The sequence below is a fragment of the Lolium perenne genome, chromosome 5 (genome assembly GCF_019359855.2).
Source record: "Lolium perenne isolate Kyuss_39 chromosome 5, Kyuss_2.0, whole genome shotgun sequence".
NCBI lineage: Eukaryota > Viridiplantae > Streptophyta > Magnoliopsida > Poales > Poaceae > Lolium > Lolium perenne.
In genome coordinates this window covers 163,323,872-163,395,310 of record NC_067248.2, presented here as the reverse complement: position 1 = coordinate 163,395,310, position 71,439 = coordinate 163,323,872, and the positions used below count along the sequence as shown (strand labels likewise).

The window sequence follows — 71,439 nt, the reverse complement described above, 5'->3', positions numbered from 1 at the left end:
AGGCAGATACCAAGTACACAAGAATATTCAAGATAAATTGATTCCTAAAGTTTCTTCTATGAGTTTCTTCTACTACTTGGATCAAGCTTGTTCACGCCAACAACTTAACTATGTATGCACAGAATACATGACTTAGGACCTAAGAAATACATTCATAAGGATCTCAAGTATATAGCATGTTGATTGGTCCCATGTGACATCAAGATAAAGAAAATTATTTGCAACTTCAAACACTGTGAATGGATGGAAAAGGTATTAACCCATCATTTTCCTCATAAGGATAAACAGAAGAATCACAAGCAAAGCAAATCAGGGGCATTCTCACAAGGGATGTACCTGCTACCGGTTTAGGGCTGCTACATGACCACTCCTAGTCTGGTTGAAGGTAACATGGGACTGGATTCGATTTGAACTCCATATTGGCTTCCAAAGCATCGAGCTCTGCATTTTTCAGAAAACAAAATGAGAAAATCCAAAGGATAATTGTCTTTGTAAATTGCAACAGATCCATACCGCAAGAGCATTTATGGGATTATAGCTAGAGTGATATACGCTGGTGAGTAAATTCAAATGCAAATCTATATCCAACAGTGGTTCACAATACTAGCGAGTAAATCCAACAGTGGTTCCAGGTTGGTTTGCAGTGCAAGGAAATTGGGTGTCTCGGTGATATATCTCACCTTTTTGCGGCCTTGTTCCCAATATGAGGCACTGTGCAGACGAGGCAGATCTTGCCGCCCCTGGCTTCGAGGCTGAAGCTGCCCTCGCCAGCCTTGTAGAGGTCCCTGGAGTGGTGGATGGCAGCAAGCTGATGCTTGCTCACCGATCCAGCAGCAGCAGGTCGGGTGGACGAGGGCCGCAACCATGCAACAGCTAGACAAATGGAAGAGTAGCATCAAGTTAAATCATCAATCCATAAAATAGAATATGTATACATTAACAAGACTGCTCATTGTCAAGTTTAAAAGACGTACTAAGAATTTTAAGATAAGAAAGTAGAAAGTTGCTTTGATGTATGACAGTAGCAGTAACATTTTCACATGCAACAATACACCAATTAAGGTGGTTATAATAATCTCACATAATCAACCACGGCTTCATTTTTTTGCTTAGCAACAAAGTAGCTAAAATCCTAGAGCTTGATCCCTTAGCAACGCAACAAATTGAAAAACTTCTTACACCTTAGAACTAGGTCCAATACCATAACAGGTTCCAGTTCAAATATTATGTGGTTGTGCCACAACAATTAAACATGGTGAATTAATACACCGACACCCAGATTGCCTAAACCTTACAGCAGGAGAGAAATCACAATTAATTTGTACACAAATACCAAACAAACAAATTAAATTATACCAGCTGTACAAGCATTAGATTTACACACGAGAACTAAGAAAATCGCTTAGTTTCTCACATGCATCACATCTACACAATAACAAACTATCGGTCTACTTATTTCTGAAAACAAAGTTGCAGCTAGCGATGAATCGGAAGAGGAATGCAACTTTGTTGATAACATCAGATTAACCTGTTGAAGTTAATAAGAGAATTGTCTCGCGCTTTCCATCAGACCGTACTTTTGGTTGCATTGGCTAGTGCATGAAGCTTGGCAAAACCATCTTGTGGAAAAAGAACTAAAAGCTTTTTACCCAACTATTTCTATATGCACCAGTCCACTCCTACCACATAGGACCCACAAACTACGGTTCTGCTATAGGATAGTCACCGTCATGGAAGCTTGTTGAGCAAGCAATGGCCCCACCAATTAGCTCGAAAAATTGGCGAGATGGCGCCACAGAGAATGGATGAGGAGTCAGAGGGAAGGTCACAAGTCAAAGCTGGAGTAGCACACTCGCAGAATTGATCTCGCTCCAGCAATAGTGCAGCACCAGGCATTGATTTTCAAATGGTAAGGTGGAGTGCAACTCAAGTCAAAGTCATATTTTTTTCTTTCCGGAAAAGGATCGATATGGAGGACAATGTATGTCACGTGCATGGCAATGGACTGGCATGACACACATATACACACCAGCTACCTATAATAACACTTGCAATTAATGCAATTGACCTTGGAAGGAAATACTGATCTTCCCAACATATGGCCTCACAAAATGAGAAAAAAATGCAAAATAAGGAATGGTGTTTTTTGTTATATTGTTTTCCATATTTGGGAAATACTGTTCTTCCCAATATATGGTCTCACAATAAATATCCCTCCGGGAGTGGTACCAGGAACTTACCAAACACCTAGAAAGTCGAAGAAGGCCACCCAATAGTCATGAATAAGACATCAGCATCCTACGCTCCCTTGCTTCAATAACTTACAGTTAGGAAACATCAAATATCAGTGCAATGAAATGTCATAACATTGTGAATTAAACCAATAGAACTGAGTTCAAAGAAAGAATGGATAAAAGAAAAAATCTAAGCCTCTAATTATAACATCGAGATGATACTTCTAATCATAGAAGAGCTTGCAGTCTAGCTTGTTTTTTTTTTTTTTTTTTTGAGATCAGCAGTCTAGCTTGCTATTCTTACAAAGTAGAGCTCACATAAGCAAAGCACATAGTCATGAAGTCCGCCACTTAGAAAAAAACCATTCGTGTGTGTAGATACCAGATGCATGTATAGATACCAATTGCTCACATATGCATCTGTAGGTACTAATTGCTCAACTACACAAGGATAACCAGTTCACTGTTGCACAACACATACACAGGAGCAGATTCAGAGATAAATCTAAAATGTAAACAGAGAAAACCAGTACCATAAGAAATATATAACCCTCACCAGCATAATATTTATACACGCATAGGTGGTAGCAACACCCAGATCATGCCATGATCTAGCAATAAAATATCAAGACCAGACAATACCAACCAGTGGTATTCAAAACCAAATAACAACAAGTTTAGGACTATCAAGAAAAAATCACATAGAAACTACAGTGACCATATGATCATATGTGAAAGTCTTAGGGAAAAAACTTAGAAACTACAGTGACCATATGATCATCATCATCATCAATCAAATAAGGGTCATCGTCTCAAGCGCCGGAGCATGGTAAAGCAAAGGCACGATGGTTCACATGGGAGACAGAGATCCAAGTGGTAAACCAGTAGCTCACCGAAGAGGTCGTCCACGAGGATGGGGCGTCACCAACACCGCGGTTGTGGCACGGTGAGCTCATGACGCTCACTAGGACCTTCCGTTGACCTTCGCCATCATGTTGGCTATGATGGGACCCACCTGCAGGTTGTCTTGGTGCTTGGCCAAGTTGTTTGGGATGCTCATCCCTGCCGAGACGTAATGTCAACCTAATCCTGCCCCAGAACACCCTGAAACATCAACAATATACTACTCATAAACATAGTGTACAGAATTACTACTACGCTGTCGATGCAATAATAGGGCAACTATTTTCATGAAAAAAATCAAGTTATCATAAATAGCAACATTCCAGCTGCAATAACATTTGCATATAGATCAGACAAGGTGCTGATTAACTACAACTGCATGGCTAACCATTTCATGGCAAGATAAGCAAAGAATGCTATTATGCACTGAAATGCTCAACCAATGCTATTATGCACTGAAATGCTCAAACAATCCTCCAAGTTCACAGCTGTCCATTTAAATAGGCCATGAATTAGCAATTATGTGCTTCTGAACTAGCATCTACTTCAAACAGACTTAAATTTGTGCAGGTTCTTTCACAATCTTCAGTATTTTCACAATCCAATGCCCTGTTTTAATTAAAACAAGGCCAGGACAGGAGGATCATTAGACACAGAACTTACGCATCACCTTCAAATCCTAAAATGAACTTTTGAAGCATCCGATGTGCTCAAAGTACAGTGTTAGGAGGCTACTGCCTAGCATATCTGGATATAGAACTGCTACCGTCCTTGGAGAAAAAAAGTCACTTAATAAACCAATCTAAAAAGGTGATTGTTCTCATGTAATAATTATATAAACGCCTCATGAATCCACAAACAGAAGCTCTCAGGTTCCAATCATACGACACTAAAAGCTACGCAAGATCGTATTTTTTTACACTCGGTCAGAGTCCTGCAACTCCGTGCGGTCTAAGGATCAAAAAGACGATATGTCTCACCTTTTATTGCGTCCTCGTTTTCTTAGCAACACAAATGAAATTCTTAAACCTTTGAGCTAGGTCCAATGCCAGAGCAGGTTCCAATTGAAATATTATGTGGCTGTGCCACAGCTATTAAACATGGTGAATTAAACAACGACACCCAGATTGCTTAAACCTTACAGCAGAATAGAAATCACAATTAATTTGCACACAAATACCAAATAAACAAATCAAATTACTAAACGCAGTTATTCTAGTTCTACAAGCATTATATTTACACACGAAAACTAACTACGAAAATTGCTTTCTTTCTCACACACGTCAGATCTACACAATAACTAATACTGGTCTACTTATTTCTGAAAACAAAGTTGCAGCTAGCGATTGAACCCAGAAGAGGAACACCACCTTGTTGACAAGGCTAGATCTAAGCATCAACCTGTTGAAGTGTACAAGCGAACAGTTCGGGCTTTTGGTTGCATTAGCTAGTGCATGAAGCTTGACACAACCGTCGTCTAGAAATAGGACTAAAAGCTTTTTACCCAACTACTACTACGGGCACCAGTCGACTCCTGCCACGTGGGACCCACAAAGTATCAATTAGCATGAAAAATTGGCAGGTGGTGCAAACACCGAACGGATGGGGAGTGCAGAGGGAGGGTCACACAAGTCAAAGCTGGAGTAGCACACTGGCAAAAAAAATCTCGCTCCAGCAATAATGCAATATCAGGCCTTGCATTCGTAATGGTACGGTGGAATGCACCTGATGTCAAAGTCATATATTTTTCTCTCAGTAAAAGGATCGATATAGTACGTGTTATATGCTGGACAATGTTGTCTATCATGTGCATGTCAATGGACTAGCATATCATGCATATAGGCACCAGCTACCTATAGCAGCACTTGCAAATAATGCAATTGAGCTTGGAAGGAAGTGTATTAGTTTGTGATATTGTTTTCCATATTCAAGAAATATTGATATTCCCAACATATGGTCTCAAAACGAATATCCCTCTAGGAATAGTACCAAAGTTGAAGAAGGCTAACCCTACAATCATGAATTAGGCATGAATTATAAAGGAAACATCAAATCTCAGTACAATGAAATGTCATAGCATTAGGAATCAAATCAATAAAAAAGAGTTCAAAGCAAAGAATGGATAAAAGTAAAGCTCTAAGCCTGTGATTATAACATCGAGATGATACTTCTAATCATAGAAAAGCTTGCAGGCTAGCTTGCTATTCTTACAAAGCATAGCTCACATAAGCACCCACATAGTCATGAAGCCCGCCACTTTATAAAGAAACATTCATGTAGATACCAGATGCATGTATCAATTCCAATTTCTCACATATGCATGTGTAGATACTAATTGTTCAACTACAAAAGAATAACCAGTTCGCTGTTGCACAACAAATACACAGGAGAGATTCGGATCAAGAGAAATACCAGATAAATCTATGAAGTAAAAAAGAGAACACAAGTACCATAAGGAATATATAAACCTCGCCAACATAATATTTATATACACAGATAGGTGACAGCAACACCTAGGTCATGCCAAGATCTAGCAATAAAAGATCAAGACCACACAATACCAACAACTGGTATTCGAAACCAAATAACAACATTAGCACTATAACACAAAATAATCAACTACATTAGATTAGAACGACCTCTAATAACCAGGCACATATGTGAAAGTCTTAGGGAAAAAACTTAGAAACTACCGTGAGCATATGATCATCATCACCATCAATCAAATAAGGGTCATCGTCTCAAGCGCCGGAGCATGGTAAAGCCAAGGCACGATGGTTCACATGGGAGACAGAGATCCAAGTGGTAAACCATTAGCTCACCTAAGAGGTCGTCCACGAGGATGAGCATCACCGCCACCACGGTTGCAGCATGGTCAGCTCATGACATTCACTAGGACCCGTCGTTGACCTTCGCCATGATCTTGGCTATGATGGGAGCCACCTGCAGGTTGACTTGGTGCTTGGCCAAGTTGGTTGGGATGGTCATCACTGCCCAGACCCAAAGTCACCCCCTCGGCCTCTCCCCTGCTCCAGAACACCCCCTGAAACATCAAGAATATACTACTCAGCATCATAGTGTACATAATTACTACTCCCTCCGTTCATCAATTCAAGGCCATTATCAAAAATACATTTTTCATCTATACAGGACCACTAACACTAATCGAGAAAAAGTAATTAGCTTTTTGTCTCGTAGGTCGGTACTTATTAATGCGAACATTGCATGCAGCCATAGAGAAATAGCCACCACTTGAAGTATATTTAATTAGCAAAGAACCCGAGAGTATTTCTAAATAAATAATCGTGTGGCTTTATTTTCTTGGTACTGCAATATGGGTTTGTGGCCTTGTATATAAGAACAGAGGAATTACTAAGTTGTTGATGCAAGAAAAAGCGCAACTATTTTCGGGAAAATTCAAGTCACCCCAAATAGCCGCATTCAGGCTGCAATAACATTTGCATAAAGATTAGACAAGGTGCTGATTAACCTAAAATTTCATGGCTAAAAATTTCATGGCATGATAATCAAAGAATCTAGCCAAACTACATTACAACGAACATTGCATTTCACAATGTCTTGAACGATTCACCATGATTATTGTGTAGATTTTACATGCTAACTATCCAATAAAACAAGGAATTGATAACGTGTTTTGCATTTTAGGGGGGGAAATCCATCTTTTTTAATAAGCAGCAGATCATCTCTAACAAGTGCAATCAAAAACATTATAGACAACAAAACCCTCTAAATAAGAACTAAAGCTCCAGGCATTAAATATTATCTGGTTTAAGGTTGACATTAATTAAGTCACCCAAACGAAACACACAAGCCTCGAGCCAACATTCTGCCGACACACAGCCCACAAGTTAACTAGAAAGACTTATCTTTCTAAAACATTCAACCACCACAAGACAACACCCAGCAAACAACCCAGCCAAGACAAAGAAAAACCGCTCGGCATATAAAAAATAAACCGGTTTAAACTTTCCGACCTGGTCGAGCTCGAAATTTTGAGAGCTTGGCTTATAATATCATAAGTAGAACCAAATACAGTAAAATTGTAAAATGCACCTGGATAAATGTACAGAATCATGGATTCGAAGTAGAAAAGGTCAGGGCAATTATTCATGTACCTACAGTAAATTTGCTTTCTTTGATTTTCATCAGCATCATCATCAGAAAAGAGACCTACCAATATCAATGTTCCCCCACACCCCGTATACCTCCACATTGCGTGATATCAAACTAATTCATACACAAGTGCTAATTCATGTCTTGCACTATGGCTTGTGCTTTGAAAGGGCAGCTACTTGGTGTGATACCAAAGTCTCTGTTATGAGAGTCCCTCAAGGTAAATGGAGCCGCTGGTAGTTACGAATTCTAGTCATCATATTACAGCGGGGTTAGACACATGAACGGTACAGCCAATGCTTCAGCAGCTGGGTATGCTGTTTGATTTCAGGAGGGCATAGGTCGAGAAGGAACCTATGAAACAACTCGACGCTTGTGAATGTTATAAGCAGGAGTTGTCCGCAACAAATTTGTGGCGCATTAAGGTAAAACACAGTGAGAACCTCTCCATGGCAAACCTTTCTAATGCAGTCAATTGCCCCTCTCCATATACATTAACAAACACCTTCATAGGTAAAGTTTCAGAGAGACAGATTCATTTTAAATGAGTCATCCGTTTAGTTGCTAGTACTGGAAAGATATAGTAAGATTTTAGATGCCATTGATGGCACAAGACAAATTTTGATTTGGTGAAACAGATTTCCATCTACTGTCTATGCACAATCAAATTTAACAGGAAAAAATACAAGTTTTAGCAAAAACAGATGAAGGAGATGGACCTCAAAGGGCAGCTGCAGGTCGGGGAGGTCGTCGGCAGCAGCATGAAGGAGTCATGGAAGGCAGCAATAGGTCGGGGGACGTCGCCGGTGCCGGCAGCAACAGTTCCGGACAGGCGACCACCATCTCTTCTTCATGCGGCGTGGCGAGCTCCTCCCGCCGGCCGCAGCCAACGCCCAAGCTTCTTGTCCCCAACAGCAGCCTACAGGTGGTGCTCAGAATTAAATTTCGAGATGACAAGTCAATATTAATTCGTAGTACTATAAGAAAAATCATGAACAAATAATGTTTTCAGGGTGCATGGGATTTTATGATAGCTTTCTTCAGAGATATGCAAATGAGTTATGCTAAATCAAGAGAAGAGAAAATCCACGAAGCTCCAGCGAGGCAGAGCACATTCAGTGTCAGTAATAGACCAGCAAATGAACAGAGTCTCCAAGCAATGGATATAAATGGCAAAGATATGTTCTACCACTTCCTCTCTATCTTCCTACCGCCACCCACATGCCATACGCAATCAAATTCCACCACAGCTACTACATTTTTCTGTCCAGTATATATAGGTACAGCCAGACCATCATATCCATTTTACAGCTATACAGTGGATTTACAAGCACGCCTCTCATCACTACAGCCACCTCCTTTTTACTGTAGATATCATACAGTATTGAAAGGTTATAAGCAGGATATGCTACCACAGTTTCTACTAAGATTTTACTTGGTCAACTAGGGCCAAAAGATGACGCAACCGCTACTTTAGTATCTGTAAGCAATACTTTGGTATCTTTAGACTGGCCCATCGAATGACACAAGTAGATTCATAACTAAAAAATGTCAGAATTTTCTAACTTCATCATATTCAATACATTTACGAGTCAGATTTCATTATAGACCAGCAAGTAAAGAACAACAGAAGACGCCAACTGTCAACTGGGGGTGTATTCGATAGGAAGCACCAAAACAAATCTTTTTTTTTTTGAAAGCGCACCAAAACAAATCTTGCACACTTTCATAGGAAATATTTGAGAGAGGCAGACTCGTTTTATCCGTTGAGTTGCTAATATTGGAAAGCTATAGTATGATTTTGGATGTAATTGATGCCGCACAACGAATTTTGATTTAGAAAATCAGATTTCCATCTACTGCGTATGCGCACATTCAATTTAACAGGAAAAAGAATAGATTTCTTAGCAAGGAAAGAGATGAAGGAGTTGGACCTCAGAGGGCAGCTGCAGGTTGGGGAGGTCGTCTGCAGCAGCAAGACGGAGTTGTGGGTGGCAGCAACAGCTCGGGGACGTCGCCGGCGCCGGCAACAACAGTTCCGGACAGGCAACCGCCATCTCTTCTTCCCGCGGCGCGGCGAGCTCCTCCCGCCAGCCGCGGCTGTCGCCCAAGGTGCTCGTCCCCAACAGCCACCAGGAGGACCGGTGCATCTCCGCCCCTCCCCTGTCCTTGGCTCGCTCGCCGCAAGGACGAGCGCAACCATGGCGGCCCTCAGGCGCGGGTCCGCCCATGGGCGCGTCCATCTTCTGTGGAGAGACCGTTGCGCCTGCCCGCTGCCCCCCGGTGCCTCTTCTCCGCATCGATCCCCTCCTCCTGGTTGGGGGTGGATAGGATTTTTGGTGGCCGGCGTGAAGGAGATTGAGTGGCCAGCCTGGATGGGATTGGGTTGATGGGTGCGCAGGTGAGCGGCGGCGCTGGGTTGCCGGCGGGGAGCGGCGGCGGCGATGCGTTTGGGTGGGTGGGATCGCTGGGGGCCGGAGGAGGCGAAGCGAGCGAGAGGAAATGTTGGGTGCGTTTTGTGTTGTTCGTCGCATCGATTCCTGCAGTGAAGGTTTAGTTCGTCTCGTCTCTCACGTAGTAGTAATCACATTGGATTTACCACTCCAAATTTCATTTCCCGATGTACGGAGTATACGTGATGCACCAGCTACTACTCCAACTCACCAATCACTTCAGATGCACCATCTTACTTCACCTGCCTCCTCGAATAACTGTACTTTTAATTTGGATTTCACATATGTTACTACTACATGTAAAAGTTCAGTAAAATTTGTAATTGTTTGACTTCCAAAAGAGAAAAACATGCACTTATTTGCGAGTGGACGGAGTAGGCTCTAAACATCCCGGGTAGACGGCCGACAACGTCCGCGTCGTGCACCTGACCTTCCTCTGGTATACTTTGCTCCTCACGAGATCGTCGTAGAACCATATCCACATGTTGGTGACTTGGGGTCTTGGTCACCGCGTCACCTTGGGCTAACAATACTTGATGTGGTCTTGTTGGCGTTGTTGGCTCTCCTCACCCTCCGCGATCTTGTGGCATTGGCCGGCTTCGGATTCTTGGTGGGACATCGACGAAAGACATGCACTACGGGTGACGGTGACGGCGTCATCTTCTACGCCATGTTCCTTCTTCGAGGCGCCACCAAATACCCTTCCTTTCTTGTAGCTCGATCAAGCCTCTATGCTCAACTTGCCCGCTTCTCCGATGGGCCAAGGTTCTCTACATCTCCACCTTCCTTGACATTGTCGCCACCGTTGTCTCCTTGGCTACTTTTGCATGATGTTTTGCCCGGTTTGGGCAGCCTCCTAGATAACCAGGGGTGGTTTCTTACGCCGGCGTCATGCTATGGGCGATGCCGACGATTAATTTCTTCCTTAGGCCGTGGGCTCAATGTGTCGTAGGATAGGTATTAAGGTTGTGTCTTTCGGGGTGGTGGTTGGGCTAGGGCGAAAGCTCGGCATGGCCTCAGCCAGTGCGGGTGACGGCGACACCCTTGAGCGCTGCTCTCCTCCGTGGAGGCATGTCCATCAAGCCCTCCTTCTTTAGTATCTCGAGGCATGAAGACAATTAAGCTCTACCAGTCATGAGTGCATTCTGCTTTGGTATGGGAGGTTTGTTGGTTCGGGTCAATTTTGGCGTCGCGTCCTTGCAATAGAGAACTGGACTTCGATCGACGAGTTTAAGCACTCTGTCTAGCTTGCTTTCCCTCATCTATGTTGTTTTCTTTGTTGTCTTATAAGTTGGTAACCTCATCACTTCGTTGTTCTTTTTTTCTTTCTGTTAGTGCTATTGTTGTACCCCTGGCTGATTTATGGTATCGTTAATTTCAAGTCGGTCTTTCGTGCCTTATGTTTAGAAAGATCGTCGTAGAACTAGATCCCGACGTTGTTGGGCGCGACAACTTCACTCTTAGGGCTTTTTGGAGTATCTTTTTCTCAGGAGTAAAATTTACGGCATCAACGGCCAAGGCAACGCATGTATCGATGGCTCATGAAGCTGTGTGTGCAAGATAGCCTAATTTATGCGTTTTTGGCAAGCTTAACTATTTTATGCTAGCTAGCAAGATAAGGTCGTTCGGAAAATCCATGCAAGTATATGTGAGAGCGAGAGAGATCATGTTGTTAGCTACATGTTTGTGATTGCCTAGCTGAAATGCATGCATGTGTTCGATTACTTCCACAAGTTTGACCGTTAGCTAGCACCTTTACCTATCAACGTACTAGCTAGTAATCTAATATCTACACTCAGTCAAAAAAATAAAGCTAGCTTAGTTTTGCCTTTATGTAATCATTAATATAAATACTACAACAGACTAGATACGAAATTAAATAGTAAGATGTGAATTGCACACATTATACTATCCATCAACATAACATGAAAAGCAAAGGACTCCAAAAATTCCAAGCAACGACTCATGAGCTTAGCAGTGCTCTCTCTCCAATGCCACAGCGATAAATCTTGCGCCGCCATCATCGTGTTGACATGTCGGACTCGATGGTCTCAACGCCGCCTTGGACTACGCTAGAGGAGGCTCTCCGACGTGGCCATGGGGGGTGGTGTCCGATGGTTGGAGCTAATTGCAGGGGGGGCGCCGATGAGGAAACTCCGAGGCAGTTGCGACTTTGTGGGTGGTGACACCCCAATATACTGTGAAGTGTATTGAGCGCCAAATTCTTGTGTGTGAAGCAACTGCACTTTACAAGTATTTATTGGCTTTTCCTCCTTACACCACCCAAATAAACCCATGTTAGTACCCCATTCAAATATGGGAGGGTTCGTGACCCTTCCTCACACGGTTTCAGGTGAAACCTTATACCATGTCATCTGCCCCTAGTTTTACTTAAAAAGTGGTTATTCCATATGATGTTTCTCTTCTTTTCTTTATGATCGATATGTCATATGAACATGACCAATCACAAAATCTGACCCGTTTACATCCCTACATGTAGCGTGGCGTCGACTTTGTAGTCCCTGCACCATCGTCAAGCCGCGGTCGCTTCCCTCGAGCGGCGAGCCCTATAATCATGGGTGTGATCCTCGGGAATGTGGCGGCTCGGCATGATTTATGTATTTTTCGGAGATGACAATCTTCCATTCTTGTGGCGGTGGGTGGCCTGATTTTATTACCTTTGTCCATAAAAGGGAGTTAAAAATCTAAATTCGGATGTATCTAGATATTTTTTTTAGTGTATAGGTACTTTTGAATTTGGACAAACATTCGACACCCTTTAATGGATGGAGGGAGTAGTATGTAAACGTGTCAACAAATGTGCTCTAATTATTCATTATTTGATATGCGAAGAAGTTCTATTTAAAATTGAGAGATAGTACCCGTTGGAAAAAGCGGAGACTGAGGTGAGAGGTGAGCCAAGAAAAAAAAGAAAAAAGGTGGTACGAGAGAGCGGTGTGCGAATTTATTTTCACGGAAGATGCATACGCGGCTAGAGCTTCGTTATTCATTGGTGCAACTGTCAATTAATTAATTATTACGTGTGCGAGCGGGCACAAGCAGGCCGGAAGGTGGCTTACCTTTGGATATTGCGTGTGCACCCGTGAAAGTGTAGCTTTACCCGCTCAAAAAAAAAAAAGTGTAGCTTTATATTTTAAAGTGTGGTCCTAATTTATGGCTAGCTAGTAATGCATCCAACCTAGTGTCTCCCCATATTAGTACTCAACTCAATTTTTCGTCTTCCGCGTGATCAGCCCACAAGTAGGAGTACTCATCATTTGGAACCTAATTAATACTAGCGGTAGCATGTTGCAAAAACGAGGTAGAAATTCATGGGCAATGCATGCATAATTGCATATACTGGTTGTACTACCAGTCACCAGCTACTACTTCTACTTGTCGATCAAGTGAGATGTACGAGTTGTACCATTTCTTCTCTGTAAATAAAGTCGTAATGGCATCCCCGATAGAAGGTAGAGAGAAGAACCCTTATAAAATGAAGATCAAAGAAAAAACCACAGAAAACCCAAACTTGGCACCAAAGACATTGAAACGAGACCGAGTCGAGTCTGGGCTCCATGGCGATGCCCCCAAGAGGGTAACAACGCACTGCGTCGGGACGTCGAGACTGCGAGGTCTAGGGTTTTAACCCAGAGCTGTATCATGGTGCGGATACCCACAACGACGTCCCCAATAGGTTTATGGCACCTACATGCATCGTCGCCGTTGGCGCCGAGGCGATGAGCTTTCTCCAAGAGTTAGGTTTTCGAAAGACGATGTAGGAGTTTCCAAAGCCGAAACGCCGCCAACACCAGGATCCCTCACCGTCCGCTCCATGCCATCCCCTTGAACAAAGAGGTGAGACCACCACCGGACAGTCCACCTTCCGGGGTCGCTGCCCCGACATCCCCCGAACTTGAGCCCATGACTTGAGGAGTACATTGCAACGCCGAAGAATTGGACAGGGTAGGACGACACCATAAAAAGCAGCCATCAGGGCACGCAGTAGCCCATGGGATGGGATATGCCCTCGCCACCCGAGGTGTCAGGCGCAGTAGCATTGCTGATTATGCCTAGATTAGGCCAGGCCGCCTGTTGGGCCCCGATCAAGCCCCATTAGCCGCGTTGTTGTGCCCAGGCCGTCGCCATCCACTTGCAGCTCCGTGGTGGACCTAACGTTGCCACCACCGACGTACCGCCATGTGCTAGCCCGTTGTCGTAACCTCACTCGTGGCAAGACGGCCCCGGCCGAGACAGCACACCGTTGCAAAGAAGCATCCACACCGCGACGTCCGTGGACAGAGTCGCACCGATAATGGCGCCGCCATGTCGGTGGTCAAGCCGTTCACTTATGTCGGTGTCCAAGATCCGGACTAGACATCTGGCAACATCGTTGATATTCGAGTCGTGCACACACCCGCCCTTCCGTTGTGTACTTTGCTTGTCGCGAGATTGTCGTAGACCCGGTGCTGGTCGAACGTACATAGTGGCGCCCCTTTGTTGTGTTGTTCTAGGGACGCCCTATTTTGCGGGCCCCACGTAGTGTACCCTTAGATTCTGTACCTCGTGACTTTGTTGAGTACTCAACCATTGGTTGAATATTAAATGGTGGTACTCAGAGATGGAATACTACATTATCGTGTTAGAGACTTAGAGTAGTAGGCATATGGAATTCCTTAATTTCCTTGTGTTTCGTACGTGAGGAGGAGCATGCATATATTTGGGCAAAAAAGGAAAAAATGAAAGAAATAAATTTATGTAGTCGGTGGTGGAGGTATAGGTAAATACTAGCACGTGAGCAAAAGTAGTACATGGATGGATGGATCAAGTTTTTTTTGTTGTTGTTGTTGTTGTTTTCTTTTCAAATTCAGCGAGAGTAGGTGTGTTTGAAAAAAAGGCAGAGATTGAGATCAGGTGAACCAACAGGTCAAATTAGTGGTACTACAAGTATGAAATGAAATGATTGTGTGGATAGACCGTGAATTGGATTTCCCGGACGAATTGTAATCGTAGGAGCATAGTAGTAGTACTACGTGAGTGAGCAGGTAATTAATTACGCGTGCGCGTGAGCGTGCGCTGGGAGATGGTGATTCATTTATGGCTTTGAGCGGAAAAGTTGGATGAAACACGCGAGCTGGCAGCCGATGAGTAACGGATTTAATTCGATCGATGATGGGCGCACGCAACTTGCACATGCCGCTTCGGTTTCCCGCAGCGCAGCGATCGATGCGAGAGCGAGAGCGAGACGAGAAAAGGAGGCGTACGCAATCTGTACACTGTGGGGCCCAATGCGGCAACTGCTGGCTTCTCGAGGGGGGGTCCAAGTCCAACAGCTGCGTCCGCATTTGGCGCACTTCCAGCTGGTACTACATCGCGTCTGGGTCGCGTCCGTCGACGACACGGCAGGTGCCGCTGGCGCGCGCTGCCGCGGGACGAGCAGGTGCTGGTCGATTTCGACCCCTACTGGTTCGAGGGACGCGCCGTGCGCGCCGCCGGGAAGATCTACTGGCACATCTGCCAGTCCTCGCGCCTGCTCGTGCTGGACCCTTCCACGATCAGGTTCTCCTACCTGCCGGCGCCGGGCGAGCTGTTTGCGCACGGCCGCAACCCCAAGTACCGCATCGGGGAGACGCCGGATGGCCGCCTTTGCCTGGTCACCGACGCCCAGCAGCAGCTGCAGCTCTGGGTACGCGGGAAGGGCGACAAGGGCTGGATTATGGAGAGGAAAATCGTCGACTTGCTCGTGCTCTGCGACAAGCTGAGTGGCCGTGGCCTGCCCGTCGACCCCATGCTCAGGACCCTCTGCGTCTGGCCCAGCGACATGGACGCCGGCCGCACAGGGAAGGTGTTCATCAAGACGTGGGGATTCGGCCGCTTCTCCTTCCATATGGACACCGGCAAGATGGAGCTCCTGGCGACCAAACGTGGCAAGGAATATGGCCACCCCATGTTCGCCTACTTCCTCGCATGGCCGCCCGCGTTCCTGGCACCAGACAACTGATTAATTTTCAGGTAATTTATAGGACAATCAGTCCTCTACTCTTAATGGTGTCATTTTTGTGCACAATTGTTTTGCTTGGAGTAGCTTGTTGCGGGTGCATAATACTACCATAAGTTTGTGCATTAGCTTTTTTTTTTATAACCTACACCTCTTTATTCATTGGAGATAAGTGTTACATCTGAAACCAAAAGAGGTATAATCACATCAGGAGGTTCATTATCCAGACATTTTGGACTGAACCTTTTGCTAGCCTAGCTAATTCATGAGTATGAGCGTTAGCTCTGTTGGAAGCACAGTTTTCCATCCGTTCTAGGATCTGTTAGGTTATAGGGATTTCTTAGGTTCTTGCAAGATACTCCGTAGGTAGCAATAGGATACTGAAGTGTTTCTGCTCAAAATCACAAGGTGGGAGGCCATCGTCCATGTTCTCATCACAGTTTTGTTGGTTGCTAGTGCTAATTGGTGCGACATGGTTCATAGTCTCTACACATGTTCGTTGTCCTATCCTGCCGTTTTAGTTGTATTTGTCATCCCGAAGCTTACAAATTTGGAAATTGTAATTGTGACAATAGGGTCAACCACAAGGGTTATCTCAGTACTATGTTGGTACTATGTAACATGACATCAAACTTCATTTGAAGCTTTCCTAGGACCGGTTTTATGCACCCTAGGCTACATGTAGTTTCGACAACAGGACCAACCACAAGGGTTATCTCGGTTCCATGTTGCTTTGGATTGTAATGTTCATTTTGATTATGCAGTTTTGTACAGTGGGTTTACAATTTAACCGCCCGCTCACTCTGATTTCCTAGTTCGTTTTGATTTATCACTAACAACTTTGAGATCGCCATCAGAATTAACAAACGTGTATATTTTCCTGGGGGATTAGTGTCTTAATTGATAGTTTAGTTTACGAGGCTTGTTGCAATTTTGTGACTGGACTTTTTAGCTTCTGCTTCTGAATGATATACCTCTAAAATCAGCATCTTGAGCAATCCCATCTTACTTCATACTACCTCCGTACCAATGAACAAGGCTTGTATTTTTTTTCTTCTACAAGTCAAACTATGTAAAATTTGACCAAGTTCTTAGAAACAATCATTGACATGTACAAAAAAAAAGTAAATACCGTTAGATACATCATGAAATGTATTTTCATGTGATATCTATATAATTTTATAGTTGTTCATAGTTTTTTCTAAAAGTTTTGTTAAACCTTACTTAGCTTGAATTTTCTTGAGAAAATATAAGCCTTATTCATTTGAACTGAGGTAGTACCATAATGTGTTTATTCTCTTGGACATTCGGGGTTGGCCGTTTTTCTTGGTTATAAAAACTGTCATTGATCACATTAAGTTCCATACTGCCACAACTAATCTCAACTTTACATTATCTCAACTTTACAATTAATAAAGATACTATTGTGTCTGTATTTTTTCTAGTATTTGGTGATTTAGTAGATCAAGGAAGTCTAGAAAGGATATTATTCGTGTCATGTTGCGTATGATTATACATGTGTCGTTGTTCGCTTTATCATAAATCCGTTGAGTACCTTGTAGATCCCTGCGTAGATTCAGTTGATGATATTGTTTGTGGAAAGATAGCCCATCTGTTTCAGTTTTCTTTTCATAATACCGTAGAATTCAGTTTATCTGAATTGGTGCAATCTTTCTGAAAGAGAAAATCTTTCAGTAGGTGACTGTGTATTCCCTTCCGTGTTTGCATTCCAAGCAATAAAAAAATATACACGTGAGCTTAATGTTATGGTCACAAGTTAGTTTGATATTTAACTGCTTCCTCTTCTATATATTGTGTTCATACAATTCTACTGGTTCGGTTCTGTGCAAATTTGGTAGCTAATACTTCTGTCATTTCTATGGTTCAGGCCGTGTGGTGTGGGTGTCTTTGCTTGAAGTCAGCTCGCATGCTTTCATTTCAGGGCCAGTGCTTCCGTAGTGCTATCTCCCCTTCCATGCGCTCTTGGGGAAGCTCCGATTCTGGGTACCTTGGCATGTATGAGACTATTTCAGCAGTCTGTTGATGCTATGTTATCCGAGCATCACCTGAACTTGATAATATTAAGCTAGGCCGTATTATTACTTATTTTGGACGATACATGGTTTGGGTTGTATTCAGCAATGTTTATCGCATTTCAGCTGTCCTATTGTTCTTTTCTGACTTTGTACTTTGAGGGGTTGGCCACTGTGATGATCAAATTAATAGCTTGAACTTGTATCATACTATGTACTATCTAGCGGGCTGTTGAGCATCTTGATGTCGGACAGTACGAGTAGTGTACAACTGTGTTGCTTGGTTTGATTGATACTCTATCGCAGAGACTCAAACCTCCATCGCTAGTCCTCCAATCCCGCCTTCATGATATTCTCCGTATCTAATTTCATCATGGACCAGAATGTCATCTAATGGTAACACAGAGCAGTGCTTCGCGTCGTTCCCTCCAACCAAACAGTCGGAATAAAAGCGTGGGTGCACACGACCGAATACCACCCGATCCAAAGCAAACTCCAAGCATAAGGTGCACTGTTACATTCGCCGGTGGAGCCTTCCGTAACTTATCACTCCGGCGAGATGAAGAAGTACGCCTCAGGAAGGTCACCATCTTCGCAAAGAACCCTAGGACAACCACCTTTATTCGGCGAATGCAAGGCATGGGATCCATGATCCACCATGTCTGGCTGGCCACCTCCGGTGGAAGGAGGAGGCTGCCGCTGCCATGCCCGGGGCCGCCGCCCCGGCTCCCGGGTGATGCGGGGAGAGCAGCAGGCCACTGATGCCATGCGCAGGAACAAGGTGAAGGAGTTCTGGGCCCTCTAGGACAGAGTGGATCCAGATCGGGCCCAAACTCCCCACCGCGCCCGCCATCGCCGCGCGTCCGGCCGCCACCACCGCAGCCGATGGAGAAGCAATGTGCGCCGCTGCCACGCATAGCCGCATCTAGCAAGGGCCCGCCGCCACCGCGCCATGCCGGCTTTGCCCGATGGCACCTCCGGCGGTGGCGGAGGAGGGAGAGCCCCTTGAGCGGCGGGCGGAGGAACCCTGGCGCGACGCGCGGCGCCGCCGCACAGGGGTTAGTTCTGCAGGCAACTAGTTGCACCCAATATTTAATTGCAAACCACATTGGTAGGGAAAAAGAAAACCAATTCATATGGGAGACTGGCTCGGTAGTATGAAACCTGCTTCAAAATATTCTCCATAGTTCTGCTAAGAGCATCTCCATCGACACCCCCATTAGCGGCCCCGAGAGCTTTTTGGGGGCAGGGAGCGAAAATGGGCTCGCACCGGCGCGCTCCAAACGGCGCCGGCCAATTTTCGAGCCCAATAGAATCGCCGGCAACCCCGTGTCGGCCCCTTCGCCAAGGGCGCGAATCGGGCGCGCCGGCGCTCGCGAGGATGAAATTTTTGGGCATGGGAGCCGCCGTAAGCCACACATCCCAAAAGTCGACGCCAGAGGGGAGTGGCGGGGCCGACGCGTCAGCGGCTCATTCAAGTTTAACCTAACTGTCGCCTACCTCGCGACGGGAGTTATTGGGGCGCATCGGTGGTGAAGTTTCCGCAAACGCGCATCGAATCGTCTGTCGCGTGCGTCTTGCTCTTCGTGCCGCCGTTAATGAGCACCACCGCTCCCCCGCCTCCCTCCGACCTATAAAAAGGCCGCCTCTCATCGTCCCTCTCACACATAAACCCTAGCGCATCTCTCCCCAACCCTAGCCGCCACCATCTGAAAAGACGACGCCATGTCTGGTCGAGGCTGAGGTCGCGGCCGTGGTCGTGGTCGTGTCCTCGGCAGAGGTGCACGCACACCGTTGCTGCGACACCGTCGCCTTCATCGTCGGACATGGACGAGGAGGGGCCCGTGCTGTTCGAGTTCGTCCTCGTCCTCAAGGGCGATCCACGCGGCATCCAGAGGCTGCCGGACACCTTCGCCGACTTCGTCGCCGGCGACGAGCGCCCGGGCACGCTGCATCTGCGGGAGGCTGCGTGCGGCTACTACCTGTGGATCGTGGACGTGATCTACGACGCGCGCGGCAGGATGTACCTCCACATCGGCTGGGAGAAGTTCGCGCGCCACCACCGCCTCCAAGCCGGCTTCGTGCTCGTGTTCTCCTACTTTGGCGACAGAGACATGGCCGTCAAGGTGTTCGACGAGACGCGTAGCTGCCGCCACTACCACGGTGACAGCGCCGAGGAGGACGACGACTGAGTGTTGTTTATTCGCAGCGAATATCGACACACATGTTTTTGGATGTTCTTCCTCGAAAGAACCAACAGAGGCACCCGCACCAGCTGAATTTTCTAGTTTGGGTGACTGGGTGTGCCCTCGAGTGTTCTTTCTTGGCAGCGAACACACGAAACCTGCGATGACCGGCCTAGTTAGGTTTAGTTTTTTTTTTGCAATATTTTATATTGTGTCAACCATGGTTCAAACTATGTATTAGTTTGTGGAAAACCACGCTCCAAACTATATCTTCATGTAAACCACGTTCTCAATTATGTATTAGTTTGTGGAATAAAATGTTTCTTATTTAATTTTCTATGCATTTATTTATGATTGTAATTCAAAACATCTATCGGGGCGCCGTTTTGAGGGCGCCAGTGTAGAAACAACTTTCCCTAAATAGAGGATGCAGTGCCGACGTTCCAAAACGGAGGTGCCGGTACCCCTTAAAGGCTGCCGGTGGAGATGCTCTAATATCACTACAAAACCAGCGTCGCTGGATCTTTCGAAAATGTAAGGTGGATGCATGAATGTCTTGGTGGCACACTTTTTTCAAGTCAATTCGTGGTGCATGGCTGGATTGGCTGCAAACCATCATCCATGGCCATGCTGCGCAGCGCAACGATGCAATCAGATGGGTTCGGTGGTGTGCTAAAATGAAGGCACATACCAACACATACCAACACATGGCTTTGGTCATGCATGTGCGGTTCGCACAACGTAGCAACTCCGTTGAAATCGACAAAAAAAGATGGGTTCGGTGGTACCGTAAAATGGGTATAGATGTAGGGCATGTGAGGCTGTACCTGTACACTTTATAAAGATAGTACTGTAGTACTTTCTATCCGTCAGGAGTGCAGTTTCCTCTTGGGTGAAAGTTAGTTTTGCGTGCTATCACCTGCTTCTCTGGTATCGGGCTATCGGCCGAGCTGATCGTGGCGTAAGATTTCTTGCCTCCCTGCACGCAAAAGCTGTGCGTTGCAAGGGTGTGGTTGTCTCGATGTGGCTCGTATTCATTTATCTGATGGACTGTTACTATACTGAATATTATTACTGCAAGACTTGAAACACAACACCACCACAGAGCGCATAGGCGATTACCTTCTAGATCGATCCATCGGGAGAATGCCACCGGCCGGATGAATCCACCACACAACTGCTCACGCCGCCGCCACAACCAAAGGAAGAGTTCAAGAGATGATGAATCACCCGCTTGCTTCGACCTCGCCTTGCCGGCCCATCTTCGTCCGTCGGAGCTCTATTCCTCGAAGCGGCCAGACATCTCGGAGTGCCCTCTCATCTCCTCTCCTCGACAAGTAAAAGGAGTGTAGCATAGCATCAAGAAATTTGGTAGTACAAGCCTACAAGGAGTGTAGCATAGCACACCCCTGTACTTCCTCTACTTGGTTCGTGTCTCGGAACAAAAAAAATCTACTTACCGCAGGAGGGATCAAATCCGCTAAAGCTAAACTCGGCGCGGACAATTAATCCTCTGTGAAAAGCTTATCCTGGTTCATCCACGGCAGGAGGCAAGCAATTAAGAAACCCGGCGTGGAGTTGGCTCCATCCATGGATAAGCTCAAAAGTCAAAACAAGCACAGAATTCAGTCTTACCAACAAATATAAGCAGCTGATACATACCGAGTGACCTCGATTTGCCAGCCCATCTCCCGTCCGATACAGCTCGTCCTCAAAGCGGCCGGATATCTCAGAGTGCCTTCTCCTCTCATATGCTCTTCTCTCAGTTCGTCGGAGCACTCTTCCTCAAAGCAGCCGGATATCCTTAGAGTGGCTTCTCTTCTCTTCTCTCCTCTCCTCTCCTCTCCTCTCCTCTCCTCTCCTCGACAAGTAAAAGTCAAAGTCTAAGTCACACACGCTCCCCGCACGCGGACAATGACGATGACCTCCTATATATAGAAAGGGAGATTGGGGGAAGAGAGGTTTGAAATTTCAGAGGTAAGCAGCTGCGGCGGGAACTTTTCGTCCATTCTTTTCACTGTGTTTGATGCCACAGATTGATAACCTGGAGGCAAGGGTGGCCCTTCCCGTGAAAACACAGACGCCTCCTCGTAATTAGGGATGAATAATAATTGTTGTCCTACTTAATTCGCATGCACGCATGCAACTCTCACTCTTTAGTATCCCTAGAATTAATTGCAGCCGGTTTGGCTTGCTCCTTAAACTGGCATGACAGTATGCTCTTATATTATTACTACAGAATTTGCTACTCCCTCCATTCACTAAAAAAGACATTTTAGCTATTCATAGGCTGACTTATTTTGGTTAGTATCTAGTCCACTTATAGCGTGTAGATTTACTCATTTCAATTTGTATATCATTTACTTTAAAATATCTAAAAGGTCTTAAGTTAGTGCTAAGGTTTTGTTACATCTTCATATATTGCCTGAGAATACTAAAATTCCTGATTCATCTTCAGGATCCGATAGCGCAAAATACTAATCCTATGTGCCACGTGCATTCACGCATCCGTCGATTCAACCTAGTATTAGGTTTTTCTAAAACAGCAGATTTTGCGTCGAACCCAGCTCCTAGCGATGGATAGAGCAGATTTTCTTCTACCAGATACCCTAAGTTAGCTGACTTGCCGAGCTGCCTCTGCAGAGCAAGTAGCTTATAACTGTACGTCCTCATGTCGACTAAATATGTCCAGAGGTAGTACCTCTTTATGAATGTTGCTTGTTGTCTTGACCTATTCTGGTTCAAATAAAACCAGGTAAAACTGCCAGTTTAGTGAGGCTAAATGGACAATAAGAGTACGAAAATTTGGCATGAAGTGACATTAGTTTTTGGACATTTGGTTCGCATATATGAACACTATATGAAAGAACATTTCAAGTTAAATCCATTACCGAATAACAAGTTAATTTTGGGATCATGTAAAGTCACACACGCTACCCGCACGCGGACTGTCACGATGGCCTTGTACTTATAGGCAAGGGTGAGAGGAGAGAGAGGTAGAAGATGAGGTGTAGCTTGTTGGAGTTGAGGAGGGAGAGAGATCCGTGACAACCCAGTGCATGCTCCAATGATTGGCCATAGCATCTCTCACGTGGATTGCTCTTCTCTCATCGATAGAAAAGAAAATAAATGAGAGATGAAAACAGAGTCACTAAACACAGCAGGCACACCAGCCGTCTAGAGTGCCATGAATGGATCGATGACCTACAAGCCCCATCCGCCTCCTCGGAATTAGGAAGATTAATAATTTCCTACTTAATCCTCATGCATGCATGCACACACCCGGCCTTTACTTGCAATCCTTCAGTATGGCTAACCTAACAAAGGTAATCAGTTATGGTCGGTTTGGTTCCACCTTGCAAAATACAATGCATGTGTTCACTTCTTTTGCAGACTCTGCCAATCAATCCTCTCTAAAATTGAAAAGTCATGACAAGCCTTCAGCTGATCTTGTTCTGCTTTTACAGACTATGTATTCATCTTCTTTCATTACAAATTTGCTAATTGACAAACGTTTTGTTACATGTTTATACTTAGCCCGGGAATACCAAAAATCCTAGTTCACCTAACATTAGCCGTTCCACACAAAAAAATCTAACATTAGCCCTTAGCTGCCACGTCCATTCAAGGGATCATATAGCAAAAAATACTATCATTGGAGGCCACCGATTGATAGATTCTAGTATTGCGTATTTTGTGCTGAGCCCAGCTCAGACCGATCAATATAATCAGATTTCATGGTTTTCCCTTCTATCGCTTGATAGATTCTAGTATTGCGTTTCTTTCTTGAAACAGAGGATTTTGTGCTGAACCCAGCTCGGACCGATCGATACAATCAGACTTCGCGGTTTTCCCTTCTATCGTTTACCCTAAAGTTAGCTGACTTGCTATGCTACCTTTTTATGACTGTACGTACTGATACAATGATTCTGGTTCAAATAAAACCAGGAAAAATTGCCAATTTAGTCAAGCTAACTGGACAGTAAGAGTATCCAAAAATTTGGCATGACCTCACATTATTTCATTGGAATTTTGGTGCGCATATAAAAAAATCATTTAATGTTAAGTGAAATACAGCACAACACGACACTACTCACAAATTCAATTACAGAAAAATTGCAAGTCACGAATGAAGGAACTGAAGGAACGATACAATTTCACTGCTGCATGTTACAAAAACTGAAGCAGTTCTACAGAAACAAAAGCAGCAGCTGAACCACAGCCACGGTCACCGGAACCGAACGATAATATCAGAACCAAAGCAGCTGCAGACAAGCAACAACACATCTGGGCTGCGTCACGTCGTCATTGCTGCCTCATCATCCCCATGTTCTCAACTTGAACACAACAAAAACATGAACGTCCACACCAAGCTCCTTTAAAACAGCAAGAGCAACTTCTCTGTAGGTTGCAAGTTGCCTCCTCGACCAACATTGCGACTGCCCCTCTCCGCCATGTGTTGTATGCTGCTTTCTGGCGACCAAGACCATGCCGCCTGGCTTCCTCCCTCCATCAGCTGCATCACCTACATACACAAATCAAATGAATGAATGCACAGATAGAGAAAACATCAACTAAAACCCTGGATGGATTGCAAATATAGACAAAACAATCACTAAGACCAACTTCAAACTGTCAAACCAAAGAGTCTCAAAGGATTGCAATTTTGTAACTTTAAACCAAACCACTAACTCCATAAATCTTGCCTAGTCAAATAGCAATAGCCAGTGGCACAATATTCACAATCTAGACCTAGGTTGCCTTGCATGCATTTTATAGAAGCAAAATTAGCATTAGACTGAAACACAAACATGAAAACATAAACACTGAAGAAATGAACTTCGGAGAAAATCTGACAACAAACAAATCAAAACAGTCTCAGTAAATAAGATGTTTTAGCCAAAGAGTCAGCACCTCCATCTGATCAGTTTAACCTATGAGCAGTCAACACAAAGTGAAAACTCAACCCATAGTCTCCCAAATGGAAAAGTAAAATACACTGTTTATCCTGGATAAGCAGAAGAAATAGAGATCTATGTGGACTACGTGTGTCATGTTTTGATGCAGAGAGGATGTCCTAGACACAAGCACAAATCTCACGTTCACATAGTTTCAAAATCTACTCAAAACCGTACCAGTTTACAATTTCATGGCCTATCACACTTGAAAAAACTCATGTGAATACATAGTATGGTAAAACACTAGACAGAGGTTTCTGCAACAAATGACCTGGGGCAAATATTGAGGATTTACAAGTCTGCACTGTTTGTGCTGTTGATGTCGACGTGCTTAAGGTCACCCTTGAGCTCCTGGTTTCCATTCTCCAGTTCAAAGAAGCCTGAAATATTCAACATGATAAATCTTGTGAATTCTCTTTCAAATTTTTAAAAACTCTTCTAAATACAAAGAAAGTATGGTAAGAAGGCTACTTTCAAGGCAAGATGAAAATCTTATGAATTCACTTTCAGAGTTTCAAAAACTCTTGTGAATACAAAGAAAGTATGGTAAATAGCTACTTGCAAGGCAGATACCAAGTACACAAGAATATTCAAGATAAATTAATTCCTAAAGTTTCTTCTATGAGTTTCTTCTACTACTCAGATCAAGCTTGTTCACGCCAACAACTTAACTATGTATGCACAGAATACATGAGTTAGGACCTAAGAAATACATTCATAAGGATCTCAAGTATATAGCATGTTCATTGGTCCCATGTGACATCAAGATAAAGAAAATTATTTGCAACTTCAAACACTGTGAATGGATGGGCAAAGGTATTAACCCATCATTTTCCTCATAAGGATAAACACAAGAATCACAAGCAAAGCAAATCAGGGGCATTCTCACAAGGGATGTACCTGCTACCGGTTTAGGGCTGCTACATGACCACTCCTAGTCTGGTTGAAGGTAACATGGGACTGGATTCGATTTGAACTCCATATTGGCTTCCAAAGCATCGAGCTCTGCATTTTTCAGCAAACAAAATGAGAAAATCTAAAGGATAATTATCTTTGTAAATTGCAACAGATCCATACCGCAAGAGCATTTATGGGATTATAGCTAGAGTGATATACGCTGGTGAGTAAATTCAAATGCAAATCTATATCCAACAGTTGTTCACAATACTAGCGACTAAATCCAACAGTGGTTCCAGGTTGGGGTGCAGTGCAAGGAAATTGGGTGTCTCGGTGATATATCTCACCTTTTTTGCGGCCTTGTTCCCAAAATGAGGCACTGTGCAGATGAGGCAGATCTTGCCGCCCCTGGCTTCGAGGCTGAAGCTGCCCTCGCCAGCCTTGTAGAGGTCCCTGGAGTGGTGGATGGCAGCAGCATCAGCTTGCTCACTGATCCAGCAGCAGCAGTCGTGGACGAGGGCCACAACCATGCAACAGCTAGACAAATGGAAGAGTAGCATCAAGTTAAATCATCAATCCATAAAATAGAATATGTATACATTAACAAGACTGCTTATTGTCAAGTTTAAAAGACGTACTAAGAATTTTAAGATAAGAAAGTAGAAAGTTGCTTTGATGTATGACAGTAGCAGTAACATTTTCACATGCAACAATACACCAATTAAGTTGGTTCTAATAATCTCACATAATCAACCACAGCTTGATTTTTTTGCTTAGCAACAAGGTAGCTAAAATCCTAGAGCTTGATCCCTTAGCAACCCAACAAATTGAAAAACTTCTTACAACTTAGAGCTAGGTCCAATACCATAACAGGTTCCAGTTCAAATATTATGTGGTTGTGCCACAACAATTAAACATGGTGAATTAATACACCGACACCCAGATTGCCTAAACCTTACAGCAGGAGAGAAATCACAATTAATTTGTACACAAATACCAAAAAAACAAATTAAATTATACCAGCTGTACAAGCATTAGATTTACACACGAGAACTAACTAAGAAAATCTCTTAGTTTCTCACATGCATCACATCTACACAATAACAAACTATCAGTCTACTTATTTCTGAAAACAAAGTTGCAGCTAGCGATGAATCAGAAGAGGAATGCAACCTAACATCAGATTAAAGCATCAACCTGTTGAAGTTAATAAGAGAATTGTCTCAGGCTTTCCACTAGACCGTACTTTTGGTTGCATTGGCTAGTGCATGAAGCTTGGCAAAACCATCTTGTGGAAAAAGAACTAAAAGCTTTTTACCCAACTATTTCTACATGCACCAGTCCACTCCTACCACATAGGACCCACAAACTACGGTTCTGCTATAGGATAGTCACCGTCACGGAAGATTGTCGGAGCAGCAATGGCCCCACCAATTAGCCTGAAAAATTGGCAGATGGCGCCACACCGAATGGATGAGGAATGCAGAGGGAAGGTCACAAGTCAAAGCTGGAGTAGCACACTCGCAGAATTGATCTCGCTCCAGCAATAGTGCAGCACCAGGCATTGATTTTCAAATGGTAAGGTGGAGTGCAACTCAAGTCAAAGTCATATTTTTTTCTTTCCGGAAAAGGATCGATATGGAGGACAATGTATGTCACGTGCATGGCAATGGACTGGCATGACACACATATACACACCAGCTACCTATAATGACACTTGCAATTAATGCAATTGAGCTTGGAAGGAAATACTGATCTTCCCAACATATGGCCTCACAAAATGAGAAAAAAAAATGCAAAATAAGGAATGGTGTTTTTTTGTGATATTGTTTTCCATATTTGGCAAATACTGAGCTTCCCAATATATGGTCTCACAATAAATATCCCTCCAGAAGTGGTACCAGGAACTTACCAAACACCTAGAAAGTCGAAGACGGCCACCCAATAGTCATGAATAAGACATCAGCATCCTATGCTCCCTCATAAGACATCAGCATCCTATGCTCCCTTTAAGACATCAGCATCCTATGCTCCCTTGCTTCAATAACTTACAGTTAGGAAACATCATATATCAGTGCAATGAAATGTCATAACATTGTGAATTAAACCAATAGAACTGAGTTCAAAGCAAGAATGGATAAAAGCAAAAAATCTAAGCCTCTAATTATAACATCGAGATGATACTTCTAATCATAGAAGAGCTTGCAGTCTAGCTTGCTTTTTTTTAGATCAGCAGTCTAGCTTGCTATTCTTACAAAGCAGAGCTCACATAAGCAAGCACATAGTCATGAAGTCCGCCACTTAGAAAAAAACCATTCGTGTAGATACCAGATGCATGTATAGATACCAATTGCTCACATATGCATCTGTACGTACTAATTGCTCAACTACACAAGGATAACCAGTTCACTGTTGCACAGCACATACACAGGAGCAGATTCAGAGATAAATCTAAAATGTAAACAGAGAAAACCAGTACCATAAGAAATATATTACCCTCACCAAAGATAATATTTATACACGCATAGGTGGTAGCAACACCCAGATCATGCCATGATCTAGCAATAAAATATCAAGACCAATACCAACCAGTGGTATTCAAAACCAAATAACAAGAAGTTTAGGACTATCAACAAAAAATCACATAGAAACTACAGTGACCATATGATCATATGTGAAAGTCTTAGGGAAAAAACTTAGAAACTACAGTGAGCATCTGATCATCATCACCATCAATCAAATAAGGGTCGTCGTCTCAAGCGCCGGAGCATGGTAAAGCCAAGGCACGATGGTTCACATGGGAGACAGAGATCCAAGTGGTAAACCAGTAGCTCACCGAAGAGGTCGTCCACGAGGATGGGCATCACCAACACCGCGGTTGCGGCATGGTGAGCTCATGACGCTCACTAGGACCTTCCGTTGACCTTCGCCATCATGTTGGCTATGATGGGACCCACCTGCAGGTTGTCTTGGTGCTTGGCCAAGTTGTTTGGGATGCTCATCACTGCCGAGACGTAATGTCAACCCAATCCTGCCCCAGAACACCCTGAAACATCAACAATATACTACTCATCAACATAGTGTACAGAATTACTACTACACTGTCGATGCAATAATAGGGCAACTATTTTCATGAAAAAAATCAAGTTATCATAAATAGCAACATTCCAGCTGCAATAACATTTGCATATAGACAAGGTGCTGATTAACTACAACTGCATGGCTAACCATTTCATGGCAAGATAAGCAAAGAATGCTATTATGCACTGAAATGCTCAACCAATGCTATTATGCACTGAAATGCTCGACCAATCCTCCAAGTTCACAGCCGTCCATTTAAATAGGCCATGAAGTAGCAATTATGTGCTTCTGAACTAGCATCTACTTCGAACAGACTTAAATTTGTGCAGATTCTTTCACAATCTTCAGTATTTTCACAATCCAATGCCCTGTTTTAATTTAAAAAAAGGCCAGGACAGGAGGATCATTAGACACAGAACCTACGCAGCACCTTCAAATCCCAAAATGAACTTTTGAAGCATCCAATGTGCTCAAAGTACGGTGTTAGGAGGCTACTGCCTAGCATATCTGAATAGTTGAACTGCTACCGTCCTTGGAGAAAAAAAGTCACTTAATAAACCAATCTAAAAAGGTGATTGCACCCATGTAATAATTATATAAACGCCTCATGAATCCACAAACAGAAGCTCTCAGGTTCCAATCATACGACACTAAAAGCTACGCAAGATCGTATTTTTTTACACTCGGTCAGAGTCCTGCAACTCCGTGCGGTCTAAGGATTGAAAAGACGATATGTCTCACCTTTTATTGCGGCCTTGTTTCCTTAGCAACACAGCAAAATGAAATTCTTAAACCTTTGAGCTAGGTCCAATTCAAATATTATGTGGCTGTGCCACAGCTATTAAACATGGTGAATTAAACAACGACACCGTATTGCTTAAACCTTACAAAGAGAATAGAAATCACAATTAATTTGCACACAAATACCAAACAAACAAATCAAATTACTAAACGCAATTATTCTAGTTCTACAAGCATTATATTTACACACGAAAACTAACTAAGAAAATTGCTTTCTTTCTCACACGCGTCAGATCTACACAATAACTAATACCGGTCTACTTATTTCTGAAAACAAAGTTGCAGCTAGCGATTGAACCCAGAAGAGGAACACCACCTTGTTGACAAGGCTAGATCTAAGCATCAACCTGTTCAAGTGTATAAGCGTACAGTTCAGGCTTTTGGTTGCATTAGCTAGTGCAGGAAGCTTGACACAACCGTCGTCTAGAAATAGAACTAAAAGCTTTTTACCCAACTACTACTACGGGCACCAGTCGACTCCTGCCACGTGGGACCCACAAAGTACCAATTAGCATGACAAATTGGCAGGTGGTGCAAACACCGAACGGATGGGGAGTGCAGAGGGAGGGTCACACAAGTCAAAGCTGGGGTAGCACACTGGCAGAAAAGATCTCGCTCTAGCAATAATGCAATATCAGGCCTTGCATTCGTAATGGTACGGTGGAATGCAACTGATGTCAAAGTCATATATTTTTCTTTCAGTAAAAGGATCGATATAGTATGTGTTATATGCTGGACAATGTTGTCTATCATGTGCATGTCAATGGACTAGCATATCATGCATATATGCACCAGCTACCTATAGTAGCACTTGCAAATAATGCAATTGAGCTTGGAAGGAAGGGTATTGGTTTGTGATATTGTTTTTCATATTCAAGAAATATTGATATTCCCAACATATGGTCTCAAAACGAATATCCCTCTAGGAATAGTACCAAAGTTGAACAAGGCTAACCCTACAATCATGAATTAGGCATGAATTAGAAGGAAAAGAGTTCAAAGCAAAGAATGGATAAAAGTAAAGCTCTAAGCCTGTGATTATATCATCGAGATGATACTTCTAATCATAGAAAAGCTTGCAGGCTAGCTTGCTATTCTTACAAAACATAGCTCACATAAGCACCCACATAGTCATGAAGCCCGCCACTTTATAAAGAAACAGTCATGTAGATACTAGATGCATGTATCGATACCAATTTCTCACATATGCATGTGTAGATACTAATTGTTCAACTACACAAGAATAACCAGTTCGCTGTTGCACAACACATACACAGGAGTAGATTCGGATCAAGAGAAATACCAGATAAATCTATGAGGTAAAAAAGAGAACACAAGTACCATAAAGAATATCTAAACCTCGCCAGCATAATATTTATATACACAGATAGGTGACAACAACACCTAGGTCATGCCAAGATCTAGCAATAAAAGATCAAGACCACACAATACCAACAACTGGTATTCGAAACCAAATAACAACATTAGCAGTATAACACAAAATAATCAACTACATTAGCTTAGAAGGACCTCTAATAACCTGGCACATATGCGAAAGTCTTAGGGAAAAAACTTAGAAACTACAGTGAGCATATGATCATCATCACCATCAATCAAATAAGGGTCATCGTCCGAAGCGCCGGAGCATGGTAAAGCCAAGGCACGATGGTTCACATGGGAGACAGAGATCCAAGTGGTAAACCAGTAGCTCACCTAAGAGGTCGTCCACGAGGATGAGCGTCACCGCCACCACGGTTGCAGCATGGTGAGCTCATGACATTCACTAGGACCCGCCGTTGACCGTCGCCATGATCTTGGCTATGATGGGAGCCAGTGCTTGGCCAAGTTAGTTGGGATGGTCATCACTGCCGAGACGCAAAGTCACCACCTCGGCTTCTCCCCTGCCCCAGAACACCCTGAAACATCAAGAATATACTACTCAGCATCATAGTGTACATAATTAGTACTCCCTCCGTTCATCAATACAAGGCCATTATCAAAAATACATTTTTCATCTATACAGGACCACTAACACTAATCGAGAAAAAGTAATTAGCTTTTTGTCTCGTCGGATGGTATTTATTAATGCGAACATTGTATGCAGCCATAGAGAAATAGCCACCACTTGAAGTATATTTAATTAGCAAGGAACCCGAGAGTATTTCTACATAAATAATCGTGTGGCTTTATTTTCTTGGTACTGCAATATGGGTTTGTGGCCTTGTATATAAGAGCAGAGGAATTACTAAGTTGTTGATGCAAGAAAAAGCGCAACTATTTTCGGGAAAATTCAAGTCACCCCAAATAGCCGCATTTAAGCTGCAATAACATTTGCATAAATATTAGACAAGGTGCTGATTAACCTAAAATTTCATGGCATGATAAGCAAAGAATCTAGCCAAACTACATTACAACGAACATTGCATTTCACAATGTCTTGAACGATTCACCATGATTATTGTGTAGATTTTACATGCTAACTATCCAATAAAACAAGGAATTGATAACGTGTTTTGCATTTTAGGGGGGAAAATCCATCCTTTTTAATAAGCAGCAGATCATCTCTAACAAGTGCAATCAAAAACATTATAGACAACAAAAACCTCTAAATAAGAACTAAAGCTCCAGGCATTAAATATTATCTGGTTTAAGGTTGACATTAATTAAGTCACCCAAACGAAACACACAAGCCTCGAGCCAACATTCTCGCCAACACACAGCCCACAAGTTAACTAGAAAGACTTATCTTTCTAAAACATTCAACCACCTCAAGACAACACCCAGCAAACAACCCAGCCAAGACAAAGAAAATCCGCTCGGCATATAAAAAATAAACCGGTTTAAACTTTCCGACCTGGTCGAGCTCGAAATTTTGAGAGCTTGGCTTATAATATCATAAGTAGAACCAAATACAGTAAAATTGTAAAATGCACCCGGATAAATGTACAGAATCATGGATTCGAAGTAGAAAAGGTCAGGACAATTATTCATGTACCTATAGTAAATTTGCTCTCTTTGATTTTCATCAGCATCATCATCAGAAAAGAGACCTACCAATATCAATGTTCCCCCACACCCTGTATTCCTCCACATTGTGTGATATCAAGACTAATTTATACACAAGTGCTAATTCATGTCTTGCACTATGGCTTGTGCTTTGAAAGGGCAGCTACTTGGTGTGATACGAAAGTCTCTGTTATGAGCGTCCAACATGGTAAATGGAGCCGATGGATAGTTACGAATTCTAGTCATCATATTACGGTGGGGTTAGACACATGAACGGTACAGCCAATGCTTCAGCAGCTGGGTATGCTGTTTGATTTCAGAAGGGCATAGGTCGAGAAGGAACCTATGAAACAAGTCGACGCTTGTGAATGTTATAAGCAGGAGTTGTCCGCAACAAATTTGTGGCGCATTAAGGTAAAACACAGTGAGAACCTCTCCATGACAAACCTTTCTAATGCAGTCTATTGCCCCTCTCCATATACATTAACGAACACCTTCATAGGTAACGTTTCAGAGGGACAGATTCATTTTAAATGAGTCATCCGTTTAGTTGCTAGTACTGGAAAGATATAGTAAGATTTTAGATGCCATTGATGGCACAAGACAAATTTTGATTTGGTGAAACAGATTTCCATCTACTGTCTATGCACAATCAAATTTAACAGGAAAAATACAAGTTTTAGCAAAACAGATGAAGGAGATGGACCTCAATGGGCAGCTGCAGGTTCCGGAGGTTGTCGGTAGCAGCATGAAGGAGTTGTGGAAGGCAGCAATAGGTCGGGGACGTCGCCGGCGCCGGCAGCAACAGTTCCGTACAGGCGACCACCATCTCTTCTTCATGCAGCGTGGCGAGCTCCTCCCGCCTGCCGCAGCCAACGCCCAAGCTTCTTGTCCCCAACAGCAGCCTACAGGTGGTGCTCAGCATTAAATTTCGAGATGACAAGTCAATATTAATTCGTAGTACTATAAGAAAAATCATGAACAAATAATGTTTTCAGGGTGCATGGGATTTTATGATAGCTTTCTTCAGGAGTATTTCTTGGCAGAGATATGCTCAAAAGCATCACTGCAGAACACTTGATTGATTTTATTTAGTTCACTTTTTAGATCTCTGTTCATCAAACAATAAGCATGGCCTTAATTGCTGGCTTCCCTAAATTCAACTAAAAGTATTTAATCAAAGAAAATCTTAAGTATATAAGCTATAATGGGTATAAGTTGCAGTGCTAACATTGCATAATTCGAATTCTGCATTAGGAGTGAAGTTTAGACTAAAGGAAGAATAAATCACAGGAGTCATGATTTTGGATGTAATTGATGGCACACAACAAATTTTGATTTAGAAAATCAGATTTCCATCTACTGCGTATGCACACATTCACTTTAACAGGAAAATTATATAATTCTTAGCAAGAAAAGATGAAGGAGTTGAACCTCATAGGGCAGCTACGGGTTGGGGAGGTTGTCGGCAGCAGCGCGCATGACGGAGTTGTGGATGGCAGCAACAGCTCGGGGACGTCGCCGGCGCCGGCAACAACAGTTCCGGACAGGCGACCACCGTCTCTTCTGCGGCGCGGCGAGCTCCTCCCGCCGGCCGCGGCTGTCGCCCAAGGTGCTTGTCCCCAACATCCACCAGGACGACGGGTGCATCTCCGCCCCTCCCCTGGCCCTTGGCTCGCTCGCCACAACGACGAGCGCAACCATGGCGTCCCTCAGGCTCGGGTCCGCCCATGGGCGCGTCCATCTTCTGTGGAGTGGCCATTGTGCCTTCCGCTGCCGGCAGGACGCCGTCTCTTCGCCGCATCGATCCCCTCCTCCTGGTAGGGGGGTGGAAAGGATTTTTGGTGGCCGGCGTGAAGGGGATTGAGTGGCCAGCCTGGATGGGATTGGGTGGGTGGGTGCGCCGGTGAGCGGCGGTGCTGGGTTGCCGGCGGGGAGCAGCAGCGTGCGGCGGCGGCGATGCGTTTGGGTGGGTGGGATCGCTGGGGGGGCAGGGAGGAGGCGAAGCAAGCGAGAGGAAATGTTGGGTGGGTGCGTGCATTTTGTGTTCTTCGTCGCATCGACTCCTGCAGTGAGGATTTAGCGCTCACGTAGTAATCACGTTGGATTTAGCACTCCAAATTTCGTTTCCCGATGTACTACTCGAATCAATATTTCGTCTCCGGAGTGGTCAGTCCACAAGTAAAAGATCATTTGGCTCCAAAGATCTCGGGTAGACGGCTAGCAACGTCAGGGTCGTGCACCCGACCTTCCCCTGCTATACTTTGCTCCTCACGAGATCGTCGTAGAACCATGTCCAGACGTTGGTGACTTGGGGTCTTGGTCACCGCATCACCTTGGGCCAACAATACTTGATGCGGTGTTGTCGGTGGGTGCTGCCTCTGCTCCCCCTTCACGATCTCGTAGCGGTGGCCGGCTTCGGATTCTTGGTGGGATATCGGCGAAAGCCATGCACTACAGCCTACAGGTGACAATGTCGTCTTCTACGCCATCTTCCTTCTTGGAGGCGCCACCAAATGTCTCTCCTTTCTCGTAGCTGGATCATGTCTCTGTGCTCAACTTGCCCTCTTCTCCGATGGGGTAAGGTTCTCTGCATCTTCTACACAGCCACGCCATATTCACCTTCCTTGAGCTTGTCGCCACCGTTGTCTCCCTGGCTACTTTTACATGGTGTTTTGCCCGGTTTGGGTAGCCTCCTATATACCCAGGGGCGGTTTCTTAGGCCGACGTCATGCTGCGGGCGATGCCACCGATTTCTTCCTTAGGCCTTGGGTGCAATGTGGCGTAGGATAGGTGTTAAGGTTGTGTCTTTTGGGGTCGTGGTTGGGCATAATGTTGGCAAGGCCTCGACCAGTGTGGGTGATGGCGACGCCCTTGGGCGTCGCTCTCCTCCTTGTAGGCGTCTCCATCAAGCCCTCCTCCTTTAGTATCTCGAGGCATGAAGACAATTATGCTCTACCGGCCTTGGGTGTGCTCTGCTTTGGCATGGGTGTCTGTTGGTTCGGGTCAGTTTCGGCGCCGCGCTCTTCCAACAGAGGATTGCGCTTCCATCGACGAGTTCAAGCTCTCTGTCTAGTGTAGCTTGCTTTCCCTCCTCTCTGTTGTTTCTTTATTGTCTTATAAGCTGGTAACCCCAACAATTCGTTGCTTTCTTTTTTCCTTTTGTTGGTGCTATCGTTGTACTCCTGACTGGTTTATGGTATTGTTAATTCAAAGTTGGTCTTTCGTGTCTTATGTTTAAAAAAATCGTTGTAGAACCAGAGATCCCGGCGTCGTTGGGCCACGACAACTTCACTCTTAGGGTTTTTTGGAGTATCCTCTTATCATGAGTGAAATTTACGGCGTCAGCGGCCAAGGCAACGCATATCTCGACGGCTCATGAAGTTGTGTGTGCAAGATAGCCTAATTTGCGTGTTTTTGGCAAGCGTACCTAGTTTATGCTAGCTAGCAAGCCAAGACCGTTCAAAAAATCCATGCAGCTATACGTGAGAGTGACAGAGATCATGCTCCTAGGTACGTGTTTGTGCTGGCCTAGCCGGAATGCATGCATGTGTACGCCTAGGTCCACGAGTTTGACCGTTAGCTAGCACCTTTTACCTATCAACATTTCTATCTAAGAGCATCTCCAGTCGCGTCCCCCAAAGCGTCCTCTAAAGGGATTTGGGGGACGCCGGCAAAAAAAAAGTCTCAGTCGTATGTCCCAAAGGCCGCTTCGCTCCGGACGTCCCTCAAATATTGTCCGGCGTCCATAGCCCATCCCATGTATATAGTCTCCATTAGGGACGCCGGACACGACTTTTACACTTGTTTTTTGTTTGGAGATCGCGTTTGGGGAACGTGGCTAGGAAAGGGACCTCCTTCAAACGAAAATTTCGTCCAGACGTCCCCCAAACGACTAATCCGGCGCTATTACCAGACGTCGTTTGGGGGATGCGACTGGAGATGCTCTAATATCTACACTCAGTCAAAAAATAAAGCTAGCTTAGTTTTGCATATATATGATCATAACTATAAATAGAAAAACTACATACAAAATTAAATAGTAAGTCGTGAATTGCACACATTATAATATCCATCAACAAAACCTGAAAATCAAAGGACTCCAAAAATTCCAAGCAACGGCTCATGAGCTCTCTCTCTCCCTCCCTCCCTCCCTCTCTCATATCACAACGATAAATATTACGCCGCCATCATCGTGGTCACCTGTCGGACTCGATGATCGCCACTGCCGCTTGGACTAAGCTGGAGGAAGCTCTAACGTGGCCATGGGTGGTGGAGTCCAATGGTTGGGACTAATGCGGGGTGGCACCGGTGAGGAAACTCCGAGGCAGTTGCGACTTTGTGGGCGGTGACTCCCCAACACCGTGAAGTGTATCGATCATCAAATTCTTGTGTGTGAAGCAACTGCACTTCACAATTATTTATTGGCTTTTCCTCTTTACACCGCCCAAATAAACCTATGTTAATACCCCATGCAAATGGGGGAGGATTCGTGACTCCTTCCTCGCACGGTCTCGGGTGAAACCTTATACTATGTCATCTGCCCCTAGTTTTACTTCAAAAGTGGCTGTTCCATATGATGTTTCTCTTTTTGTGTGTGTTATGATCGATAGGTCATATGAACATGACGAATCACAAAAAGAGACGATGTTCTTAAAAGAGTCGGGTCGGTGGCCTCAAAGTGGGAGTTTTGTAGTACAAGTCCAAATTCAAAGTTACGACTCATGAGGTTGATCGGAATGGTGGTTCAGCTATTTAGTTTATATTTATACCATCTCGCAAATGCTTAAGGTTATATTCTTATGAAATTAACTAATGCAAGGATAAAACGGTTAAATATCTCTCAAGGTTTCCTAGAAATATAATTATTTTTCAATGAGAGTATTTATCCTATACTATTTTTTAGTTTTAGGTTCAGTACAAGCACATTCGAATATGCAACCGGTCAATATCCTATCCGATCCGAATTTGAGAGAGAAATATGGTAAAGGAGATGATATGAGCAAAATATGACATGTTTACACCCCTACATGTAGCGCGTCGTCGACTTGGTAGGCCTTGCACCATCATCAAGCCACGGTTGCTTCCCTCGAGGTGTGCCCTATAATCATCCTCTGGATTGTCACGCCTCGACATGATTTATGTAATTTTTGGAGATAACAATTTTCCATTGTTTCGGCGTTGGGTGGCTTGATTTTATTATACTACCTTTGTCCATAAAAGGGAGTTAAAATTGTGTCTAAATTCGATGTATGTAGACACTTTTTTAGTGTATAGGTACCTCTGAATTTGGACAAACATTCAACACCCTTTAATGGACGAAGGGAGTACTACAAATGCGTGTCAACAAATGTGCTTTGATTATTCATTATTTGATCTTCGAAGTAGTAGTACTCCGTATACTACGTGAGTAGATGAATCAATAAAGTTCTATTTGCCCGCAAAAAAAAGTTCTATTTAAAATTGAGAGATAGTACCCTGTTGGAAAAAGCGGAGACTGAGGTGAGAGGTGAGCCAAGAAAAAGAAGAAAAAAGGTGGTACGATAGAGATGTGTGCGAATTTGTTTTCACGGAAGATGCATAGGCGGCGAGACCTTCCTTATTCGTTGGTGCAGCCATCAACAAATTAATTATTACGTGCGCGCCAGCGGCCACACGCAGGCCGGGAGGTGGCTTTTGGATATTTGTGTGTGCACCCGTGAAAATGTAGGTTCATTTTTTAAAGTGTGGTCCTAATTTATGGCTAGCTAGTAATGCATCCAACCTAGTGTCTCCCCATATTTACTACTCAACTCAATTTTTCGACTTCCGCGTGATCAGCCCACAAGTAAGACTACTCATCATTTGGAACCTAATTAATACTAGCACTAGCATGTTGCAAAAACGAGGTAGAAATTCATGGGCAATGCATGCATAATTGCATACACTGGTGGAAAAAAGGGCTTTGGTCGCGGTTGGCAACTGCCATTAGTCGCGGTGGCCCAACCGCGACCAAAGCAGCGCGACTAAAGGCCCCCCCTTTAGTCGCGGTTCCTTACGAACCGCGACTAAAGGCCCGTCCACGTGGGCCGCAGGCGAGCGCCAGGGCGGAGGACCTTTAGTCGCGGTTCTTCTGGCCAACCGCGACTAAAGGCCTCCGCAGGGTTTAGGGTTTTAGCCCCCCTCCCCCTAAATCTGGTTTCTTTTTAATTTGTATTGTTTTATTTCTTTTGGGTTTTAATTTTGAAGGAGTTTCACATATTCTACGGTACTGTATACATACATGCATATGAATGTACAATTTCAAACAAATTTGAAATTAGAACCAAAAAGAATTCAAGAGGAATATACAATATATATTCAATATCGGATCACCATATACAATATATATTCAATATCGGATGACCATATACAATTTTGAACAAGTTAGTTACAAATTCTGGTGCATATAAAGTTCTACGTCATCGTAATAGTGTTCTCCTCTAGGATCGATGACTTCCCTCGCCAACCATCCAGCTAGTTCCTCTTGAAGTGGTCGGAAGCGAGCTTCTGGACTAAGCGTCTTCCGGAGGTTATTCCTCAGGATGTTGTTCTCACACGTCTGGTCCCGCTCATTGCGTATCTCCGGATCCTCTCACAAACATAGTATCCACATAGATTGGTCCCCGGTGGCTGAGTATCCCCGATCGTCCGCACCGCCATTTTAAAAGATAGCTCTTTTTGAATTCACCGACCTTGGTATCTACGAACCGTCTCCAAACCCTACGAGGCAAAGAAAATTAAATAAGCAAGAGAGTTATTAATTAGTTACTTGATATTAGGAAATGATGAACGAAATAGGCCGATCGATATAGAGCGCAAATGAATGAAAATAATTACTTTTGCAACATTTTTCTCATGTCGCCCCAAAGCGCCGGATCCATATTCAGAGAGTCGTGGACGAGAACTGAGGAGGTCTGAACTTTAATTACCATAAGAATCCAGTGGAACCTGCGGACACGATACATGCACAGTCATGCATAACTCATCGATTAGCCACATACCATGCATGGAGTAAACAAAAGAGAATGTGCTCAAGACAGAAACACTCACCCAAAATGGTAAGGAAATAGAATATCACTTTTCTCGTTGCTGTTTTCTAATAAACCGCCACAGTCATCCTCCACGTCGGCGGGGTGGTGTTCTAACACATGTGAATTAACGATGTGTGGGTCAATGAACCCAACATCATGGATGTTCCTTATTCGCATTTCCCGCTTCTTCATTCTCGCATAATAGCGTACACAACAAGATAGTTAGGACAAGCAGGCAATGAACGAGATGGGGTAGAAATTAATAAATCACTTACGTAACGTAGCAACCGATGATAGATTTGTCGAGGTCGCGCAGATTGAACAGGCTGGAACAATTCACTCGTAGGAATTTGTACCCAGTAAGGTTTGAAGTGATGCTCCTATCGCCCTTCCGCATAGATATAGTCTTTGGCGTTTTTATGTTTTATGTAACCCTTGTACCAATTTAGCAGACCTAGCATTTGTCGAGGTAGATCCCCTTCCTGCGCAGCTCGACGAGAGGGCCATTCTTCACATATGTAAATACTACGTCCTTCATTGGCGCCTCATCAAGGCCTAGCAAAGGCACGAAGAGTGATACCTAACTCGGCCGCTTGTTCTCCGGCACTCGTTACGGTCAATCCAAAGCTGCCGCAGCTGCTATGATATCGGGGCATCCGGATCGGCGGCTTGCACTATGAGCGGGGCGATCGATTGTTTACTTTGTTCCCCGAGCTGGGCAACTTCTTTCCCCCTTTCTAATTTTGACTCGGCCTCGTCCTTCACGGCTTTCTTCTCCGCCAACTCTTTCCTGTTCTTGAACGCGAGTGCTTGCCTACGAAGTTCACGTAAATAGTCGTCAGCAGATTCTTCGCGGCTTGGGACGGTGTGTTCAAAAATGACTTAGCCCACCGCTTTTCCTTGTCGAATATACCGGCTTGGGCTCGCCCTCTATTTTCCTCTTGACGCTCGCCTTCCATTTCTCTAAATCAGCAGCCGCGCCCGCCTCGACTTCCTCGGCACTACTTTCCCAAGGCCTCGTGGGGAGAGGCTTCGTGATACCTCCGGTACCTTTGTTTTCTTAGGTACGTAAGGGTCCGGGTTAATAACCCAGGACTGCTTTCGCTTCTTCGCCGGAGGTGGATTGGGGCGGTACGGTGTCTCGATCACCCGCCGGACGAGGACTGGGGGCGGCGGCGTGGGCTGACGTGAATGAGGTGTATTAGGTGAAGCACCACCGCCACCGTCACCGCCACCGCCACCGTCACCGCCACCGCCACCGCCACCGTCACCGCCACCGCCACCACCACCACCGTACGGGGTGGACTTGTTGGCGCCGCCCGGAAACTTGATAAATTTCTTCTGCCATAGAATGAACTCGGCGCTTGACATCTCCAAGTCTTTTCACCCCTTCAGTGTAGCAATGTCAATGTCCAGGTTCTCAAACCCTTGGACTATCTCCTCCACCGTCACACGAGCATAGCCATCTTGAATGGGGTTGTTGTGGTGGAGTGCTCCAGTGGTAAAGCACCGCCGATGGCTACCTTCATGGACATGTTCCCGATAGGATAATACAGATGACATGCTTTCATCTCCTTTATATCGTCCACGGGTAGCGAGGAGGCTCCGGTGCAGTAATTTCGACCACCGCAGGCTCCGGTGCGGTAATTTCTATCGTCGGTGCACCAGCCGGTGAGGCCTCCGTGGAAGCCACGCTGCTTCTTCTCTGCTGGCTTCCGAGATCCATTGGATGATCTTCAGCATGCTGCGCCCGAGCTGCATCTCTTTCGCGACTAGTACACTCACGGTTTTCTTCATCACATCCATTTCCGTTACCAACTTCGCCACAACATCTGCATCCCGATCCATCTTTCTCTTACGGCTTCTGTAACCGTACGGGTCATCGTTCCGGGGGAACCCTATTTTCCACGGAATGGGCCCCATGCCTCGTATACGTCCTCCGTGTTCAGGATTCCCGAGGGCTTTTGTCGGGCGTCGTTCTCTCCGTTGAACCTGATCCTCCCCTCTTGAGCCTCCCTCATTGCCTCAATAAGCTTTTGGGTGGGTGTAATTATTTTGCCCCGATAAACACACTCCCCTGTCTCCGGTTCAGCGATCCCCCATGCCCGTACCACCAGCTTTTGGCCCTTGGGTCCCATCCCTCCGTACTGGACGGATTCCTCGCGCCCTCGGCTCGTTCTCCATCTTCTCCCACTTAGGCTGCCAAAAGCGATACCCTCCTGGCCCCATTTTATGATTGTACTCCTTCTTGGCCGCATTTTCCTTATTTTTTTTCGATAGTTCAAGGAACTGCTCCGATTTCTTTTGCTTCACAAATTCTGGCCAATCATGTTGCAGTTTCTCATATTGTCCTATGAAATCCGGAGTCTTGCCCTGGTTGACAAAGTCATGGGCTAGATTTTGCTTGTATTTCCGGAATGCGTTGGCCATCCTAGAAAGAGCGAACTGTTTGACTAGCTTGCGCCTCTCCTTGTTTTCCGCAATCTTGTTACCCTCCTCATCGTATTTGCGGTATTCCGGAGGTAGAACGAAATGTTCCATAAGCTTGTTGAAGCAATCTTTTTTTTCTCTCTTATCGACAAAAGTGAAACCAACACGTGCCTTCTTTGGCTCATTCCACTCCTGGCGGGTGATCGAGACGTTGTCTCTAACAACGGCTCCGCATTGGCTGACAAACTTGGTGGCGTTCTTGCTGGGCTCCAGCGGCCTGCCGGTTTCTTCGTCGACAACATCGATGGTGCATGTTTCTCCTGCTTTCATCGTCTTGGTTGCGCCACGCTTTGACGACGTACTCGATTTTTTCGACGATCCGGCCGAGGGCTAAAATAAGAAAGAGAGTCGCGCGCGTTAGTACACACACATTTATTCAAATCGCTTAGTTGTATCACCGTACGCTCAATATGTATATATATATACCTCGGCGCCGGAGGTGGTTGCTACTTCCAATTGAAGATCGTCGTTTATCGACGTTCCTTCGGCACCATCTTGTCGACCATGCCCTTCATCTTCACCCTCAAGGTTCAGTATAAGAAGAGATATCATCTTCTTCTTCTCCGGTCAAGACAAATGGAATATCGCCTTTTATGATGCCGAACATATGGTCTTCAGCGTCCGGATCATAGTTGTCCAGAATCGGGTCAGCTCTATCGTCCGCCATATGTCGATCCACGAAAACATGTAGTCAAAACAAATTAATTGTGTATATGCCAGCATTATCACATCTCTTCTACATATAAAGAGAGAGGCGACGAGGGAGGCGAGAGGGGGACGCGTATTAGCGGTGGCGGTGGCGGTGGCGAAAGGGCGGTGGCGGTGACAAAAATACCGCGCGTATACGGAGGGGGCGACGAGGGCCTCGCCGCCCCCTCCGTATACACGCGGGGTCGGTGGCGAAAGGGCGGTGGCGAAAGGGGGGCGGTGGCGGTGGTGTTGTCAAAATTTTCGTTTCCATATTCGTTTCCGGGGTTTCCGATTTTTTTTTCGATTCCGTCAAGATAGGGGGGCGGTGGCGGTGGCGGTGGTGTTAGCTCACATCAAGTTTTACTTTTTTTTGAGACATAATTTTTAAGTCATATTTTAGTTTTTTAAAGTCAAATTTTAGTTTTTTTTTAACACAATCTTTTTTAAGTCACATTTTAGTTTTTTTACACAATCTTTTTTAAGTCACATTTTAATTTTTTTTACACAATCTTTTTAAGTCAATTATAGTTTACAATTTTTATTAACAAAAACAAAAAAAACAAAAAAAAAACAAGAGAGGCAGGGGCGCCTGTGGCGCGCCCCGCTCTCTCTCGCTCCCGCGGCGCGCGCGCGGTACGGGTGTGGGCGGCGCGGTTAGGGTACGTGGGCGGCGCCGGCGGAAGGGTGGAGCGCGGCGGCGGAGGTGTGCGGTGGCGCGCGCGTGTGGTGTGTGGCGGCGTCTCGGTGTGCGGCGGCGCAGTGAGCTAAGCAGCCCGCGGCGGCGGGAGACGGAGGTCGCGCGCGCGGCCGGCGCGGAGAGACGTCGACGACATACGGGGCGGGGCGGCGTGGTCTTCGCGGGAGGCGGCGGCGCGTGTGGGCGTCGCGTCGAGGAGGCGTCGGCTGCCGAGGCGCGGCAGAGCGTCACAGAATCGGCGGAGGAAGAAGAACCGCGCGCCGTTCGGCCGCGCGATATTTATAGCGAGAGGGCTTTAGTCGCGGTTGGGGTCACCAACCGCGACTAAAGGGTGGCCTTTAGTCGCGGTTGGTGACCCCAACCGCGACTAAAGCCTTTTTTCGCCCCTTTTGTGGTTCCCGCGGAAAATGACCTTTAGTCGCGGTTGGTGACCCCAACCGCGACTAAAGGCCTTTTTCAAAATTCTTTTCATTTCAAAATCTTAAAAATACAAATAATATATCAAAAAATTCAGAAAAATAAAACTAATTCATTTCAAAATCTAAAAAATACAAATAATATATAAAAAAATTCAGAAAAATAAAACTAATTCATTTCAAAATCTTAAAAATACAAATAATATATCAAAAAATTCAGAAAAATAAAATTAATTCATTTCAAAATCTTAAAAATACAAATAATATATCAAAAAATTCAGAAAAATAAAACTAATTCATTTCAAAATCTTAAAAATACAAATAATATATCAAAAAATTCAGAAAAATAAAACTAATTCATTTCAAAATCTGAAAAATACAAATAATATATCAAAAAATTCAGAAAAATAAAACTAATTCATTTCTAAATCTTAAAAATACAAATAATATATCAAAAAATTCAGAAAAATAAAACTAATTCATTTCAAAATCTCAAAAATACAAATAATGTATCAAAAAAATCAGAAAAATAAAACTAATTCATTTCAAAATGTTTAAAATACATATAATATATCAAAAAATTCATAAAAAGAAAACTAATTCAATTCAAAATTTTAAAAATACAAATTATCAAAAATTCATAAAAATAAAACTAATTCAATTCAAAAGTTCGTTGGCCCCCTCTTCCCGCCTCTTTCCGCCGACCCCCTCTTCCCTCCTCGTCTTCCCGCCATTTCTTCCCTGTCTTCCCGCCTCTTTCTTCCCGCCAATTGTTTCCCGCCAATTTCTTTCGGCCTCTTTCTTCCCGCCAATTTTTTCCCGCCAATTTCTTCCCGCCACTTTCTCCCCGCCTCTTTCTTCCCGCCTCCTGTCTTCCCGCTCCCATTTTTCCCGCCATTTGTCACTACATATAGGTAGCCCGGCTTGGCCCGCATTATCACATCTCTACAATCTCGCATCACTCTCTCATGGCGGCCCCCGCACCCACTCTAACCTACCAAACAGTGGAGGAGCTTTGCGCCTCGAACTACCCTTGCCCTCGTGGCTACCGCGTCCTCGCCGGCCGGAGCCTAAGCGCCGGCGGCGTGCCGGTCCCTCCCGTCCCTCGTGTACCGCGCGCCGGCGGCCATCACGAACCACTACTACCTCGACCTCACGCCGGAGCAGCGGATGAATCCCCGCCGGCATCCCGATAACCAGCATACTTGGGACGCCTTCTTCATCAATCGGCGTGAGAGGGCGCTCGCTGTATGAGGAGGACGGTCCGCCTCCCGGAAACTTCCACGAGGCCGGCCGTCGGCTATGGTGGTACGGCCGGACTCGCAGAGCGTCATGGACTACATCATGGCCGGCGATATCCCCCGCTGCGCTACCCTCGCCCGAGCCACGAGCGCCGCCCGACGACAGCCGACGACAAAGAGCGACGACGATGCCGGCAACTTAGAAGGCGACGACTACCAAGACAACGGCGGCGGCTATGAAGACTACGAGTATGCATATTATACGCCTAGGCAGGAGTATGACTAAATCACTCCAAATTTCATGTATGCGGGAGTATGACTTAGTCACTCCAAATTTCCTGTATGAAGGAGTATGACTTAGTCACTCCAAATTTCATGTATGCATGCAGGAGTATGACTTAGTCACTCCAAATTTCATGTATCATCAGTGCTATCTCGAGTCAATTGAATCATTCGAAAATGGACACCAAACACATCACGGGTAATATAATTCACATGATTCATTCAACAAAGTTTGGTACAATAAATTAATACACAACATTACTTCCCTTGTGTCCCCGCTTGCTTACGATTGTGCCGTATCCATGGAGCATCCTCATCATTTAACTTAATGCTTGGGTCGGTGTTCACTTTGAAGGGCGGAATTTCAGCAAACATATTATAATCTTCTCGACATGTCCTGTCTTGTCCTCCACTCCCACGATGTTTCTTTTCCCGAAAGAACAATGTGGCGCTTTGAATCATCGCATGATGTACCGATCGTTTTCTTATCTTTCCGTTTCCTCGATTTGCTACTCATGTCCTTCACATAGAAAACCCGAGCGACATCTTTCGCTAGGACGAATGGTTCGTCAAGATAACCAAGATTGTTGAAATCCACCATTGTCATTCCGTATTGCTGGTCCACCTTTACCCCACCTCCCGTTAGCTTGAACCATTTGCACCGAACAAAGGGACCCTAAAGGAGGGTCCATAGTCAAGTTCCCATATCTCCTCTATGTAACCATAATATGTGACCTTTTGCCCATTCTCGGTTGCTGCATCAAAGCGGACACCACTGTTTTGGTTGGTGCTCTTTTTATCTTGGGCGATCGTGTAAAATGTATTCCCATTTATCTCGTACCCTTGGAAAGTCGTTATAGTCGAAGATGGTGTCTTGGCCAACATGTACAGCTGATCTACAACCTTATTGTCACTCATTAAATGTTTTCTCAACCAACTGCCGAAAGTCTCCATGTGGGCCTTCCTAATCCAGGATTCAGGCTTCCCAGGGTTGTCCGAGCGTAAAATATTCTTGTGTTTCTCAAAGTACGGAGCAACCAAGCTGGAATTGGTCAGAACCGTGTGGTGTGCTTCATCGTAGAATGGCCGTCCATACATATCATTGATTTCCTTCCGATCGTGCCTTTTCCACTTAGTCTCCCTCGTGCCGCGATTGAGGAAGACCAATCGGCTTAAGGTCAGGAACAAAGTCAACACAAAACTCAATTACCTCCTCATTTCCATAGCCCTTGGCGATGCTTCCTTCTGGCCTAGCACGGTTACGAACATATTTCTTTAATACTCCCATGAACCTCTCGAAGGGGAACATATTGTGTAGAAATACAGACCGAGAATGGAAATCTCATCGACTAGGTGAACCAGGAGGTGCGTCATAATATTGAAGAAGGATGGCGGGAACACCAACTCGAAATCGACAAGACATTGGATCACATCGTTCAGAATCGTGGTAGAACTTCTGGATTGATTACCTTCTCGAGAGATTGCATTGAGGAATGCACATAGCTTCACAATGGGCGATCGAACATTTTCCGGCAGGAGCCCCTCAAAGCAATCGGAAGCAATTGCGTCATAATCACGTGGCGATCGTGAGACTTCAGGTTTTGGAACTTTTTCTCCGCCATGTTTATTATTCCCTTTATATTGGACGAGAATCCCGACGGGACCTTCATACTCGCTCAGGCATTCAAAAAAGATGACCTTCTCTTCTTTGGTCGTAGCGTAGCCGGCACGACCTTGAAACCGTTCCGGATGCCGGTCATCGTGGTCTTTCAAACTTTGTCGGTCCCGCCGTGCTTCCTTTGTATCATTTGACTTCCCATACACGCCCAAGAAGCTTAGGATGTTCACGCAAATATTCTTCGTAACGTGCATCACGTCGATTGCAGAGCGGACTTCTAGGACTTTCCAATATTCTAGCTCCGTAATATAGATTTCTTCTTCCACATGGCTACGTGCCCGTCGGCTCCCTTCGGAACCGATTGTCCGCCAGACCCTTTCCAAAGATGACTTTCAAACCCTTGACCATATCAAATACCTCAGCACTGCTGTGTTCCGCAGGCTTCGGCCGGTGATCTGCCTTGCCGTTGTAATGCTTGCCTTTCTTTCTTATCGGATGACCTTTCGGAAGAAATCGACGATGCCCAAGGTACACGTTCTTCTTACAATTTGGCAAATGTACACTTTCGTCTCATGTAAGCGGTGCGTGCATGCATTGTATCCCTTATTTGACAGTCCCGAAAGGTTACTAAGAGCAGGCCAATCGTTGATGGTTACGAAAAGCAACGCTCGTAGGTCAAATTCCTCTTCTTTGTGCTCATCCCACACACGGACACCAGGTCTGCCCCACAACCTGTAAAAGTTCATCAACTAATGGCCTTAGGTACACATCGATGTCGTTGCCGGGTTGCTTCGGACCTTGGATGAGCACCGGCATCATAATGAACTTCCGCTTCATGCACAACCAAGGAGGAAGGTTGTAGATGCATAGAGTCACGGGCCAGGTACTATGGCTGGAGCTCGCTCGCCAAAAGGATTCATGCCATCCGTACTTAGACCAAATCTTATGTTCCTTGCGTCACCTGCAAAATCTTTGAACTCTCTCGTCGATCTTTCTCCATTGCGTTCCATCTGCGGGGTGTCTCAACTCCCCGTCCGACTTACGGTCCTCTTTGTGCCATCGCAACAACTTGGCATGCTCTTTGTTCCCGAACAGACGTTTCAACCGTGGTATTATAGGAGCATACCACATCACCTTGGCGGGAACCCTCTTCCTGGGTTTCTCGGCCCTCAACATCGTCACCAGGGTCATCGCCTCGATCTTATAACGCAATGCGGTGCATACTGGGCATTCATTCAAATTCTCGTATTCACCGCGGTAGAGGATGCGATCGTTGATGCATGCATGTATCTTCGAACCTCTAAACCTAGAGGGCAGACAACCTTCTTTGCTTCGTACGTAGTGGCGGGCAACTCGTTATTCTTTGGAAACATATTCTTCAACATTTTCAGCAAGTTTTCAAATGCCGAGTCAGCTACACCTGCCTGTGCCTTCCATCTCAGCAAATCCAGTGTGCAGCCCAGCTTTTTCAGACCATCATCGCATCCGGGTACAGCGCCTTCCCGTGATCCTCTAACATGCGATCCAAATTCTCCCTCTCTTTTTCAGTTTCGCAGCGTCTCCGTGCATCAGCAATGGTCCGACCAAGATCATCAACGGGATCATCACGTGCCTCTTCTTCACCTTCCCCTTCACCTTCCCCTTCACCTTCAGCATCCTCCATGAAAGTATCACCGAAATGAGCAAGATAGCTTTCATCGATGAAATCATCCCCTTCTTCATCTTCTTCCATTATAACCCCTCTTTCTCCATGCTTGGTCCAACAATTATAGCTTGGCATGAAACCGTGCCGAAGCAGGTGCATGTGAACATCTCTTGAGGAAGAGTAACCCTTCTGATTCTTACAGTTAACACATGGACAGATAACAAAACCCTCCCGCTTGTTCGCATTAGCCACTACGAGGAAATCTTTCAAACCCGCACCGAACGCGCCGCAGCGTCGGTGACCGTACCTCCATTGTCGATTCATCTCGCATTATTATAATATAAAATATATAATTAACCATCATGCATTTGTTAAACTAACTAGCTACAAACAATATAAATTAAACAATGAACTACACACACATGCATATTTTATCAATGACACATCAAAGGTTCAAGTTGCTAACCGCGATCGAGGAGGAAAAAATAAATGAGAAAGCTCAAGTGTGGCTCCAACACTTCATATCATGTTTGTTTCATGCTCTTGGGGCATTTCATCAAACACCTTATGTGCATAAGAGGAACCAAAAGCAAACCTAACACCCACTTGTGAAGTTTGTGAAGAGAATGGCTCCAAATGGCTAAGTGTTGGCTGCTGGATGGGTATATATAGGGGAGGGGCTTTAGTCCCGGTTGGCCTGGCCAACCGCGACTAAAGGCCCTCGGGCACCTTTAGTCGCGGTTGGCCTGGCCAACCGCGACTAAAGCCCCCCACGTGCACCGGCTGGCCACCGAGCGCCCTGGGCCCAGGCCTTTGGTCGCGGTTCGCCTCCCGAACCGCGACTAAAGGTCCCATTAGTCGCGGTTCCTATAGCTTCGCGACTTATGGGGCTCACCGGAAGCCTGTTTTTCTACCAGTGATATAGTACTGGTTGTACTACCAGCTACTACTTCTACTTGTCGATCAGGTGAGATGTACGAGTTGTACCATTTCTTCTCTGTAAATAAAGTCGTAATGGCAAAACCGATAGAAGGTAGAGAGAAGAACCCTTATAAAATGCAGATCAAAGAAAAAGAAGAAAAAACCACAGAAAATCCAAACTTGGCACCAAAGACATTGAAACGACGCCGAGTCGAGTCTGGACTCCATGGTGATGCCCCCAAGAGGGTAACAACGCACTGCGTCGGGACGTCGAGACTGCGAGGTCTAGGGTTTTAACCCAGAGCTGTATCACGGTGCAGATACCCACAACGACGTCCCCAATAGGTTTATGGCACCTACATGCATCGTCGCCGTTGGCGCCGAGGCGATGAGCTTTCTCCAAGAGTTAGGCTTCCGAAAGACGATGTAGGAGTTTACAAAGCCGAAACGCCGCTAACACCAGGATCCCTCACCGTCCGCTCCATGCCATCCCCTTGAACAAAGAGGTGAGACCACCACCGGACAGTCCACCTTCCGGGGTCGCTGCCCCGGCATCCCCCGAACTCGAGCCCATGACTTGAGGAGTACATTGCAACGCCGAAGATTTGGACAGGGTAGGACGACACCATAAAAAGCAGCCATCGGGGCACGCGGTAGCCCATGGGATGGGATATGCCCTCGCCACCCGAGGTGTCGGACGCAGTAGCATTGCTGATTATGCCTATATTAGACCAGGCCGCCTGTTGGGCCCCGATCAAGCCCCATTAGCCGCGTTGCTGTGCCCAGGCCGTCGCCATCCACTTGCAGCTCCGTGGTGGACCTAACGTTGCCACCACCGACGTACCGCCATGTGCTAGCCCATCGTCGTAACCTCACTCGTGACGTCCGGGGACAGAGTCGCACCGACAATGGCGCCGCCATGTCAGTGGTCAAGCCGTTCACTTATGCCGGCGTCCAAGATCCGGACTAGACATCTGGCAACATTGTTGATATTCGAGTCGTGCACACACTCGCCCTTCTGTTGTGTACTTTGCTCGTCGCGAGATTGTGGTAGACTCGGTGCTGGTCGAACGTACATAGTGGCGCCTCTTTGTTGTGTTGTTCTAGGGACGCCCTATTTTGCGGGCCCCACGTAGTGTACCCTTAGATTCTGTACGAAATTAGTTATTCCTCGTGACTTTGTTGAGTACTCAACCATTGGTTGAATATTAAATGGTGGTACTCAGAGATGGAATACTACATTATCCTGTTAGAGACTTAGAGTAGTAGGCATAAGGAATTCCTTAATTTCCTTGTGTTTTGTACGTGAGGAGCATGCATATATTTGGGCAAAAAAGGAAAAACATGAAAGAAATAAATTTATGTAGTCGGTGGTGGAGGTATAGGTAAATACTAGCACGTGAGCAAAAGTAGTACATGGATGGATCAAGTTTTTGTTGTTGTTTTCGTTTCAAATTCAACGAGAGTAGGTGTGTTTGAAAAAAAAAGCAGAGATTGAGAGGTGAAGCAACAGGTCAAATTAGTGGTACTACAAGTATGAAATGAAATGATTGTTTGGATAGACCGTGAATTGGATTTCCCGGACGAGTTGGAATCGTAGGAGCATATAGTAGTAGTGGACGTGAGTGAGCAGGTAATTAATTACGCGTGCGCGTGCGCTGGGACCTGGGAGATGGTGATTCATTTCATTTATGGCTTTGAGCTGAGGTGGCAGATGGATGAGTACCGGATTTAATTCGATCGATGATCGGCGCACGCAACTTGCTCCCGCATGCTGCTGCTTCGGTTTCCCGCAGCGCAGCGATCGATGCGAGAGCGAGAGCGAGACGAGAAAAGGAGGCGTACGCAATCTGTACACTGTGGGGCCCAATGCGGCAACTGCTGGCTTCTCGAGGGGGGGTCCAACAGCTCCATCGGCACCCTCGCGCCTGGGTCGCGTCCGTCGACGACACGGCAAGTGCCGCTGGCGCGCGCTCCCGCGGGACGAGCAGGTGCTGGTCGATTTCGATCCCTATTGGTTCGAGCACTACAACAGGACCCCTCCTACAGCAACGCATCTATCTGTATCTAAATGCCAATATTGGTGTTGCAAGCGTGTTTACCAACGGATAATAATGCGTTGCGTTTTTGGGTGTTGCAAGGGTATATTGCAACGCATATAGATCCATTGGTAACAAGGGCGTTGCTAAGCTGCAACACATAGAATTAAGGGTAGACAACACTTAGATACGTTGGTAGTTGCATTGCCCGATTGAATTTATAACATGAATAATATTAATTTTAACAATTAAATATTGGGAACCCTTGCAAGCTATGGTCCACATACAACATCCATAATATTATTTTAATTGCAAAAATATACTGAATTGGGTATATGGCATACTTTGAAGACATACATGATGTGGGAAAAATCAGTATAACTATTTCAATAAAACCTTTGCATTAATTCCAAGAGGAACACCATCCACGTGGTACATTATACAAATTTTTATTTTACAACGTCACTTTCCTCCTATGACATAACTAAAGATGCAGAGATGTGAAGTAGATTATCTAGCACCAACAACATTGTCCTCCTTACATTCAACTATAACATTCTTGCTTCAAAATATAATATTCTAACTAATCCTATAAATATATTCCTTCGGATGTCCTGCCTTCTAACATACATTTCTGATATCTGAATATAGTAGTCTTTGCTGATCTTTTGGGCCTGCAAAGACAAAGTGCCAATTTTAGAATCTATGTGGAAAAAACCTAAGTTCCTTTCTGACCTTAGAGAAGCTCAGTGGACATCAATATGATTATACGCAGTAACGCAGCTGGTAGCATTATAGACAATCGAGTAGCCCAAAGCTTACAAGAATTCACAATGTCAAAAACGGTAGAAATTAACATGGCTGCTACGTATATTTTACCATCTGAAACAGTGGTACCTAGCATCTTTCATATTAGATGGTAGAGATAAACATGACTGCTAGTTATTTTAGCACTTGTAGCCTACAATTACATATGTTATAGGAAAAGGGAACTAAAATCAGGAAAAAGCAACCACCAAGAATTATCATTTATGTATATATGATAATTACATACTAATGAATAAAGAATGAAAAACGAGTTGCCCCTTGCCAAAACGGGAGTCTAGGTAAGCATTACGAACATATTAAAACAATATAAGAAGGGATCCTAAGTAGTATTGACTAATGGGTACTCCAACTGAACCAGTGAGAACATTTGCCACAGAAAATCAGTGGATACGTTGTAATGTGGTAAATTATCTATACACTACTCAAATTTCAACACTAACTATCAAACCAACATAAAACATTAAGGCTTACCACCGCAATTTCGTAGAGGAAACAACACATAAGGCTAGTTTTTCGTTGAACAGGGAATTGAAGCAAATAGAGGAAGTGAACTTACCCGATTGAACAATACATGACTAGATTTTAAATGTAAAACACATTAGTAATATTAGCTTCTAAGACTGCATGACCAGAAAATAAGAAGTGCATCAATTCCTCATACATTCCAGGAAAATGGGAACATGCACATCACCTTGCAAAAAATATTAATACAACCACATATGTAAAAAAAAAGCTTACAACATGAGTCCCGCAACAACCTTCAAAGAGAATTCTCCAAGGACTAGTTCTCATCTACCACCAGTACTGATCTGTTATATCAAACCAGATGAGAAAACGTTTTGAAATACATGTAGACGTATTTATAACAAACAACACTTACCTAATACAGTAAAGCATAAACAACTGTTAGTGTGAAGGAGAAGAAGCAGAGCAAGACAAGCATGCAGGAGAAGGAGTAGAGCAAGCACAGCCGATGAAGCAGAATAAGTTAGAAGGAATCAAAATAGCGTTACATCATGAGCAATCATGAGCCAGGTACATCACGTTGTCAACCTCAGTTATGTAGAATATATCAACCTGCAATTTCCTATTCTATATGCATATAGTAACCCCAGTCTTGTAAATTGCCAAGCGTGCATACAATAAAGTTACGTAGTCACATTAAATAAATTCGAATTTGTAGACAAGCAAAAGTTTATATTTTTCGCTCCACTTGTCACAGCTACTGAACAACTATTGAAAGAAGAGGATAACTTCATGCGTATATAATTCTGGTTAAAAACTAGACCTCAGTTTAACTCCCTGGAATAACATGTTACAAGCAACAAGAATTAGATTAGTCTGATTCTAAGCCCTGTCCACGAATAATACCTCGATGCTAAATTTATAGTTTACCAGGACAACGGTTTACCACATAAGGCAGCTCTGAACTCCCATCTAACACATTCTATTTGTTGTAACAAATAGATGAAGCCGACTGTAAAATTGAAGAGAAATATGTTTATCATTCTTAAAAAATACTCCCTCCGGTCTCTTTAATTGACTTGAATATAGTACAACTTTTTACTAAATTTGAGTCAATTAAAAAGGACCGGAGGAAGTACAACAGACATGGCAAAGTAAAAAACAATGTAAAAAAGTTTCAATTGGAGATCTCCTCGAACTAGGATAAAAAACATACAACATACAGCAGACGATGCATCTTGGGATTCAGGGATTCAGTTTTAATCGGTAAGCTAGATTGACAGATTCTAACCAAATTATGAACGAATCTTGATCTCACACTTGTGCCTATCCAAGTGCTAAAAATCTTGACCCATAAAGCTCGTCTTACTTCATATATGAAACACAAGAAGCAATTTACTCCCGCATGCAAGAAATAGCCTTAGAGGGCAGAACACAAACCTTCCAAGAGTGTGCAGGAGAGGGATCTGTACGGAGAAGGTTGGGTGGAGAGATCATCCTTGGTGAAGGGGGATCCAAACACATGAACAGAAGCAGTGGAGGGTACCCAGGGGCGCCTTCATCAAGCCCGGCCGGGAGAGCCTGCAGTGATGACAGGACAAAGAAAGCTTCGGAAGATTCATTCATAGATAGCTCGTTCTGAAATCCTACCTGCGACCAAACAAATAGTTCAAAATTGGAAGGTTACAGATTCAAGTACACTCGAATTTCTCACCATATACTCCCAAACCGGCTATCGCATCGCACTAGCCCAGTGATGCGGCTGCGCTCGACGTAGCTGGAGACGGCGATGAGCGAAGTGGGTGGATGATCCTTGGTGAGCCAGTCACCGGCCACCGGCGAGGGAGGCACGAATCGCGGCGGGGAGTGGATGGAGGCGGCTAGGTTTAGGGAGGCGAAGAACTGCAGGGTGGGGGCGTGCGTTCGTGGCAGATGGAGTTAAAAGAACAAAAGGGGGGTCGTGCTTAGTGGGCTGGGCTCATTTTCTTTTAGCACTCCATTGAAAAATTTGTATAATGGACAACAAATGTGACTTGCAACGCATACATATGTATCTAGGCAAAAAATTTACAACGAATGCTCATGGCGTTGCTGAGTATGTATTGCTATACAGGGGTTCTTCTTGTAGTGGAGGGGCGCGCCGCCGGGAAGATCTACTGGCACATCTGCCAGTCCTCGCGCCTGCTCGTGCTGGACCCTTCCACGCTCAGGTTCTCCTACCTGCCGGCGCCGGGCGAGCTGTTTGCGCACGACCGCAACCCCAAGTACCGCATCGGGGAGGCGCCGGATGGGCGCCTTTGCCTGGTCACCGACGCCCAGCAGCAGCTGCAGCTCTGGGTACGCGGGAAGGGCGACAAGGGCTGGATTATGGAGAGGAAAATCGTCGACTTGCTCGTGCTCTGCGACAAGCTGAGTGGCCGTGGCCTGCCCGTCGACCCCATGCTCAGGACCCTCTGCGTCTGGCCCAGCGACATGGACGCCGGCCGCACAGGGAAGGTGTTCATCAAGACGTGGGGATTCGGCCGCTTCTCCTTCCATATGGACACCGGCAAGATGGAGCTCCTGGCGACCAAACGTGGCAAGGAATATGGCCACCCCATGTTCGCCTACTTCCTCGCATGGCCGCCCGCGTTCCTGGCACCAGACAACTGATTAATTTTCAGGTAATTTCTAGGACAATCAGTCCTCTACTCTTAATGGTGTCATTTTTGTGCACAATTGTTTTGCTTGGAGTAGCTTGTTGCGGGTGCATAATACTACCATAAGTTTGTGCATTAGCTTTTTTTTTTATAACCTACACCTCTTTATTCATTGGAGATAAGTGTTACATCTGAAACCAAAAGAGGTATAATCACATCAGGAGGTTCATTATCCAGACATTTTGGACTGAACCTTTTGCTAGCCTAGCTAATTCATGAGTATGAGCGTTAGCTCTGTTGGAAGCACAGTTTTCCATCCGTTCTAGGATCTGTTAGGTTATAGGGATTTCTTAGGTTCTTGCAAGATACTCCGTAGGTAGCAATAGGATACTGAAGTGTTTCTGCTCAAAATCACAAGGTGGGAGGCCATCGTCCATGTTCTCATCACAGTTTTGTTGGTTGCTAGTGCTAATTGGTGCGACATGGTTCATAGTCTCTACACATGTTCGTTGTCCTATCCTGCCGTTTTAGTTGTATTTGTCATCCCGAAGCTTACAAATTTGGAAATTGTAATTGTGACAATAGGGTCAACCACAAGGGTTATCTCAGTACTATGTTGGTACTATGTAACATGACATCAAACTTCATTTGAAGCTTTCCTAGGACCGGTTTTATGCACCCTAGGCTACATGTAGTTTCGACAACAGGACCAACCACAAGGGTTATCTCGGTTCCATGTTGCTTTGGATTGTAATGTTCATTTTGATTATGCAGTTTTGTACAGTGGGTTTACAATTTAACCGCCCGCTCACTCTGATTTCCTAGTTCGTTTTGATTTATCACTAACAACTTTGAGATCGCCATCAGAATTAACAAACGTGTATATTTTCCTGGGGGATTAGTGTCTTAATTGATAGTTTAGTTTACGAGGCTTGTTGCAATTTTGTGACTGGACTTTTTAGCTTCTGCTTCTGAATGATATACCTCTAAAATCAGCATCTTGAGCAATCCCATCTTACTTCATACTACCTCCGTACCAATGAACAAGGCTTGTATTTTTTTTCTTCTACAAGTCAAACTATGTAAAATTTGACCAAGTTCTTAGAAACAATCATTGACATGTACAAAAAAAAAGTAAATACCGTTAGATACATCATGAAATGTATTTTCATGTGATATCTATATAATTTTATAGTTGTTCATAGTTTTTTCTAAAAGTTTTGTTAAACCTTACTTAGCTTGAATTTTCTTGAGAAAATATAAGCCTTATTCATTTGAACTGAGGTAGTACCATAATGTGTTTATTCTCTTGGACATTCGGGGTTGGCCGTTTTTCTTGGTTATAAAAACTGTCATTGATCACATTAAGTTCCATACTGCCACAACTAATCTCAACTTTACATTATCTCAACTTTACAATTAATAAAGATACTATTGTGTCTGTATTTTTTCTAGTATTTGGTGATTTAGTAGATCAAGGAAGTCTAGAAAGGATATTATTCGTGTCATGTTGCGTATGATTATACATGTGTCGTTGTTCGCTTTATCATAAATCCGTTGAGTACCTTGTAGATCCCTGCGTAGATTCAGTTGATGATATTGTTTGTGGAAAGATAGCCCATCTGTTTCAGTTTTCTTTTCATAATACCGTAGAATTCAGTTTATCTGAATTGGTGCAATCTTTCTGAAAGAGAAAATCTTTCAGTAGGTGACTGTGTATTCCCTTCCGTGTTTGCATTCCAAGCAATAAAAAAATATACACGTGAGCTTAATGTTATGGTCACAAGTTAGTTTGATATTTAACTGCTTCCTCTTCTATATATTGTGTTCATACAATTCTACTGGTTCGGTTCTGTGCAAATTTGGTAGCTAATACTTCTGTCATTTCTATGGTTCAGGCCGTGTGGTGTGGGTGTCTTTGCTTGAAGTCAGCTCGCATGCTTTCATTTCAGGGCCAGTGCTTCCGTAGTGCTATCTCCCCTTCCATGCGCTCTTGGGGAAGCTCCGATTCTGGGTACCTTGGCATGTATGAGACTATTTCAGCAGTCTGTTGATGCTATGTTATCCGAGCATCACCTGAACTTGATAATATTAAGCTAGGCCGTATTATTACTTATTTTGGACGATACATGGTTTGGGTTGTATTCAGCAATGTTTATCGCATTTCAGCTGTCCTATTGTTCTTTTCTGACTTTGTACTTTGAGGGGTTGGCCACTGTGATGATCAAATTAATAGCTTGAACTTGTATCATACTATGTACTATCTAGCGGGCTGTTGAGCATCTTGATGTCGGACAGTACGAGTAGTGTACAACTGTGTTGCTTGGTTTGATTGATACTCTATCGCAGAGACTCAAACCTCCATCGCTAGTCCTCCAATCCCGCCTTCATGATATTCTCCGTATCTAATTTCATCATGGACCAGAATGTCATCTAATGGTAACACAGAGCAGTGCTTCGCGTCGTTCCCTCCAACCAAACAGTCGGAATAAAAGCGTGGGTGCACACGACCGAATACCACCCGATCCAGCAAACTCCAAGCATAAGGTGCACTGTTACATTCGCCGGTGGAGCCTTCCAGAACTTATCACTCCAGCGAGATGAAGAAGTACGCCTCAGGAAGGTCACCATCTTCGCAAAGAACCCTAGGACAACCACCTTTATTCGGCGAATGCAAGGCATGGGATCCATGATCCACCATGTCTGGCTGGCCACCTCCGGTGGAAGGAGGAGGCTGCCGCTGCCATGCCCGGGGCCGCCGCCCCGGCTCCCGGGTGATGCGGGGAGAGCAGCAGGCCATTGATGCCATGCGCAGGAACAAGGTGAAGGAGTTCTGGGCCCTCTAGGACAGAGTGGATCCAGATCGGGCCCAAACTCCCCACCGCGCCCGCCATCGCCGCGCGTCCGGCCGCCACCACCGCAGCCGATGGAGAAGCAATGTGCGCCGCTGCCACGCATAGCCGCATCTAGCAAGGGCCCCGCCGCCACCGCGCCATGCCGGCTTTGCCCGATGGCACCTCTGGCGGTGGCGGAGGGAGGGAGAGCCCCTTGAGCGGCGGGCGGAGGAACCCTGGCGCGACGCGCGGCGCCGCCGCACAGGGGTTAGTTCTGCAGGCAACTAGTTGCACCCAATATTTAATTGCAAACCACATTGGTAGGGAAAAAGAAAACCAATTCATATGGGAGACTGGCTCGGTAGTATGAAACCTGCTTCAAAATATTCTCCATAGTTCTGCTAAGAGCATCTCCATCGACACCCCCATTAGCGGCCCCGAGAGCTTTTTGGGGGCAGGGAGCGAAAATGGGCTCGCACCGGCGCGCTCCAAACGGCGCCGGCCAATTTTCGAGCCCAATAGAATCGCCGGCAACCCCGTGTCGGCCCCTTCGCCAAGGGCGCGAATCGGGCGCGCCAGCGCCTCGCGAGGATGAAATTTTTGGGCATGGGAGCCGCCTGTAAGCCACACATCCCAAAAGTCGACGCCAGAGGGGAGTGGCGGGGCCGACGCGTCAGCGGCTCATTCAAGTTTAACCTAACTGTCGCCTACCTCGCGACGGGAGTTATTGGGGCGCATCGGTGGTGAAGTTTCCGCAAACGCGCATCGAATCGTCCTGTCGCGTGCGTCTTGCTCTTCGTGCCGCCGTTAATGAGCACCACCGCTCCCCCGCCTCCCTCCGACCTATAAAAAAGGCCGCCTCTCATCGTCCCTCTCACACATAAACCCTAGCGCATCTCTCCCCAACCCTAGCCGCCACCATCTGAAAAGACGACGCCATGTCTGGTCGAGGCTGAGGTCGCGGCCGTGGTCGTGGTCGTGTCCTCGGCAGAGGTGCACGCACACCGTTGCCTGCGACACCGTCGCCTTCATCGTCGGACATGGACGAGGAGGGGCCCGTGCTGTTCGAGTTCGTCCTCGTCCTCAAGGGCGATCCACGCGGCATCCAGAGGCTGCCGGACACCTTCGCCGACTTCGTCGCCGGCGACGAGCGCCCGGGCACGCTGCATCTGCGGGAGGCTGCGTGCGGCTACTACCTGTGGATCGTGGACGTGATCTACGACGCGCGCGGCAGGATGTACCTCCACATCGGCTGGGAGAAGTTCGCGCGCCACCACCGCCTCCAAGCCGGCTTCGTGCTCGTGTTCTCCTACTTTGGCGACAGAGACATGGCCGTCAAGGTGTTCGACGAGACGCGTAGCTGCCGCCACTACCACGGTGACAGCGCCGAGGAGGACGACGACTGAGTGTTGTTTATTCGCAGCGAATATCGACACACATGTTTTTGGATGTTCTTCCTCGAAAGAACCAACAGAGGCACCCGCACCAGCTGAATTTTCTAGTTTGGGTGACTGGGTGTGCCCTCGAGTGTTCTTTCTTGGCAGCGAACACACGAAACCTGCGATGACCGGCCTAGTTAGGTTTAGTTTTTTTTTTGCAATATTTTATATTGTGTCAACCATGGTTCAAACTATGTATTAGTTTGTGGAAAACCACGCTCCAAACTATATCTTCATGTAAACCACGTTCTCAATTATGTATTAGTTTGTGGAATAAAATGTTTCTTATTTAATTTTCTATGCATTTATTTATGATTGTAATTCAAAACATCTATCGGGGCGCCGTTTTGAGGGCGCCAGTGTAGAAACAACTTTCCCTAAATAGAGGATGCAGTGCCGACGTTCCAAAACGGAGGTGCCGGTACCCCTTAAAGGCTGCCGGTGGAGATGCTCTAATATCACTACAAAACCAGCGTCGCTGGATCTTTCGAAAATGTAAGGTGGATGCATGAATGTCTTGGTGGCACACTTTTTTCAAGTCAATTCGTGGTGCATGGCTGGATTGGCTGCAAACCATCATCCATGGCCATGCTGCGCAGCGCAACAGTAGCAGTCAGATGGGTTCGGTGGTGTGCTAAAATGAAGGCACATACCAACACATACCAACACATGGCTTTGGTCATGCATGTGCGGTTCGCACAACGTAGCAACTCCGTTGAAATCGACAAAAAAAGATGGGTTCGGTGGTACCGTAAAATGGGTATAGATGTAGGGCATGTGAGGCTGTACCTGTACACTTTATAAAGATAGTACTGTAGTACTTTCTATCCGTCAGGAGTGCAGTTTCCTCTTGGGTGAAAGTTAGTTTTGCGTGCTATCACCTGCTTCTCTGGTATCGGGCTATCGGCCGAGCTGATCAGAAGCAGAAGATTTCTTGCCTCCCTGCACGCAAAAGCTGTGCGTTGCAAGGGTGTGGTTGTCTCGATGTGGCTCGTATTCATTTATCTGATGGACTGTTACTATACTGAATATTATTACTGCAAGACTTGAAACACAACACCACCACAGAGCGCATAGGCGATTACCTTCTAGATCGATCCATCGGGAGAATGCCACCGGCCGGATGAATCCACCACACAACTGCTCACGCCGCCGCCACAACCAAAGGAAGAGTTCAAGAGATGATGAATCACCCGCTTGCTTCGACCTCGCCTTGCCGGCCCATCTTCGTCCGTCGGAGCTCTATTCCTCGAAGCGGCCAGACATCTCGGAGTGCCCTCTCATCTCCTCTCCTCGACAAGTAAAAGGAGTGTAGCATAGCATCAAGAAATTTGGTAGTACAAGCCTACAAGGAGTGTAGCATAGCACACCCCTGTACTTCCTCTACTTGGTTCGTGTCTCTGGAACAAAAAAAATCTACTTACCGCAGGAGGGATCAAATCCGCTAAAGCTAAACTCGGCGCGGACAATTAATCCTCTGTGAAAAGCTTATCCTGGTTCATCCACGGCAGGAGGCAAGCAATTAAGAAACCCGGCGTGGAGTTGGCTCCATCCATGGATAAGCTCAAAAGTCAAAACAAGCACAGAATTCAGTCTTACCAACAAATATAAGCAGCTGATACATACCGAGTGACCTCGATTTGCCAGCCCATCTCCCGTCCGATACAGCTCGTCCTCAAAGCGGCCGGATATCTCAGAGTGCCTTCTCCTCTCATATGCTCTTCTCTCAGTTCGTCGGAGCACTCTTCCTCAAAGCAGCCGGATATCCTTAGAGTGGCTTCTCTTCTCTTCTCTCCTCTCCTCTCCTCTCCTCTCCTCTCCTCTCCTCGACAAGTAAAAGTCAAAGTCTAAGTCACACACGCTCCCCGCACGCGGACAATGACGATGACCTCCTATATATAGAAAGGGAGATTGGGGGAAGAGAGGTTTGAAATTTCAGAGGTAAGCAGCTGCGGCGGGAACTTTTCGTCCATTCTTTTCACTGTGTTTGATGCCACAGATTGATAACCTGGAGGCAAGGGTGGCCCTTCCCGTGAAAACACAGACGCCTCCTCGTAATTAGGGATGAATAATAATTGTTGTCCTACTTAATTCGCATGCACGCATGCAACTCTCACTCTTTAGTATCCCTAGAATTAATTGCAGCCGGTTTGGCTTGCTCCTTAAACTGGCATGATAGTATGCTCTTATATTATTACTACAGAATTTGCTACTCCCTCCATTCACTAAAAAAAAGACATTTTAGCTATTCATAGGCTGACTTATTTTGGTTAGTATCTAGTCCACTTATAGCGTGTAGATTTACTCATTTCAATTTGTATATCATTTACTTTAAAATATCTAAAAGGTCTTAAGTTAGTGCTAAGGTTTTGTTACATCTTCATATATTGCCTGAGAATACTAAAATTCCTGATTCATCTTCAGGATCCGATAGCGCAAAATACTAATCCTATGTGCCACGTGCATTCACGCATCCGTCGATTCAACCTAGTATTAGGTTTTTCTAAAACAGCAGATTTTGCGTCGAACCCAGCTCCTAGCGATGGATAGAGCAGATTTTCTTCTACCAGATACCTAAGTTAGCTGACTTGCCGAGCTGCCTCTGCAGAGCAAGTAGCTTATAACTGTACGTCCTCATGTCGACTAAATATGTCCAGAGGTAGTACCTCTTTATGAATGTTGCTTGTTGTCTTGACCTATTCTGGTTCAAATAAAACCAGGTAAAACTGCCAGTTTAGTGAGGCTAAATGGACAATAAGAGTACGAAAATTTGGCATGAAGTGACATTAGTTTTTGGACATTTGGTTCGCATATATGAACACTATATGAAAGAACATTTCAAGTTAAATCCATTACCGAATAACAAGTTAATTTTGGGATCATGTAAAGTCACACACGCTACCCGCACGCGGACTGTCACGATGGCCTTGTACTTATAGGCAAGGGTGAGAGGAGAGAGAGGTAGAAGATGAGGTGTAGCTTGTTGGAGTTGAGGAGGGAGAGAGATCCGTGACAACCCAGTGCATGCTCCAATGATTGGCCATAGCATCTCTCACGTGGATTGCTCTTCTCTCATCGATAGAAAAGAAAATAAATGAGAGATGAAAACAGAGTCACTAAACACAGCAGGCACACCAGCCGTCTAGAGTGCCATGAATGGATCGATGACCTACAAGCCCCATCCGCCTCCTCGGAATTAGGAAGATTAATAATTTCCTACTTAATCCTCATGCATGCATGCACACACCCGGCCTTTACTTGCAATCCTTCAGTATGGCTAACCTAACAAAGGTAATCAGTTATGGTCGGTTTGGTTCCACCTTGCAAAATACAATGCATGTGTTCACTTCTTTTGCAGACTCTGCCAATCAATCCTCTCTAAAATTGAAAAGTCATGACAAGCCTTCAGCTGATCTTGTTCTGCTTTTACAGACTATGTATTCATCTTCTTTCATTACAAATTTGCTAATTGACAAACGTTTTGTTACATGTTTATACTTAGCCCGGGAATACCAAAAATCCTAGTTCACCTAACATTAGCCGTTCCACACAAAAAAATCTAACATTAGCCCTTAGCTGCCACGTCCATTCAAGGGATCATATAGCAAAAAATACTATCATTGGAGGCCACCGATTGATAGATTCTAGTATTGCGTATTTTGTGCTGAGCCCAGCTCAGACCGATCAATATAATCAGATTTCATGGTTTTCCCTTCTATCGCTTGATAGATTCTAGTATTGCGTTTCTTTCTTGAAACAGAGGATTTTGTGCTGAACCCAGCTCGGACCGATCGATACAATCAGACTTCGCGGTTTTCCCTTCTATCGTTTACCCTAAAGTTAGCTGACTTGCTATGCTACCTTTTTATGACTGTAATTACTGATACAATGATTCTGGTTCAAATAAAACCAGGAAAAATTGCCAATTTAGTCAAGCTAACTGGACAGTAAGAGTATCCAAAAATTTGGCATGACCTCACATTATTTCATTGGAATTTTGGTGCGCATATAAAAAAATCATTTAATGTTAAGTGAAATACAGCACAACACGACACTACTCACAAATTCAATTACAGAAAAATTGCAAGTCACGAATGAAGGAACTGAAGGAACGATACAATTTCACTGCTGCATGTTACAAAAACTGAAGCAGTTCTACAAACAAAAGCAGCAGCTGAACCACAGCCACGGTCACCGGAACCGAACGATAATATCAGAACCAAAGCAGCTGCAGACAAGCAACAACACATCTGGGCTGCGTCACGTCGTCATTGCTGCCTCATCATCCCCATGTTCTCAACTTGAACACAACAAAAACATGAACGTCCACACCAAGCTCCTTTAAAACAGCAAGAGCAACTTCTCTGTAGGTTGCAAGTTGCCTCCTCGACCAACATTGCGACTGCCCCTCTCCGCCATGTGTTGTATGCTGCTTTCTGGCGACCAAGACCATGCCGCCTGGCTTCCTCCCTCCATCAGCTGCATCACCTACATACACAAATCAAATGAATGAATGCACAGATAGAGAAAACATCAACTAAAACCCTGGATGGATTGCAAATATAGACAAAACAATCACTAAGACCAACTTCAAACTGTCAAACCAAAGAGTCTCAAAGGATTGCAATTTTGTAACTTTAAACCAAACCACTAACTCCATAAATCTTGCCTAGTCAAATAGCAATAGCCAGTGGCACAATATTCACAATCTAGACCTAGGTTGCCTTGCATGCATTTTATAGAAGCAAAATTAGCATTAGACTGAAACACAAACATGAAAACATAAACAACGAAGAAATGAACTTCGGAGAAAATCGACAACAAACAAATCAAAACAGTCTCATAGAATAAGATGTTTTAGCCAAAGAGTCAAGCACCTCCATCTGATCAGTTTAACCTATGAGCAGTCAACACAAAGTGAAAACTCAACCCATAGTCTCCCAAATGGAAAAGTAAAATACACTGTTTATCCTGGATAAGCAGAAGAAATAGAGATCTATGTGGACTACGTGTGTCATGTTTTGATGCAGAGAGGATGTCCTAGACACAAGCACAAATCTCACGTTCACATAGTTTCAAAATCTACTCAAAACCGTACCAGTTTACAATTTCATGGCCTATCACACTTGAAAAAACTCATGTGAATACATAGTATGGTAAAACACTAGACAGAGGTTTCTGCAACAAATGACCTGGGGCAAATATTGAGGATTTACAAGTCTGCACTGTTTGTGCTGTTGATGTCGACGTGCTTAAGGTCACCCTTGAGCTCCTGGTTTCCATTCTCCAGTTCAAAGAAGCCTGAAATATTCAACATGATAAATCTTGTGAATTCTCTTTCAAATTTTTAAAAACTCTTCTAAATACAAAGAAAGTATGGTAAGAAGGCTACTTTCAAGGCAAGATGAAAATCTTATGAATTCACTTTCAGAGTTTCAAAAACTCTTGTGAATACAAAGAAAGTATGGTAAATAGCTACTTGCAAGGCAGATACCAAGTACACAAGAATATTCAAGATAAATTAATTCCTAAAGTTTCTTCTATGAGTTTCTTCTACTACTCAGATCAAGCTTGTTCACGCCAACAACTTAACTATGTATGCACAGAATACATGAGTTAGGACCTAAGAAATACATTCATAAGGATCTCAAGTATATAGCATGTTCATTGGTCCCATGTGACATCAAGATAAAGAAAATTATTTGCAACTTCAAACACTGTGAATGGATGGGCAAAGGTATTAACCCATCATTTTCCTCATAAGGATAAACACAAGAATCACAAGCAAAGCAAATCAGGGGCATTCTCACAAGGGATGTACCTGCTACCGGTTTAGGGCTGCTACATGACCACTCCTAGTCTGGTTGAAGGTAACATGGGACTGGATTCGATTTGAACTCCATATTGGCTTCCAAAGCATCGAGCTCTGCATTTTTCAGCAAACAAAATGAGAAAATCTAAAGGATAATTATCTTTGTAAATTGCAACAGATCCATACCGCAAGAGCATTTATGGGATTATAGCTAGAGTGATATACGCTGGTGAGTAAATTCAAATGCAAATCTATATCCAACAGTTGTTCACAATACTAGCGACTAAATCCAACAGTGGTTCCAGGTTGGGGTGCAGTGCAAGGAAATTGGGTGTCTCGGTGATATATCTCACCTTTTTTGCGGCCTTGTTCCCAAAATGAGGCACTGTGCAGATGAGGCAGATCTTGCCGCCCCTGGCTTCGAGGCTGAAGCTGCCCTCGCCAGCCTTGTAGAGGTCCCTGGAGTGGTGGATGGCAGCAGCATCAGCTTGCTCACTGATCCAGCAGCAGCAGGTCAGGTGGACGAGGGCCACAACCATGCAACAGCTAGACAAATGGAAGAGTAGCATCAAGTTAAATCATCAATCCATAAAATAGAATATGTATACATTAACAAGACTGCTTATTGTCAAGTTTAAAAGACGTACTAAGAATTTTAAGATAAGAAAGTAGAAAGTTGCTTTGATGTATGACAGTAGCAGTAACATTTTCACATGCAACAATACACCAATTAAGTTGGTTCTAATAATCTCACATAATCAACCACAGCTTGATTTTTTTGCTTAGCAACAAGGTAGCTAAAATCCTAGAGCTTGATCCCTTAGCAACCCAACAAATTGAAAAACTTCTTACAACTTAGAGCTAGGTCCAATACCATAACAGGTTCCAGTTCAAATATTATGTGGTTGTGCCACAACAATTAAACATGGTGAATTAATACACCGACACCCAGATTGCCTAAACCTTACAGCAGGAGAGAAATCACAATTAATTTGTACACAAATACCAAAAAAACAAATTAAATTATACCAGCTGTACAAGCATTAGATTTACACACGAGAACTAACTAAGAAAATCTCTTAGTTTCTCACATGCATCACATCTACACAATAACAAACTATCAGTCTACTTATTTCTGAAAACAAAGTTGCAGCTAGCGATGAATCAGAAGAGGAATGCAACCTAACATCAGATTAAAGCATCAACCTGTTGAAGTTAATAAGAGAATTGTCTCAGGCTTTCCACTAGACCGTACTTTTGGTTGCATTGGCTAGTGCATGAAGCTTGGCAAAACCATCTTGTGGAAAAAGAACTAAAAGCTTTTTACCCAACTATTTCTACATGCACCAGTCCACTCCTACCACATAGGACCCACAAACTACGGTTCTGCTATAGGATAGTCACCGTCACGGAAGATTGCTGGAGCAGCAATGGCCCCACCAATTAGCCTGAAAAATTGGCAGATGGCGCCACACCGAATGGATGAGGAATGCAGAGGGAAGGTCACAAGTCAAAGCTGGAGTAGCACACTCGCAGAATTGATCTCGCTCCAGCAATAGTGCAGCACCAGGCATTGATTTTCAAATGGTAAGGTGGAGTGCAACTCAAGTCAAAGTCATATTTTTTTCTTTCCGGAAAAGGATCGATATGGAGGACAATGTATGTCACGTGCATGGCAATGGACTGGCATGACACACATATACACACCAGCTACCTATAATGACACTTGCAATTAATGCAATTGAGCTTGGAAGGAAATACTGATCTTCCCAACATATGGCCTCACAAAATGAGAAAAAAAAATGCAAAATAAGGAATGGTGTTTTTTTGTGATATTGTTTTCCATATTTGGCAAATACTGAGCTTCCCAATATATGGTCTCACAATAAATATCCCTCCAGAAGTGGTACCAGGAACTTACCAAACACCTAGAAAGTCGAAGACGGCCACCCAATAGTCATGAATAAGACATCAGCATCCTATGCTCCCTCATAAGACATCAGCATCCTATGCTCCCTTTAAGACATCAGCATCCTATGCTCCCTTGCTTCAATAACTTACAGTTAGGAAACATCATATATCAGTGCAATGAAATGTCATAACATTGTGAATTAAACCAATAGAACTGAGTTCAAAGCAAGAATGGATAAAAGCAAAAAATCTAAGCCTCTAATTATAACATCGAGATGATACTTCTAATCATAGAAGAGCTTGCAGTCTAGCTTGCTTTTTTTTAGATCAGCAGTCTAGCTTGCTATTCTTACAAAGCAGAGCTCACATAAGCAAGCACATAGTCATGAAGTCCGCCACTTAGAAAAAAACCATTCGTGTAGATACCAGATGCATGTATAGATACCAATTGCTCACATATGCATCTGTACGTACTAATTGCTCAACTACACAAGGATAACCAGTTCACTGTTGCACAGCACATACACAGGAGCAGATTCAGAGATAAATCTAAAATGTAAACAGAGAAAACCAGTACCATAAGAAATATATTACCCTCACCAGCATAATATTTATACACGCATAGGTGGTAGCAACACCCAGATCATGCCATGATCTAGCAATAAAATATCAAGACCAATACCAACCAGTGGTATTCAAAACCAAATAACAAGAAGTTTAGGACTATCAACAAAAAATCACATAGAAACTACAGTGACCATATGATCATATGTGAAAGTCTTAGGGAAAAAACTTAGAAACTACAGTGAGCATCTGATCATCATCACCATCAATCAAATAAGGGTCGTCGTCTCAAGCGCCGGAGCATGGTAAAGCCAAGGCACGATGGTTCACATGGGAGACAGAGATCCAAGTGGTAAACCAGTAGCTCACCGAAGAGGTCGTCCACGAGGATGGGCATCACCAACACCGCGGTTGCGGCATGGTGAGCTCATGACGCTCACTAGGACCTTCCGTTGACCTTCGCCATCATGTTGGCTATGATGGGACCCACCTGCAGGTTGTCTTGGTGCTTGGCCAAGTTGTTTGGGATGCTCATCACTGCCGAGACGTAATGTCAACCCAATCCTGCCCCAGAACACCCTGAAACATCAACAATATACTACTCATCAACATAGTGTACAGAATTACTACTACACTGTCGATGCAATAATAGGGCAACTATTTTCATGAAAAAAATCAAGTTATCATAAATAGCAACATTCCAGCTGCAATAACATTTGCATATAGACAAGGTGCTGATTAACTACAACTGCATGGCTAACCATTTCATGGCAAGATAAGCAAAGAATGCTATTATGCACTGAAATGCTCAACCAATGCTATTATGCACTGAAATGCTCGACCAATCCTCCAAGTTCACAGCCGTCCATTTAAATAGGCCATGAAGTAGCAATTATGTGCTTCTGAACTAGCATCTACTTCGAACAGACTTAAATTTGTGCAGATTCTTTCACAATCTTCAGTATTTTTAGACACAGAACCTACGCAGCACCTTCAAATCCCAAAATGAACTTTTGAAGCATCCAATGTGCTCAAAGTACAGTGTTAGGAGGCTACTGCCTAGCATATCTGAATAGTTGAACTGCTACCGTCCTTGGAGAAAAAAAGTCACTTAATAAACCAATCTAAAAAGGTGATTGCACCCATGTAATAATTATATAAACGCCTCATGAATCCACAAACAGAAGCTCTCAGGTTCCAATCATACGACACTAAAAGCTACGCAAGATCGTATTTTTTTACACTCGGTCAGAGTCCTGCAACTCCGTGCGGTCTAAGGATTGAAAAGACGATATGTCTCACCTTTTATTGCGGCCTTGTTTCCTTAGCAACACAGCAAAATGAAATTCTTAAACCTTTGAGCTAGGTCCAATTCAAATATTATGTGGCTGTGCCACAGCTATTAAACATGGTGAATTAAACAACGACACCCAGATTGCTTAAACCTTACAGCAGAATAGAAATCACAATTAATTTGCACACAAATACCAAACAAACAAATCAAATTACTAAACGCAATTATTCTAGTTCTACAAGCATTATATTTACACACGAAAACTAACTAAGAAAATTGCTTTCTTTCTCACACGCGTCAGATCTACACAATAACTAATACCGGTCTACTTATTTCTGAAAACAAAGTTGCAGCTAGCGATTGAACCCAGAAGAGGAACACCACCTTGTTGACAAGGCTAGATCTAAGCATCAACCTGTTCAAGTGTATAAGCGTACAGTTCAGGCTTTTGGTTGCATTAGCTAGTGCAGGAAGCTTGACACAACCGTCGTCTAGAAATAGAACTAAAAGCTTTTTACCCAACTACTACTACGGGCACCAGTCGACTCCTGCCACGTGGGACCCACAAAGTACCAATTAGCATGACAAATTGGCAGGTGGTGCAAACACCGAACGGATGGGGAGTGCAGAGGGAGGGTCACACAAGTCAAAGCTGGGGTAGCACACTGGCAGAAAAGATCTCGCTCTAGCAATAATGCAATATCAGGCCTTGCATTCGTAATGGTACGGTGGAATGCAACTGATGTCAAAGTCATATATTTTTCTTTCAGTAAAAGGATCGATATAGTATGTGTTATATGCTGGACAATGTTGTCTATCATGTGCATGTCAATGGACTAGCATATCATGCATATATGCACCAGCTACCTATAGTAGCACTTGCAAATAATGCAATTGAGCTTGGAAGGAAGGGTATTGGTTTGTGATATTGTTTTTCATATTCAAGAAATATTGATATTCCCAACATATGGTCTCAAAACGAATATCCCTCTAGGAATAGTACCAAAGTTGAACAAGGCTAACCCTACAATCATGAATTAGGCATGAATTAGAAGGAAAAGAGTTCAAAGCAAAGAATGGATAAAAGTAAAGCTCTAAGCCTGTGATTATATCATCGAGATGATACTTCTAATCATAGAAAAGCTTGCAGGCTAGCTTGCTATTCTTACAAAACATAGCTCACATAAGCACCCACATAGTCATGAAGCCCGCCACTTTATAAAGAAACATTCATGTAGATACTAGATGCATGTATCGATACCAATTTCTCACATATGCATGTGTAGATACTAATTGTTCAACTACACAAGAATAACCAGTTCGCTGTTGCACAACACATACACAGGAGTAGATTCGGATCAAGAGAAATACCAGATAAATCTATGAGGTAAAAAAGAGAACACAAGTACCATAAAGAATATCTAAACCTCGCCAGCATAATATTTATATACACAGATAGGTGACAACAACACCTAGGTCATGCCAAGATCTAGCAATAAAAGATCAAGACCACACAATACCAACAACTGGTATTCGAAACCAAATAACAACATTAGCAGTATAACACAAAATAATCAACTACATTAGCTTAGAAGGACCTCTAATAACTTTGGCACATATGCGAAAGTCTTAGGGAAAAAACTTAGAAACTACAGTGAGCATATGATCATCATCACCATCAATCAAATAAGGGTCATCGTCCGAAGCGCCGGAGCATGGTAAAGCCAAGGCACGATGGTTCACATGGGAGACAGAGATCCAAGTGGTAAACCAGTAGCTCACCTAAGAGGTCGTCCACGAGGATGAGCGTCACCGCCACCACGGTTGCAGCATGGTGAGCTCATGACATTCACTAGGACCCGCCGTTGACCGTCGCCA

At 44.5% G+C, this 71,439-nt stretch overlaps 2 protein-coding genes and 6 long non-coding RNA genes across 10 annotated transcripts in view; 2 read left to right on the top strand and 6 right to left on the bottom strand.

The window, feature by feature from the left end:
• Positions 1-9,835, bottom strand: part of LOC139831050 (uncharacterized) — an 11,143-nt gene extending 1,308 nt beyond the window's left edge. Inside the window, exons 1-7 of the long non-coding RNA XR_011745191.1 lie at positions 9,206-9,835; positions 7,991-8,190; positions 5,960-6,180; positions 3,128-3,338; positions 2,241-2,320; positions 681-873; positions 337-441 (exon numbers count right to left, since the gene is read on the bottom strand). This is a non-coding gene — a long non-coding RNA (uncharacterized lncRNA). The remainder of the gene's footprint in view (positions 1-336; positions 442-680; positions 874-2,240; positions 2,321-3,127; positions 3,339-5,959; positions 6,181-7,990; positions 8,191-9,205) is intronic.
• A 4,215-nt stretch (positions 9,836-14,050) lies between these two features.
• On the top strand, positions 14,051-17,963 carry LOC139831643 (uncharacterized). The gene is made up of 3 exons (XM_071820957.1): positions 14,051-14,077; positions 14,940-15,736; positions 17,611-17,963. Exons 1-2 carry the CDS (start codon positions 14,051-14,053, stop codon positions 15,723-15,725), a joined length of 813 nt encoding a protein of 270 aa, XP_071677058.1. The 3' UTR covers positions 15,726-15,736; positions 17,611-17,963.
• Positions 17,964-23,971: 6,008 nt separating this feature from the next.
• On the bottom strand, positions 23,972-25,915 carry LOC139831317 (uncharacterized). 2 transcript variants are annotated; one of them, XR_011746023.1, is made up of 3 exons: positions 25,800-25,915; positions 25,171-25,279; positions 23,972-24,466 (listed from the first exon to the last, which is right to left on the bottom strand). It is a non-coding gene; the product is annotated as an uncharacterized lncRNA (long non-coding RNA). The 2 variants fall into 2 exon arrangements; XR_011746022.1 differs by having other exon boundaries at positions 23,972-25,279.
• A 1,799-nt stretch (positions 25,916-27,714) lies between these two features.
• LOC127300460 (uncharacterized) lies at positions 27,715-33,585 on the bottom strand. The gene is made up of 3 exons (XR_011746021.1): positions 33,391-33,585; positions 31,392-31,594; positions 27,715-27,843 (listed from the first exon to the last, which is right to left on the bottom strand). It is a non-coding gene; the product is annotated as an uncharacterized lncRNA (long non-coding RNA).
• Positions 33,586-52,216: 18,631 nt separating this feature from the next.
• LOC127300461 (uncharacterized) lies at positions 52,217-54,970 on the bottom strand. 2 transcript variants are annotated; one of them, XR_007851270.2, is made up of 4 exons: positions 54,783-54,970; positions 54,509-54,718; positions 53,342-53,412; positions 52,217-52,449 (listed from the first exon to the last, which is right to left on the bottom strand). It is a non-coding gene; the product is annotated as an uncharacterized lncRNA (long non-coding RNA). The 2 variants fall into 2 exon arrangements; XR_007851271.2 differs by having other exon boundaries at positions 52,217-53,412.
• A 180-nt stretch (positions 54,971-55,150) lies between these two features.
• Positions 55,151-57,989, top strand: LOC139830028 (uncharacterized). The gene is made up of 2 exons (XM_071820956.1): positions 55,151-55,731; positions 57,606-57,989. Exon 1 carries the CDS (start codon positions 55,151-55,153, stop codon positions 55,718-55,720), a length of 570 nt encoding a protein of 189 aa, XP_071677057.1. The 3' UTR covers positions 55,721-55,731; positions 57,606-57,989.
• Positions 57,990-63,975: 5,986 nt separating this feature from the next.
• LOC139831049 (uncharacterized) lies at positions 63,976-65,917 on the bottom strand. The gene is made up of 3 exons (XR_011745190.1): positions 65,802-65,917; positions 65,173-65,281; positions 63,976-64,468 (listed from the first exon to the last, which is right to left on the bottom strand). It is a non-coding gene; the product is annotated as an uncharacterized lncRNA (long non-coding RNA).
• Positions 65,918-66,153: 236 nt separating this feature from the next.
• Positions 66,154-71,439, bottom strand: part of LOC127300459 (uncharacterized) — a 5,414-nt gene continuing 128 nt past the window's right edge. The window contains exons 1-3 of the long non-coding RNA XR_007851268.2: positions 71,344-71,439; positions 67,714-67,848; positions 66,154-66,338 (exon numbers count right to left, since the gene is read on the bottom strand). The exon at positions 71,344-71,439 is cut by the window's right edge and continues 128 nt beyond it. This is a non-coding gene — a long non-coding RNA (uncharacterized lncRNA). The remainder of the gene's footprint in view (positions 66,339-67,713; positions 67,849-71,343) is intronic.

What these genes read in the sequence shown, in the direction of transcription:
- LOC139831643 (XM_071820957.1), top strand. Translation starts at nt 14,051, where the DNA reads ATGTCGGTGGTCAAGCCGTTCACTTAT. An exon ending in TGGTCAAGCCGTTCACTTAT is followed by an intron (nt 14,078 to 14,939) that starts GTCGGTGTCCAA and finishes GGTTTCCCGCAG; the next exon opens with CGCAGCGATCGATGCGAGAG.
- LOC139830028 (XM_071820956.1), top strand. Translation starts at nt 55,151, where the DNA reads ATGGCGTTGCTGAGTATGTATTGCTATACAGGGGTTCTTCTTGTAGTG.